General features: G+C 47.0%; 4 protein-coding genes across 5 annotated transcripts; 2 read left to right on the forward strand and 2 right to left on the reverse strand.

Moving 5' to 3' along the window:
- The first annotated feature begins 33293 nt into the window (after positions 1-33293).
- Positions 33294-36814, forward strand: LOC125521201 (uncharacterized). Its single transcript, XM_048686259.2, has 6 exons — positions 33294-33597; positions 34412-34494; positions 35185-35271; positions 35413-35561; positions 35774-35905; positions 36385-36814. Exons 1-6 carry the CDS (start codon positions 33468-33470, stop codon positions 36572-36574), a joined length of 771 nt encoding a protein of 256 aa, XP_048542216.1. The 5' UTR covers positions 33294-33467; the 3' UTR covers positions 36575-36814.
- Positions 36815-39624: 2810 nt separating this feature from the next.
- On the forward strand, positions 39625-41631 carry LOC125518711 (Putative thiol-disulfide oxidoreductase DCC). Its single transcript, XM_048683539.2, has 3 exons — positions 39625-39973; positions 40150-40317; positions 41095-41631. Exons 1-3 carry the CDS (start codon positions 39724-39726, stop codon positions 41322-41324), a joined length of 648 nt encoding a protein of 215 aa, XP_048539496.2. The 5' UTR covers positions 39625-39723; the 3' UTR covers positions 41325-41631.
- A 111-nt stretch (positions 41632-41742) lies between these two features.
- POL{LAMBDA} (DNA polymerase lambda (POLL)) lies at positions 41743-46029 on the reverse strand. Of its 2 annotated transcripts, none has more exons than XM_048683538.2 (14): positions 45769-46029; positions 45529-45678; positions 44944-45297; positions 44495-44588; positions 44279-44413; positions 43895-43935; positions 43633-43812; positions 43488-43541; positions 43283-43371; positions 42848-42938; positions 42594-42674; positions 42385-42452; positions 42208-42292; positions 41743-42117 (listed from the first exon to the last, which is right to left on the reverse strand). In XM_048683538.2, exons 1-14 carry the CDS (start codon positions 45874-45876, stop codon positions 42019-42021), a joined length of 1629 nt encoding a protein of 542 aa, XP_048539495.2. In that variant the 5' UTR covers positions 45877-46029; the 3' UTR covers positions 41743-42018. The 2 variants fall into 2 exon arrangements, with proteins under 2 accessions (XP_048539495.2, XP_048539494.2); XM_048683537.2 differs by having other exon boundaries at positions 41745-42117; positions 43895-43957; positions 44283-44413.
- Positions 46030-46121: 92 nt separating this feature from the next.
- On the reverse strand, positions 46122-52485 carry LOC125518708 (uncharacterized). The gene is made up of 5 exons (XM_048683536.2): positions 52070-52485; positions 50938-51034; positions 50790-50833; positions 50570-50659; positions 46122-49934 (listed from the first exon to the last, which is right to left on the reverse strand). The coding sequence occupies exons 1-5, from the start codon at positions 52208-52210 to the stop codon at positions 46500-46502; spliced, it is 3807 nt and encodes a 1268-aa protein (XP_048539493.2). The 5' UTR covers positions 52211-52485; the 3' UTR covers positions 46122-46499.
- Between the last annotated feature and the right edge of the window lie 18711 nt (positions 52486-71196).

Below are 71196 nucleotides of genomic sequence, written 5' to 3' on the forward strand. Positions count from 1 at the left end.
ACATGCCGATGCATTGAATAGAATGCAGATGCTAGTTTACGGAAGCAAGTATTGATAATACGTTTGTATCTCCATACTTATATTTCTTCTCTTATAAAAAACCGAGTTGGTGATGATGGTACATGTGCCATCTTGCAATATAGACCGTCCGATCTATATCCGATGGATGGAAATTAAACTAAAAGATACCCGCACCCCTCTCCACATTTGCAGACAAGGCCTTCCCTCGTTCATCCTTATCTCCAACAAACCTCATTGTTGAGCAATTAAGAAAGGAAGCCTCTCGAACAAACTGGCCTGGTGGCCACTGCCGGCGTCGTCAATCCCCATGCCTCCGCTCAGTTCGACCACCAACCACCACCACACCCCACTCCTCTTCACCTTATCTCATATTTCTCAAGATATCATTAGTTTTTACACATGGGATTACTCCTGCAATGTTGATGTTCCGTGCAATGCACAGATCTTGCTAGTACTCCTAGACAAGACTAAGTTGGTGATGCTGGTGTGTCTGCCATCCGTCGTTTCTGACCATTAGATCTACATCTAACGATTGTGAGGTAAGTTGTTTCATTTTCTCACCAACAACCCACTTGTCTACCAATTTGCAGAAAAACTCATAATTAGTATCTTAAAACCAACCACATTCCTCCCTGACCTCACCAAAACAGCCAAAGGAATATATTCTAATTGAAACATAATATATCTCTAGTGACATATGTATATCAAAATTAGAGTGTTTTGTACCAAGTTTGTGAATAAGTATTATTCTAATTATGGTTCGTTGCAACAGACATGAACATTGCTAGTATTTCCAACCATGCATTTCTTTTCCTAGTATTCCATAGTTTCGAGTTTTCCATCAAGATATTAGTCACTCATGGTTGATATTTACTTTCAATCATGTACACATATGCACTATGTAACTAGCCTTGCTTATTGGCTTCCAAAGCTTAACTTTCACTCCTACTTACAATATGTAGAGTATTTAACAAAAAACTACCACTTTCAACCAGCCCTAGGAGGAATCTATTGTACAAAAAATAGCAAAAACATACCCAAAATTTCTTAATCCACGCCAAAAACTACCTAGTACGCCTACCGATTAGGTTCGTTTAAACCCATTTATGACAGGGTTGGCCCACATGTCTGTGCTGACGAGGCAGCTTAAACCAACACATTTTGTTTGACCGTTGACACGAGGGACCCACATCTGACCTTCTATCCTGTTATTCCCCCTCAAATCATTATTTTTCCTGAACATTACTTCAAACAGTACTGATGCGTGTTCGTCGGTGGCGCCGGTGATGAGCGAGTTGGCCGCCGCTCCGCCGGACGGGCCGGACGCCGCGCTGGCCTCCGCACGGGTTGGCAGGCTGGCCCGAGCGTGACTCATGAGCGAGCAAGCCGCCGCACTGGCCTTCGCTCGAGCCAGATGGCTGGCCTTAGCATGGCGCGCGCGAGCAAGCCGCCGCGCTGCCTTGCCAATCTAGCTAGCAAACCTTGCAGACAAGCAGCTGGACGGAGCTATATTGGCTAGTTAGCGGCCGCGAGCGCCGGACGGAGCTGGCATCCGGGCTGCCGCAACATGGGCTCCGCACCGCCGGCGGTTTTGACCTCGCCTTCTGCCGGCGGCGGTAGCTGCATCCCATGGCCGAGGATGACTAGGTGGACGGGCCAGAGGTAGGAGGTCACTCGAGGATTTTTGTTGGTAAGAGCATGTACAATGGTTGATAATGTAGTCTTATCTTAAGTCTGCCACGTATGCAAGTGGTAGTAGTTTCTTGGCATTTTAGTGGTTTCTTAGTCAGCGGGCTATAAGAAATAAACTTCTACTACATGTTGGCTATAAGATGGGCTGTAGATGACATGGCACCGGCTTATAGCCAGCAGCTGGCTATACTATTAACCATGCTCTTAGGGTTTTCTTGTAAGGAACAATGTACGTACTACTAGCGACAAAAGGCGATTCTAGGTTGCGTTGTACTCCAACGAGTACTACTAGTGGTCGCGGGAGTGTATACCTCGTTTTGTGGGTTCGATCCCGGCCGAATGCACGGCAGCCTTTTAAAAAAAATAGTACTACTACACTTCGCTGCGAGCCAATATTTTACACAGGTAGTTTGAGTTTTGAAGTCAAATGGACATGCGGCCCCACAATCTGGGTGCACTGGACAGCCTAGCCACGTGAAAGGGTTTTCCTTCCCAGCATCCCGTGGCTCACGTGCTCGCCCTAGCCGCACCTCGCTTGCAGCTTCCAGCTAGTAGCATATTTAAACTAGCGCCTCCCAATTAAGCTCGAGTAGCCGGAAAAGCCTGGCGGGGCATTGTGAACTGTGCAATATGGCTCTGTACGTAAAGTGCTCTACTACTACTCTGTAGCTTGTGGCGTTGCATGCATGGACTTCACTCCATTATCGGCTCTATTATAAAAGAAATTCCTCTTGCCATGTTTTTTTTAAACGGAGGCAAAAGCTTTGCTTCATCTCATTCATAAAGAAGGAACTACTAACAAAGTTCGACGAGATCCATTACACCTCCACAAATGGAAGCGAAAAGCCTAGTCTCGCTGTATCAAATAACTCAAATGTTCTGCCCCCGCAGTAACCGTCGTTGATAAACAGGCTGCTAGTGTGTGCGTGAGAGGAGCGGCTGAGTAGGCCAGCTACGTGAGAGGAGCGGTTGAATAGAGCACCAAGAGTACCTACTAGGCCACCACGCAGGTGTACTTCCCCTGCATTGATAGTACAGCGATGGTTCTAGAGAACAGTAGTACCCTCCACTTCCAACTATAGCTCCCCTGCCCTGAGATTCAAGAGTTCAAAACTGGTGCACTATACTAGAGTAGACTAGAAGTACAGTACATCGCACTACTAGTTGAGAAAAGTAGTACTAGTACTGCTACAGTACAGGTACAAAAAATTTACTAGTGCTATTATTTACAGTATAATGCAATCCCATAACGTTCCATAATCCCTTTCTTTCAAAAAAATCACTTCTGGAGAGAAGATTGCTATCTCCACGCGAGCTTCACATAGGCCAGCGCCACCGCATGCAGTCATGTGAGAGAGAGGGAGACATCCATGCACCATGCAGAGAGAGGAGAACGCGGGCGGAGAGCCAATGGGCTGCATGGGGCATTTGTAGTTGCTAACTCCTCCCATCCATGCGCCAGGGGTATTTCCGTCCAGAAAGCATGCAGCGAGCCCCTGCCTTGGTATCCAGGTCTGCTCTTATGCACAGAGTAAAAAGAATCGGAGGGAGTACCAGTAGTAAATAATAGCCTCACCCCTTCGCTGAGGAACGATCTACAGTTGGAAGGGACGAGGCCCTGCGGTTACTACGCTCTTATCTCCTCCTCGCCAGTTCCCCTCCCCCCGAAGAGAAGGCAGTTCATCGCTGCTCCCATGGATTCGCCAGGCGGTTCTCCTCCTCATCGGGGCTGGGAGACCTTGGACGACGATCCTGTGGGAGAAATCACACGCTGCTCCGATGGCCTCACCGCCGCAAGACTCGGTGCTTCCTGCACCAACTTTTTCAAGACGCTGCTTAAATAGGCCATGCTTGTTGGTCTTCCATGCATCCTCGAGGAGAAGGTTCTTCTATGGGACAATCCTTCGAACAGTCCACCGCTCCCTGGCCATGGTTGCACGTTGACTCCGCTAGAGTTGCCGACGTTGAGAGGTAGTCGGATTTTGTCCGGTGAGCAGGTCAGTAATGGAGTTTGATCATGTAGTTCATAGTTATTCCATTTCCATCCCGTAATTTCTCCGCTGCCCACCGTCTTATATATAGGTCTGGGTCGGTGCCAACGAAGACTGGCTTGCATACCTCCGGCCGGATACCACCATCATTTTGCACAACATCCATAGCAGTGCGGCCGTTCCGGTAGACCCCTTCTCCAACATTGGGATCGGCCTTCTGGACTGGCTGGGAAAGAATACGTATGATGATGCCTACATGAGATTGAAGAAGATAGCAATTGCGGACTCGCCGACAAAGTGACATGGCTACGACGATTACTATCTCATCGCGGTGTTCGACATAAGGATTGCCATCAATGCATGAGGCAGTAACGGTAGAGGCTGGCGCATGTTGGCGGCGGCAGATTTGTACCCCTACACGTTCAAATACGTCGTGCGCCATCTAGGCCGCATCTTCGCGGTGACAAGCCAGGGGACTTGTTTCATCTAGTTGACATCCTACGGTACGGGAGATTACAAACGGAATGCACAAACCATCATTTGCATCCCTAACGGTACTCCATTATTTTGCAGGGACCAGTCATCCCCCGATCAAAATAAGATCGCCGATCCTGGATGTGCATTTGCGTCCATGATTCGGTCTAACCTGGAACCTTGTAGCTGACTTTGGCATATTGGGATCAACTATCTTAGCAGTCGTTACCCATGGTACCACTGATGTGCAACATGGTCACATAATCTTCCACGATCGGACCATCACCATCTACCCAGGTATTCCATTTTTTAACCCTCTCGCCTTCTCTTTCATTGTTGTACTAGTAGTATACTTTGTAGTACTAGTAGGAGTACATTTTACCTTGGATGACGCGTATAGCTAGCTAGGCCCGTGAAGACTTGAACCCACTAGCTGCCACCATTTTTGTTTTTCCATGTCTTACTATCTCATCCATGTAGCCAAGAGTGGCTATATATATTAAGCCGGTTATTTTACTTCCTCTATACCGGAGTAGTACTATTTGCTGCAAAGTATTACTGACCACCACATTTGAGCACAACGTTATTATGCATGGACCTTGACTATGTACGTCACCATGTGTCCAGATCCGGGATGCCGCGTGTACCAGATGAACGGCGCCGAGTTCGACCCTCGTGATGCTATGTGGGTGTCGAGGAACACTCTTGGAGAGTACTCGCTTTTCATCGGGGACAGCTACCCCATTGTGAAGCGGATGCCACCTTCCGTGCACGACACGGAAGGCCTACCATTCATGAAGCATGGTTGTGTCTTCAGTGCGCACCGCCGGATGAACGACATGCTGGGACACGCTATCCCTAATTTATGCCGCTTCAACTTGGATGAGTCTCCATCGTGTGGAACCAGACTAGAAAGCTGCGACAATGATTCCCGTTGCCCACCGCTATGGATCGTGCCATCCATGAGGAACACCTAGGACTAGAACCTGGAGGAGGACATGTAGCCCATCTATAACGTGTATGTGGAGTACGGTAATTGTGGACGGTAGCGCTGTGAATATATGTAGACTAGTCATGCACAAATTTATCACATGAGTTGGAGATGAACTTGTGTGGCATACTGGCATTTGTCCTTCAGAATTTATTACTAGTAAATGTGTTATGTGTACGTGCAACTTGTGTGGTTGTTACACGGGCTCCAACATGCTCTTTGAGAAAAAAAAAGGTGGCACGGCTTTGGATATACGTGACGTGGCGGCATCATACAGTAGCATCGTTCGCTATAGTTGTACTAGTACACTCCTACTAGGACGACAACTCCTATAAAACCTTGCGGTTGGCTCTTTGCCTCTTTGGGAGGTTCAACAGTCCGTACTCGTGTGAACCTTGCACTTGGCTCTTCGCCTCTTCAGAAGGTCCAACAATGATGATACTACAGTACAATATGCTTCTGGCAATCTGACACCGATTGAACTGCTGCATGTCCACCGCGAGGGCAAGGGCGAGGGAGAGGGAGAGGGAGAGGGCGCTGTAGTCAAAACCCTCTCCTCGTCCTGCGAACCACCGCGCACCTGGGCGAGGGAGAGGCATAGTAAGCAAGCTTCTCCTCGTTCGGCGAGTTGACGGGACACATCAAAGCAGTACTAGTACTAGTAGTAGTAGTAGTCCATACTGCGTCCTTTCCGATTAATATGGCTTAATTTGAAATGAGAAAAATACACTGGCGGTCAACGTATGTAACAATACGCTCTTTACGGTCACTATATATAGTTTTGCGGCGATTATGCGATCACTAGCTCATTGTAGAGCACCGTATTGCACCCTACTGACCGGCCACATAGTCGACGTGGCACTTTGTTGACTGGTTAAATTGTCACCTGGTTTCTGGGTCCCACCTGTCAGTTGGCAGAGCAAAGAAATCAGTTAAACAAAACTTTACGCAGGCGCTCCACGAGTCCAACCCTTGCGTGCGAACTGCCCTGGCTGTGTATGTGAGTGCATGCACGTGTCCTCCCTCGGTCTTCCAACAAAGAGTGTACTACATGATGTACATCTACACTTCCAATGTGTTTAGCCTTTAATCTAAATCGATATTGATTGATTAATGCACCAACTTGTGCTGTAGGTATAGGCTACATGTCTATCCTTAATTACAGCATGCAACGGCCTTCATTTAATCTTCTCATCTCAATGGTCGCATGCACACATAAGTCTGCTACTTTTGGGCGTTAATTATGCCCTGGTCAATGTGTAAATCTCTAAATGTACAGTCTTTCACGGACGTAGGGAGTAGGTTGATCACTTGAGCGTGAGCGTGTGTGTTGCGTCGTGTGCTGTGTGCCGCATGGGTGCGTGAGTGTTGCGTGCGTCCATGTGTACGTGTGAGTGTTGCATGTTGCATGCATGCATGCATGCATGGGGCTTACTCCCTCCCATTGACATGTCCATTTGGCTATAGATTTCAACAAGTGACTAGGTACGGAGCAAAATGAGTGAAGTGAGCGTAGAGGCATAGGGATACTGTAGAAAGGAAGTCCTCGCGATCCATTTATTCCCCATCTTGGTCAGAGAGAACTATTCAACTAGTCTTCGGAGTGAAGTGACAATACACACTGCAGCAGATGGGACACATAATTAATAAGCTGAACCAGCGTGTTGGTGTTACTAAATCAGTCGGTTATGTTTGGTAGTCTCAAGTCATTGAAAGCATGCACAACCCACATATCTTATTGGTTGATATGCCACAAAACAAAAAAATGAGAAGGGAGTTAATGTACGGTGCCTAAGTGTTTTGGGATTATTTGGTTTTCGTAAGGTGACTTACACACCTAGACGGAGGGAGTAGTAGAATTGAGATTGAATGCACTTTCTTCCCCGTCTTCCACTCTTCTTCCTCCTCTCTTCCCCATCGTCGGCCGCACACCATTTACCCCCGCTCACTGCTCGCCCGCCCGCGCCATCTTCCTTGGTAGCTCATGCGTACCATATCCCCCCGCTCACTGCTCGGCCACACGAGGAGAAGCTTCTTCGCTCGCCCGCACGAATCCACTTCCCCGCTGGCTCGCAGGCACCGAAAACCCCAATGGCAGAACCGACTGACACGCAGAGCCGCGATTGGAATTTCCTCCCCGATGTTCTCTTGGAGCAGATCTGTAGTCGTATGGACCTACTCAGCACCGTCTGTCTGGCCGCATGCTTGGTGTCTTTGTACCGTCTACTCGTTTGCAACCGGCTGGCTCTTTTCAAGACACCCTGCTTGCTAATGCCCGATCCTCACAGGTGGCCTAGACACCGACTTGATGATCCTACAGAGGTTGCCGTGGTGCCCCTCGACATGCTACCACTACCCGTCCATATGTCCTTCATGCGCGGCCACTACTGGGTGGGCATGAAGGCCAACTGGATCGTCCTCATCCACCACACCGATAGTCCGTGGCGTCTCGTGGATATCTACACCCAGCGAGAGATCACCCGTCCGTCGTTGGATACCGCCGCCATCGAGCCTCGTGGCCCGCCGGACACTCCTGCCTACTACGCACGAGACGCGTCAAGCTTTTGGCTCGACCTCTGTTTGCAGAAAGTTGTAATCTGCGAAGTGCCCATGCCATCAGAAGACTACATGGATTACAAGCTCATTGCCTTGTTCAACAAGGGATTAGTCTATCTGGAATCCAATCGCCATACATGGTTATGGCTCATCATCAATCCAGTTGAGGAAACATTTCTGTCTGATGCTATAGTGCATGATGGCATCGTTTACGCGGTCGACGCACAGATTGGCTACCTATATTGGTGGAATCTATCGTCATGTAATTATTCTATCTCATCTCATCTTTACCTTATGAATACGATTGCATGTTCATTTGTTACAAATTTAGAATGCATAGCATGTCTATAACCACATCATTGCTATATGTTCCTCTCATTTCCTAGATTTTTATGACCACACATGTTATTGTTAGAGTTGATATGAGAACAATTGGCATCTAATGATTGTTAGAATACATATTATGGGCATAACATCATGATTGCTATATGTTACTCTCGTTTACAAGATTTTTATAACAACACATGTTATTGCTTAGAGTTGATATGAGAACAGTAGTAGTAAGTGCTATGGTAGAATATGAGTAGGCGCTGTCATAGCTGTTTTCCTCTCATTGTTACATGATGTTTGAACCATGACATATTGCTATAATATGAAAGCCATTGGCTTATTTTTTTAACTTGGGGTATGATTATGACCACGGCATTGCAATTCTCTGTCTATGATATGTGTCACTGTTATAATAATCTTAATTCCACACATCCTCTGAACATGATTGTTTATTTTTGTCCTTTTGGTATCCAATTTGAATTGTTGCAGCAGACGCAAATGCACTGGCCTTCATGATTCCAGGACCTGGAATCATACCAGCCGATGGGTGGTGGTTTATCACTCGTTCAGCTGACGACGGTCATTTGATGTACCAAATTGATCAAACCACATGCAGTACAATGCGTGGGGCGTTCGTGACATTGATGGCTATGGCTGCTTCGTGTTCGAGAAAGATCCCAGCTCTGTTGGGCCAGGCGTATTCAACTGGAGGCGGGTTTACAGCCTCGGCAACCACTCCTTGTTCCTCGGGCTCAATTATCCGATCATCCAACCAATCATCGATCATATCACCGGCGATGATTACTATGCTATGCAACTTCCATTCGCGAGGGGGGGCTGTGTTTACACATCATACCATGGGTTTCATGAATCACCATATCCAGAGATTCATTGACACACCTTGTTGCCAGATAATCTTCAGTGTGTGAAAGGCATCAAGCTTCCATGTGATGGATGGCTTTTGCAAACCCGACATGCGGCGATGTGGTTCATGCCAATAGCAAATATGCACAACTTGATTCGTGCTGATATCTAGACTGAGCCATGTATTCTGCTGCTGTAGCATGACCCTCTTTTGTTGGATATTATGTACTGTTGTTAGTTTGAAGCACTCCTCTGGTTTGAAGGATAGATACCTTCCTGGGATCAAGTGCATCCTAACTCACCTGCGTAGGATGTACTGATAATGATAATGGAGATGCTGTGCAGAAGCCATATATATATCAGTTAGGCTTCAAGTGCGTACTTGTTAGTTAAACCTATGTATAAACCGTGACACTAAATATGACTAGTAAGTAGTACAGTAGCAGTACTAGTATACGTCGGTCAAATTATTCATCATGTCCACACATTGAATTGACGTGACAACACACTGCGCGTGAGGTGACACAAGAATCCCGGCGGCGTGTTCGGGTATTCTGGACTTTAGATTTGGAGTACCACTTATCTGTCGAAATCTTTCATCATTCACTTAAAACAGTCGATTGATCATACATTGAGTACCATATAACTGGAGTTAGTGATGCAAGTCGAAGAAGGATTGGCCCGTGCTGCCGGCTGGCGTCAAGTTCGATCCCACGGATTAGGAGCTGATCGAGCACCTTGAGGCCAAAGTGAGTGCTGACAGCGCGAGATTTCAGTCTCTCATCGATTTGTTCATACCAACCATCGACAGCGAGCACGGCATATGTTACACCCAACCTGAGAAACTTCCAGGTAAGACATCGATCGGCCGTCTACTTGCATAAACATATTCCTTTGTTTATAGCTCTATTTTTCTTTTTAGACGCAGACCTGGTGAAGCAATTACAATTTGACAGTTAATAAAAAGTGCAACAAGTGACTGCAACATGCCAAAGATGTTATGAAAATGCCAACTAGGTACACTAAAACATGTATTCCACAATACTGCAGGTATCACATTGAGTGGCCTAAGGAAGCATTTCTTCCAGCGCAATTCCAGGGCATTCAAAAGGGGCGTGTGGACGCGTCGCAAGATACAGTCGGAGTGCGGCATGCACGCGATGTGGCACAAGACTGGCAATACCTTGCCGGTGATGGTCAACGGCCGGCAGACGGACAACAAAAAAGGTTTTGGTGCTGCACACCAACAAGAACTTCGACCAGCAGAGGACCAACTGGGTGATGCACCAGTACCACCTCGGGGACCTGGAGCAAGAGAAGGAGCGGGAGCTGGTCCTCTGCAAGATTTTCTACCAGACGAACACTAGGGCCAGGAGTAAAAAGATTATAAGTTAGTTTGGTATTGGTAGTTGTACTACCTTGTCGTCCGCAAGTTGGTATTGTTGTTAACGATCTTTTGGTATGAACTTGCATTTGCTTCCAACCATCATGCTGAGGGTCGACGTGGATATAAAGCCGAATCATTTGTTTCGAAACGAATTTTCAGGCACCTGATTTTTATTTGATGGGTAGCATAAGCACCCGCCGTTTGAATTCCCAGTTCTCCGATTTTTTCAAAACAAGTGCATGCACTTATTATCATGATAAAAAAACAATATTCGTGCTGCATCCCAGTTATCAGTCTGTACTTGCAGAATTCTCTCGTTTATTGAGGACGTATATTGTTTTTTCAGGTCGAGCAAGTTTCAACTGAGCTGTAGATTGCCCAGGGTTGTTTTGTTTTTAACAGGCCCAGCCCATGAAGACAATGGGGCACAAAGATCCAGCAGGTATCTACTGGCCTCTGGCCCTCCAGCGTTAGTTATATTTTGTCTTACAACATCCGCAGGCAGTTTTTTTACTGAATCAAACACACAGCCCAGTTCTATTTTCCTCTTGAAACGCATGTCCTACATCCGTTTTCTAATCTCTACCTATAGTTTTACTAGTTCATATACACGTATCATTATATTGAAAACACATAAAATTCCCTTTTCATATGTACATCCTTATTTTTGTTGTTTTTTCCCACCCAGCGCTGATTTTTTTACCACTGGTTTTCCCTTAAACCAACTAAATTGTCCCACGTCTTATTTGCTTACAAAAACAAAACGATTTTTTGGCAAATCAATAAGTTCTTAAAAAATGTTTATCATTTCGGGATTACAACAGTTCGTACTCCACCGAAATATGCAAAATAAGGTTGGACTTTTTGACTGTGGTCCTGGGCAGATAATGGGCTGTAATAAATTACTTAAGAATTAGCAAATGGGCTGCAAATTATAAAAAATAGCAAATGGGCTTTATGTTGTCTGCCACAGATTTGGAGGCTGACTTGTGGGCCTACTAAGTTCATGCGTACACAAGGTTTCTCAAAAAAGAAACTTAGTCAACAATCGACTCTACTAGCGTCAGACCGTTAGATGTCAATCTAACGGCAATCGTGCTTCTTCACTCTCTGATCTTCCTGCCTCAGCCGCCCAAACCAGCGCCGTCGGAACCGCCTGCTCCCGCCTCCCGTGGCCGGCAGTGTTGCCGGGAAGGCCTCACGGCCCCATCATACTCGCATCCCTGGCTTGTCTATCCCTCTACTCACCCACACCTCCTGTTATTTTCCGGCGACAGCAGCCAAACCAGTCAACCCTCGTACTCTCCACCGCGTGGGCAGCCACTGCCATGTCTTCCCCGGCTCCGTGTCGTTCCCTTCGTAGGCCTCGCCGTCATCCACCGCCCTGGTGCTCTCGGCGCGGCGTGGTCAACGATGTCCATCCAACGGCCGTAGTGCTTCTTCAACCTCTGGTCTTCTTGCCCCAGCCGCCCAAAGCAGCGCCGGTCGTGCCGCATGCTCCTGACTCTCGTGGCCGGCTGTGCTGCCACGGAGGCCTCACCGTCCCCATACTACTTCCACCGCTAGCCAGGCCATCCCTCCACTCACCCACTCCCCCTGTTATTCTGCGGCGACGGTAGCCTCACACCGCAGCCGAACCAGTGAACCCTCGTACTCCTCTCCGCGTGGGCATCCACTGCCGCGTCTTTCCCGGCTCCATGTCGTCCCCTTCCTAGGCCTCGCCGTCGTCCATCGTCATGGTGCTCTCAGCGCGGCGTGGTCAATGTGGTCAACGACCGACTTCCATCGGAAGAGTACTGTACGTGGAGAGGCTGACAGTTGGGTCCACGGCAGCCGCAAGGAAGTGCCTCCTTATTACACGCAAAATAATTATTCCTCCACCTGACAGCAGGGACCCACTGGACGGGCCACCAGTATTTCGCGGAAAAAACGTTTCCCCCTGACTGTTGGGACCCACCGGACGGGCCACCGTATTTCGTGAAAAAAAGGTTTTCCCATGACTGCTGGGACGCACCGGACGGACCACAGTATTTCGCGAAAAAAACGTCCCCCCCCCCCCGCTGTCAGCTCGGACCCACAGGAAGTGCCTCCTTATTATGCACAGAAAAATGAATACTCCCCCTGCTAGCTGGGACCCAACCTGGTGGGAAGCTGACTTGTGGGCCTACTAAGTTGACGAGGATGGAGGGCTTTGTCAACTTAGTCAATATGAACGATTCTAGCTCCAGTGACCGTACGATGTCCATCCAACGGCTGTAGTGCTTCTTCAACCTCTGGTCTTTTTGCTCCAGCCGCCCAAAGCTGCACCAGTCGTGCCGCGTGCTCCTGCCTCTCATGGCCGGCTGTGATGCCGCGGAGGCCTCACCGCCCCCTACTACTCCCACCGCTGGCCCATGCTATCCCTCTACTCACCCACACCCCCTGTTATTCTGCGGCGATGACAGCCTCACGCCGCAGCTGAACCAGTGAACCCTCGTACTCCTCTCCGCGTGGGCATCCACTGCCGCGTCTTCCCCGGCTCCGCGTCATCCCCTTCCTAGGCCTCGCCGTCGTCCACCGCCTTGGTGCTCTCGGCGCGGCGTGGTCAATGTGGTCAACGACCGACTTCCATCGGAAGAGTACTGTACGTGGAGAGGCTGACAGCTGGGTCCACGGCCACAGCCCAGTTTTTTTGTGATTTGCCAAGTAAGTCGCTTTATCAGGCCTGTTGGGCTGTAAATATTTCAAGACGAGGAGAGCTTCATTCGGCTGGCCGAGAAAATGGCCCATCAGTAATGAGAAATGGGCTATACATTTTTAAAACACATCAAACCGGCAATTAGTTTAAAATATCTTTTATTCATTTTGAGATTTTAAATTATATTAATTTTTATGCATGGAGAATTTGTTGGATTTTATATTGATATACATTTATTTTTAAAATCAGTTTGAATGTGAGTCGAAATTTCAGGATTAAAAACAGTTCGGACCGCACCGAAATATGCAAAATTTCATTAATTTTTTAACTGTGGCCACAATATGGGCTGTAATGCTAACAAAAAGAATATGGACTCCAAAAAAACCTTAAGAATTAGCAAATGGGCTGTAAATTATTAGAAATAATGGCAGATGGGATGTATGATGTTTTCCACGGATTTGAGGCTTTCCTAAAAAAAGGTTGACACACAAGCACTGACTGTTGGATGTCCATCCAACGGCCGTCGTGCTTCTTCAATCTCTGCTCTTCCTGCTCCAGCCGCTCAAACAAGCGCCGGCGGGACTGCCTGCTCCCTCCTCCTCGCGGCCGGCTGTGCTGCCGCGTAGGCCTCACCGCCCGACCGTACTCCCATCGCTGGCCTAGCCATCCCTCTACTCACCCACACCTGCTATTATTCTCCGGCGACGGCAGACGAACCGGTAAACCCTCGTACAGTCGTACTCCCCTCCGCGTGGGAAACAACTGCCGAGTCTTCCCTACCTCCGTGTCGTCCCCTTCCTAGGCCTCGCCGTCGTCCACCGCCCTGGTGCTCTTGGCGCGGCATGGTCAACGTGGTCAATGATCGACATGCATCTGAAGTGGACTATACGTGGAGAGGCCAACAGCTGGGTCCACGGCCGCATGCAAGGAAATGCCTCCTTATCACGCGCAAAATAATGATTCCTCCCCTGACATCAGGGACCCACCGAAAGGGCCTCTGTATTTCGCGAAAAAAACGTTACCGCCTCTGACAGCTCGGACCCACCAGCTATATCTACACACGCAAGGAAGTGCCTCCTTATTACGCTCAAAAAATGAATACCCCCCTGCTAGCTGGGACCCACCTTGGTGGGAGGCTGACTTGTGGGCCTACTAAGTTGACGGGGATGGAGGGTGAGGGAGTCCTGGATTAGGGGGTCTCCGGACAGCCGGACTATATCCTTTGGCCGGACTGTTAGACTATGAAGATACAAGATTGAAGACTTCGTCTCGTGTCCGGATGGGACTCTACTTGGCGTGGAAGGCAAGCTAGGCAATACAGATATGTATATCTCCTCCTTTGTAACCGACCTTGTGTAACCCGAGCCCTTTTTGGTGTCTATATAAACCGGAGGATTTTAGTCCATAGAAAAATAACAATCATACCATAGGCTAGCTTCTAGGGTTTAGCCTCTCCGATCTCGTGGTAGATCAACTCTTGTAATACCCATATCATCAAGAATAAATCAAGCAGGACGTAGGGTTTTACCTCCATCAAGAGGGCCCGAACCTGGGTAAAACATCGTGTCCCCTGCCTCCTGTTACCATCCGCCTTAGACGCACAGTTCGGGACCCCCTACCCGAGATCCGCCGGTTTTGACACCGACATTGGTGCTTTCATTGAGAGTTCCTCTGTGTCGTCATCATTAGGCTTGATGGCTCCTTCGATCATTGTTAGCGATGCAGTCCAGGGTGAGACTTTTCTCCCCGGACAGATTTTTGTATTCGGCGGCTTCGCATTGCGGGCCAACTCGCTTGGCCATTTGGAGCAGATCGAAAGTTACGCCCCTGGCCACCAGGTCAGGTTTGGAAGCTTAAACTACACGGCCGATATCCGCAGAGACTTGATCTTCGACGGATTCGAGCCTCTGCCTTGTGCGTCACGCGGTCACGATGAGTACGATTTAGCTCTACCATCAGACAGTGTTCAGGAGATCGCATCGGCAGCCGCTCCAACCCTCAATTCGGAGCCAGTTGCGCCGTCCATGGACGGGTGGATGGACCCCGCCACGGAGGCCTTACCCTCGGCGGCGATCGAGCCGAACACCAACCTTATCCTTCGCGAGGCCCGTGACTCCACATTGCCGGACTCTCCTCCGAACTCTGAACCATCCGCGCCCCTGCCAATCGAATTCGATTGGGCACCGATCATGGAGTTCACTGCCGTGGATATCTTTCAGCACTCGCCCTTCGGCGACATACTGAATTCACTAAGGTCTCTCTCTTTGTCAAGAGAGTCCTGGCCGGATTATGACCGGCAGGATTGGGATGCGGACGATGAAGAAATTCGACGCCCACCCACCACCCACTTCATAGCCACTGTCGATGATTTGACCGACATGCTCGACTTCGACTCCGGAGACATCGACGATATGGACAACGACGCAGGAGACGAACATGAACTAGTGCATATAGGGCACTGGAAAGCCACCTCATCATACGATATATACATGGTGGACACACCCAAAGAAGGCAATGGCGACAAGACAGCGGAGGATGACCCCTCCAAGAAGCAACCCAAGCGCCGACATCAGCGGCGCCGCTCTAAGTCCCGCCAAAGCAAAAGTGGTGATACTGGCACAGGAGATAATAACACTCCGGATAGTGCCGAAGATGGCAACAATCCCCTCCAACACGATCTAGGACAAGAGGATGGAGAGGCCAGCCCTCCAGAGAGAGCGGCAGATGGAGAGGCGGAGGATGATAATTACATGCCCCCCCTCCCGAAGACGAGGCAAGCCTCGACGATGACGAATTCGTCGTGCCAGAGGATCCCGTCGAACAAGAGCGCTTCAAGCGCCGGCTTATAGCCACGGCAAATAACCTTAAGAAAAAGCAGCAGCAGCTTCAAGCTGATCAAGATCTGCTAGCTGACCGATGGACTGAAGTCCTCGCGGCCGAGGAATATAAACTCGAACGCCCCTCCAGGAGTTACCCAAAATGCAGGTTGCTACCCCGACTGGAGGAAGAAGCGTATGACGCAGCTAATCGGCCACCTCGTGGCCGCGATAGAGAGGCATTCCAGCCAAAAGCTCAGCCTGCACCCTGACGCCATTCAAATAAAAAGGCATGGGGAAATACACCAGACCTGCGAGACGTATTGGAGGACAAAGCAAAACATGCAAGATCGATCTACGGATCACGAGGGTGCGCCACTATGCGAGACGATAAACGTCACACCAGATACAGTAAAAGTAAATCCGGTCGGGCCGAACACAGCGGGCAAGACTCATTGGAGCTGCGTCGCGATATAGCCCAGTACAGAGGCGCAGCACACCCCTTATGCTTCACAGATGAAATAATGGATCATCAAATCCCCGAAGGTTTCAAACCCGTAAATATAAAATCATACGACGGTACAACAAATCCTGCGGTATGGATCGAGGATTTCCTCCTGCATATCCACATGCCACGTGGTGATGATCTACACGCCATTAAATACCTCCCACTCAAACTCAAAGGACCAGCTCGGCATTGGCTCAATAGCTTGCTGGCAGAGTCCATTGGCTATTGGGAGGATCTGGAAGCCGCATTCCTTGACAACTTTCAGGGCACTTATGTGCAACCACCAGATGCCGATGGCTTGAGCCACATAATTCAGCAGCCAGAGGAATCGGCCAGGCAATTCTGGACACAGTTCCTAACAAAGAAAAATCAAATCATCGACTGTCCGGATGCTGAGGCTCTAGCAGCTTTCAAGCACAACATCCGCGACGAGTGGCTAGCCCGGCACCTTGGTCGGGAAAAGTCGAAATCTATGGCAGCCCTCACAACACTCATGACCCGCTTTTGTGCAGGAGAAGACAGGTGGTTCGCTCGCAGTAACAACATATCAAAGAACCATGGTACTTCAGATACCAAGGACGGCAGTAGCAGGTCACGTCGCAACAAACATAAGCGCTGCATTAACAACGACGATACCGAGGATACGGCAGTCAATGCCGGATTCAAGGGCTCTAAACCCGGTCAGCGGAAAAAGCCATTCAAAAGAAGCACTCCGGGGCTGTCCAGTTTGGACCGTATACTCGATCGCTCGTGTCAAATACACGGCACCCCCGACAAGCCAGCCAACCACACCAATAGGGATTGTTGGGTGTTCAAGCAGTCCGGCAAGTTAATTGCCGAAAACAAAGATAAGGGGCCACATAGCGATGACGAGGAGGAGCCCCGGCAGCCGAATACTGGAGGACAGAAGAGGTTCCTCCCACAAGTGCGGACGGTGAACATGATATACGCAACCCACATCCCCAAGAGGGAGCAGAAGCGTGCGCTCAGGGACATATATGCGTTGGAGCCAGTCGCCCCAAAGTTCAACACATGGTCCTCCTGTCCGATCACCTTCGATCGCAGGGACCACCCCACTAGTATCCGTCATGGCGGATTCGCCGCACTGGTCCTAGACCCGATCATTGACGGATTTCACCTCACTCGAGTCCTTATGGATGGCGGCAGCAGCCTGAACCTGCTTTACCAGGACACAGTGCGCAAAATGGGTATAGACCCCTCAAGGATCAAACCCACAAAAACGACCTTTAAAGGTGTCATACCAGGTGTAGAGGCCCATTGCACAGGCTCAGTCACACTAGAAGTGGTCTTCGGATCCCCGGATGACTTCCGAAGTGAAGAGTTAATCTTTGATATAGTCCCGTTCCGCAGTGGTTATCATGCACTGCTCGGGCGAACCGCATTTGCGAGATTCAATGCGGTACCACATTATGCATACCTCAAGCTCAGGATGCCAGGACCTCAGGGGGTCATTACAGTTAATGGAAACACAGAGCGCTCTCTCCGAACGGAGGAGCACACTGCGGCCCTCGCAGCGGAAGCGCAAAGCAGCCTCTTAAGGCAATCCACTAGTTCGGCGTTTAAGGACCCAAACACCTTCAAGCGCGCCCGGAGTAATCGGCAACAAGACCGCCTGGCACGTTCCGAGCTCGCATAGCAATGCGGCCCCCACCCCGGCCCAAGCCAAACGGTGAAACTCGTGCCACACGTATATAATTACGCATTAAAAATACCATGGGCATAGGTAGGGAGGGGGCACGACTACGGCATGCCCCAAGACGCGGCTTAAACCGCACTAGGGGCTTCCTGCTTTGTTATTTTTCTCTCTTTCAGGACATTAATATCTCGAAACCCTGTCCGACAGCATGATTGCCAAACACATGATGCAGCAACCAAGGAGGCAGAAAGCTACATCACACCACAGAACTCCCAGGTGGATTACAATAACGAGTGAAATACTTGCTTTAATATTATTCCTCAGCTTGCCCTTGGAGGGGACATAGTCCTACTTTTTGCTTATCGCACTACCTGTATCATTCTGCTCTAACGCATGTTTTTTAATAAACAATGCATTGCATTAAGGCTTTTATTGCATTCTTCTTATATATATATATATATATATATATATATATATATATATATGTTCATTCGTGACATCCAGCACCCGTACACTCTGGTACGGCCAATACACCAGGGGCTTAAGTACCCCACAATATGGTGTGAGAAGTCCGAACACTTTCACAAGTGCGGCACCCCGAACTTATAGCATTATATGCATCAGCTCCGAATCATATCTTTGGTCAATAGTTGGGTTTGCCCGGCTCCCATGTTTTGGTACCTTACGTTCCGCTATATCGGCTAAGGTAGCACTGGGAGAACTACTGCGATTGTGCCCCGGTTCAGCTGGGCTAAGCACCTCAGTAGAGAAAGCTAAAACTGACTGTCATGATAAGGCGAGAGACTGGTCGCTGTTCGAGAGGTTTTCGAGTCCCTAAAGACTTATGCCGCTTAGAGCGAGGAGTCGGCCCTGTCCGGCTTAAGGCGTGTATCGCGCCCCGAATTCGGCCTTCCGAATACTAGGGGCTTCGCTGAAATTTAAAATTATAGAATTCTATGGCTAAGTGAGAGTGATAAAGCATTATAGTCCGATTGCCTTGTTCGTTGTGCTGAGCACCTCCCTCGAAGGACCCAACAATGAGAACAAGAGTGCTCAGGTTTATCCCGAACACCCCAGCACTCGTGGCATGGGGGCAAAAGCCGACGACTAGCCATCTCTCAGATTTGATAAACGGCCAAATAGAAGGTAATATTTTAAATTCAAACAAGCATTGCATAGCGCATATGAACAAGTTTTCATAGATACAGGATTACACGAGCGAGTTTACTCAAATATTACATCTTTCGTACACTCGTCCGCTATGAGACGGGCACCCTTCAGGACACCCTCATAGTACATCTCGGGATGGCGATGCTCCTTGCCCGCCGGCGGCCCTTCCTTAATCAGCTTCACGGCATCCAGCTTGGCCCATTGCACCTTCACACGGGCGAAAGCCCGGCGTGCACCTTCGATGCAGACGAACCGCTTGATGACTTCCAGCCATGGGCAGGCATCCACAAGCCGCCTCACCAGGCCAAAGTAGCTGTTGGGAAGGGCGTCGCCAGGCCACATCAGGACTATAAAGCCCTTCATGGCCTGTTCGGCCGCCTTGTGTAGCTCGACCAGCTGCTTTAGCTGGTCGCTCATGGGCACCGGGTGTTCGGCCCCAGTATACTGAGACCATAAAAACTTCTTCGTTGAGCTTCCCTCCTCGGCCTGGTAAAACTGTGCGTCATCCGACATGCTGCGGGGCAAATCTGCGAACACTCCTGGAGAGCTCCGGATTCGGGTAAGTAACAAGTAATTTACTTTCACATGCTTGCTCTGCATAAGGAATGCCTTACCCGCCGCTATTTTCTTCATCGCCTCAATCTCCTGGAGGGCTCTTTGGGCTTCAGCCTTGGTATTTTTCGTGCTTTCGAGGGCCGCGGCAAGCTCGGACTCTCGCATCTTCGAGTCACGCTCCAATGCCTCATGCTTCGACATGAGAGCTTGGAGCTCTTGCTGGACCTCGCCCACCTGTGCCTCCTGCCTTTCCCGCTCGGTGCGCTCCTTGGCCGCTCTGTCTTCGGCCTCGGATAGCGCTTGCTTCAGGGTCGCCACCTTGGCCGTGGCCCCTGGCAATTTTATGATGATCCTGTCATTTTGCAATCGCATCTTCTTTTATATATACATATCTATAGACAGGGTATTACTTACCATTGTTCTCCTAGAGCTGCCTCTTGGCAAGGCCGAGCTCTTTCTTGGACCCCTCGAGGTCCTGCTTCAATGCGGCAACCTCCGCAGTCTGTGCGGCAGAGGCCAGCAGCGAAGCCTGCATACGCATATAGACATACTTATGTTAGACTCCTGCGATATTGTTTGATCCTCTATTCGGTTTTTCTTTTTGAACACCGAACAGAGCATCAGGGGCTACTGTCTATGCGGTAATATTTTTCCTATATTTCAAAAAGTTACCTCAAAGCCTGTTAGAAGGCTGGCACAGGCTTCAGTCAATCCGCTCTTGGCGGACTGAACCTTCTGGACCACCGCACTCATAATAGTGCGGTGCTCTTCGTCGATGGAAGCGCTGCGAAGCGCTCCCAGCAGATTGTCCGGTGCCTCTGGTTGGACAGAGGTCACCGGCACAGGCGTCTTGCCCCTTTTGGAAGGAGGCCGCCTGCCCGAGTCCGGAACCACTGGGGGTTCTGGCGCGGTGTTCGGCTGAAGGCCGAACTCGGAGCCCTCGGGAGCCTTGCTCCCTCTACTCCCGGAGTCCAGAAGGTCGCCTTGAGGCGCCTCCAGGACTGTCTCCCCTCGACCAGGTGCCTCTTGAGACAATACCTCGGCATTGTCCGTATGGCAGGGGGAGGTGGCGGTCAGAAGTGGATCGCTATCCATATCCGATGAGCCCAGGGAGCCGTCCGACGATACGTCGATACGGGCTCGTGGCGGTCTGCATAATCATAATTCGGTGTTAGAAGAAACAGTGCGACAAATGAATGCTATGAGTTACTTTGGCATCCGAATACTTACGACTTTGCCAGGGGCTTGGCCCTGAGCAACCACTCATCTTCGCCTTCGACTGCGGTGGTAGAGTAGTCCGGAAGGAGAGTCCTTCCCTTCTTGGACCCTTCGCCCCCCCCCCCAGTTGGGGCAACCTTCCTTTTCTTGTCTCCCCCGACTGGAGGGGGAGCATCTTCGTCTTCCTCCTCGTCTTCGTGGGAGGAGTGTGCTAAGGAGTCCTCAAACGATGAGTCCGATAACACCTGGCGTCGGGAACTCTTTCGGGTTCCCTTGGCCTTCTTGGTCTTCTCCGGCACCTTATAAGGGGCCAGAGTCAGCATCTCCGTGAGGAGAGCGTCCGCAGTGTCTTCAGGCAGAGGGGCCGGACAGTTAATTTGCCCCGACGTCTCCACCCAGTCCTATCAAAGGCATGGAGATCAGACCCCGCACATGATTAAGCTAGGGGAAATAAAATATCCTACCGGATGTATAGAACTCACCGAATGCGCTCGGCGCTTCACGCTTAGCCCACGGTCCTCGGTGAGGGAGGGAGGGACCTCGGCACCCTTGAACAACACCTTCCAGACGTCCTTGTGCGTCATGTCGAAGAGCTCGCTCAGAGTCTAGTGCTGGGCCGGGTCGAACTCCCACAAGTTGATGTCCTGTTGTTGGCACGGGAGGATCCGGTGGATGAGCATGACCTGGACTATATTGACAAGCTTGAGCTTCTTGACGGCCATATTCCGGATACATTTCTGGAGTCCGTCCAGCTCTACCGATGAACCCCAGGATAGGCCCTTCTCTTTCCAGGAGGTGAGCCGCGTGGGGATTCCGGATCAAAACTTGGGGGCAGCCACCCATTTGGCGTCGCCCGGCTCGGTGATGTAGAACCACGTCGATTGCCACCCCTTTATGGTCTCCACAAAGGAGCCTTCAAGCCATATAACGTTGGGCATCTTGCCCACCATGGCTTCGCCGCATTCTGCTTGTTGGCCGCCCACCACCTTCGGCTTGATATTGAAGGTCTTTAACCACAAGCCGAAGTGGGGCCGGATGCGGAGGAAAGCCTCACACACGACGATGAACGCCGAAATGTTGAGGATGAACTTCGGGGCCAGATCATGGAAGTCCAGCCCGTAGTAGAACATGAGACCACAGACGAATGGATGGAGGGGAAACCCCAGTCCGCGGAGGAAGTGGTGGAGGAAGACTACCCTCTCGTGAGGTTCAGGGGTAGGAACGATCTGCCCCGCAGCGGGCAGCCGATGCGCGATATTCACGGCCAAGTATCCGGCTCCGCGCAGCTTCTTGATGTGTCCCTCCGTAACGGAGGAAGCCATCCATTTGCCTCCCGCTCCAGACATGATTGGAGAAGGTTGAGGGGAAGGATGTGGGCTTGGGCATTGGAGCTCGAGTGCGCAAGAGAGGATGAGCAAGGAGGAAGAAGGCATGGGTAGAAAAAAGTTAAACCTTGTCCCTTTATAAGGGCGGCCGAAACTATGCGCCCCCACTAGCCTGGTAAAACCCGCTTATCCCCCAAGCGTCGTAATCGATGGCGCGGTTGGGTTACCCATGCCCGTATTGATGAGAATCCCGTAATAAGGGGGACATGATCTCTGCTTTGACAAGATGTGTCAAAAAACCGCCTCGCGTTATGTGCGGGGCTAGATAAAGGAAACGGTTCGAATAATCACCGGGCCGTGGCTTAATGTCATGTTACCAAAACAAGTCAGCAGATTAGATTTGTGGAAATATTATTCTCTCTACAGTGGTATGTGGAACTTATTTTACAGGGTCGGACACTATCCTTGTATTCAAATTCTTCCGTGGTGTATTCAGAGGAGGAACCCGCCTTGCAATGCCGAAGACAATACTGCGCGCCGGACTCATCGTCATTGAAGCCTGGTTTAGGGGCTACTGAGGGAGTCCTGGATTAGGGGGTCTCCGGACAGCCGGACTATATCCTTTGGCCGGACTGTTAGACTATGGAGATACAAAATTAAAGACTTCGTCTCGTGTCCAGATGGGACTCTACTTGGCGTGGAAGGCAAGCTAGGCAATACGGATATGTATATCTCCTCCTTTGTAACCGACCTTGTGTAACCCTAGCCCTTTCCGGTGTCTATATAAACCGGAGGATTTTAGTCCATAGAAAAACAACAATCATACCATAGGCTAGCTTCTAGGGTTTAGCCTCTCCGATCTCGTGGTAGATCAACTCTCGTAATATCCATATCATCAAGAATAAATCAAGCAGGACGTAGGGTTTTACCTCCATCAAGAGGGCCCGAACCTGGGTAAAACATCGTGTCCCCTACCTCATGTTACCATCCGCCTTAGACGCACAGTTCGGGACCCCCTACCCGAAATCCGCCGGTTTTGACACCGACAGAGGGCTTTGTCAACTTAGTCAATATGCACGATTCTAGCTCCAGTGACCGTACGATGTCCATCCAACGGTCGTAGTGCTTCTTCAACCTCTGGTCTTCTTGCTCCAGCCGCCCAAACCAGCGTCGGTCGTGCCTCGTGCTCCTGCCTCCCGTGGCCGGCTGCGATGCGGCGGAGGCCTCACCGCCCCCTACTACTCCCACCGCTGGTCAGGCCATCCCTCTACTCACCCACACCCCCTGTTATTCTGCGGCGACGGCAGCCTCACACCGCAGCGAACTAGTGAACCCTCGTACTCCTCTACGTGTGGGCATCCACTGCCGCGTCTTCCCCGGCTCCGCGTCGTCCCCTTCCTAGGCCTCGCCGTCGTCCACCGCCCTGGTGCTCTCGGCGCGGCGTGGTCAACGTGGTCAAGGAACGGCTTCCATCAGACATGGACTGTACGTGGAGAGGCTGACAGCTGGGTCCACGGCCACAGCAAGGAAGTGCCTCCTTATTACGTGCAAAATAATTATTCCTCCACCTGACAGCGGGACCCACCGAACGGGCCACCGTATTTCACGACAAAAACGTTTCCCCCTGACTGCTGGGACCCACCAGCTACATCTTCGCAGGCAAGGAAGTGCCTGACAGTTGGGACCCACCTGGACCTGGTCGAAGCGTACGTAGCGTTGTCATTCTGGTCGCGAACGTGTACGTACATACTGGTCGATGTAGAGGCGTGCACGTGTCGTAGTAGAGGCGCGCACGTGTCGTAGTAGAGGCGCGCACATAGCATTTACATGTACGTACAGTGGCCAGGGTGCAAGAAAGAAAATACGGCCATGTATGTGTACATACGGGCGGGGTCTCGAACGCCTACTCGCGCATACGTACGACGGAGGAAACGGCCTTGTGTTGGAGCGCTACGGTCGAAACGGGGGTCCTGTTCATCGGGAGGGGTGTGGCGTACCGCAAAACGGGACTCCACGAGATACTGTTCATCTCCACCGTCGACCTCCTCCATCCTCCACGGGCTCCTGTTCATCCAGCCTCCACCGCGCGCTACTCCACCAGCTACTGTTCAACTACCCCTCCACCGTCTACTGTTCATCCAGCCCTCCACACCACGGGGTCCTGTTCAACCACCCCTCCACGGGCACCCCTCCGCCGTCTATTGTTCATCCAGCCCTCCACACCACGGGGTCCTGTTCAACCACCCCTCCACCGTCTACTGTTCATCCATCCCTCCACACCACGGGGTCCTGTTCATCCACCCCTCCACGGGCACCCCTCCACCGTCTACTGTTCACCCAGCACTCCACCACACCACGGGGTCCTGTTCATCCAGAGGCAACGCCATCGCTCGCTGTTCATCCAACCCCCCCCCCCCCGCAACCCTCATTGTTCATCCCATCGATCGGCTTCAGTTAGCAGCAGTAGCGAAGAAATCGCTCGATCGGTTTCAGTTAACAGCCATCGATCGATCGCTCGGGTTCAGTAACGCGTAGCCTGCAGTGCAATCGCTCGGGTTCAGTTAGAGCCCAACACCTCGCTCGGGTTCAGTTAGAGCCAACGCCTCACACACACGCGCGTACGTGTACGAGAGAAACGCGCATCGCTCGCCCGCCGACCTCCCACCGTAACCGGGAACTCCCCGAAATTTTCCTCCCCCTCGCTTCTACCATGGTTTTTTCCGTCATGGACAGCCCAAAGAATGTCATGCAGCTGCGTCTCCGGCTCGCCCAGGACGAAAAGCCCATTTCCTGTCATGATTTTTTGTCATAGAAGTAGGAGCCCACCACATCTATGATGATACCAGGTTTTGTCACAATTATCGTCATAGAAGTGTCATATGTATGACAGAAAAAATTTCGTTCGGCCCAAAATGTCATGGATGTGTCTTTTTTTTGTAGTGAGTGGGCCGGACCAGAAGACAGCCTTGCCTGCCGGCTCGGCTGGCTGGCCCGGAATGGGCCCATGTGGGCAATGTACTTAAGCCTGTCGGTAGCGCGTGAGTGGCTAGCGAACGGCTGGCAGGAATAACTACTTTCCTCTTTCGTGTTGTAAAGCTAAACCTCCTCCTCCCTCCTCTCCATGGATCTGTGAATTGTAGCTCGAGCTGTGATAATGGAGGATAGTTGAGGAACTGTGTTTGAGTGCTAACAACCTGGTATCAGCGTCGTTCTGTCTTAGAGCTGCCCCACCACCACCACCGCACGCGTCTGGCAAATCGCCGATGAGCCGAGGCGATGGAGAGGATCTCGCCGGAGACCAAGGCGATCTACGAACTCCTCCACGCTGACTTCGATGCTGCCCTCGCCAAGAGCTCCTCTGAGCGCAGCGAGAAGATGGTGTCCGCGCTCGCGGAGCTGGACTCCAAGCTCGACCAGCTATCGGGGCGACTCGAGGATGTGAAGCTGTCCCTCGGAGTCGACATCAATGAGATAGAGTTAGCTTCTTTTCCTCCAATATGCATAAAGACCTAGACTTAGCTTTATTTCCTCCTATATGCTTACCATAATGACCTAGAGTTAGCTTCTTTTCCTCCAAAATGACTTAATAAGCTTACTGACCTACAAAATCATCCATTTTACCTAAGTTAGCTCTAAAATGATCTATACTTAGCTTTGTTTCCTCCAAAATGACCTAAGTTAGCTCTAATATGCTTAGTTAACTAGGTTTGCTCAATAATGACATGTACTTAGCTTACTTATGTCAAAAATGGCATAATTAGCTTAGTTAGCTCATAAACGATCCATTTTACCTAAGTTAGCTCTAAAATGACCCATTTTACCTTAGTTAGCTCATAAATGATCCATTTTACCCAAGTTAGCTCTAAAATGACCCATTTTACCTAGGTTAGCTCCAAAATGATCCATTTTATCTAGGTTAGCTCTAAAATGACCCATTTTACCTTGGTTAGCTCCAAAATGACCCATCTTACCTAGGTTAGCTCTAAAATGATGCATTTTACCTAAGTTAGCTCATAAACGATCCATTTCACCTAGGTTGGCTCATAAACGATCCATTTCACCTAAGTTAGCTCACAAACGATCCATTTTAACCAGGTTAGCTCCAAAATGACCCATCTTACCTAGGTTAGCTCTAAAATGATGCATTTTACCTAAGTTAGCTCATAAACGATCCATTTCACCTAGGTAAGCTCATAAACGACCCATTTCACCTAAGTTAGCTCACAAACGATCCATTTCACCTAAATTAGCTCATAAACGACCCATTTCACCTAAGTTAGCTCATAAACGATCCATTTCACCTAGGTTAGCTCATAAACGATCCATTTCACCTAAGTTAGCTCACAAACGATCCATTTCAACTAAGTTAGCTCATAAATGATCCATTTCACCTAAGTTAGCTCATAAACGATCCATTTCACCTAAGTTAGCTCATAAATGATCCATTTCATCTTAGTTAGCTCATAAACGATCCATTTCAACTAAGTTAGCTCATAAATGATCCATTTCACCTTAGTTAGCTCATAAACGATCCATTTCAACTAAGTTAGCTCATAAATGATCCATTTCACCTTAGTTAGCTCATAAACTACCATTTCAACTAAGTTAGCTCATAAATGATCCATTTAACCTAAGTTAGCTCATAAATGACATATACTTCTTCTTCCCGTCTTTCTTCTTCTAGTCACCTTTTTCTAACTTTCTTATTTGCCATTTTGCATATTTCATTCACTTCACGGAAGCTAGCTTGCTATGATGGAGTGCTTGTTTTTTCTTTCATTCTCTTCTAGTATTCTTCTAGCTTGCTATGATCGAACTTGCTATCTTGATGAAACTTTGCATTGTAATATGTATGGATGGAACAATGTGTATGTGCAACTTGCTATGTATGAATGGATGGAACTATATATGTATGTACGATGAAACTTATGTGCTAGATATGTCATATGTTTGCTGTTAAATAGCCATGTGAAATATATATATATATATATATGTCATATATATTTGCTATGAAAATTGTTGGATTTAAAAAAAACAGAAAAAAGAGGCAATGCAGGCTCTTTGCCGTCTGCCGCTGACGGCAACGGGCTATTTGCCGTCAGTGGCGGACAGCAAAGAAGCCACGTGGCAGCCACCTGTGCTTCCTGGGAGCTGACCCATTTGGTCAGTTTGCCTACAGCAGAGGAAGGAAAAGCCTTTGCCTACAGTGGCGGACGGCAAAGCTTTGGTGGGTAGTGACGTGCGGATGACGTCATTTGGCAGACGGCAAAGGCCTGATGCTTGTTTCCGTCAGCTGGCGGACGGCAAAGACTGCTGTTAGCCACCAAACAGACTAACAGCGAATTTATTGCCGTCGGCTTTCTTTGCCGTCAGCCGCTGATGGCAAAGGCCCCTTTGCCGTCCGCTTCAGAAAGCAAACGACAAAGAAGGTCTTTACCGATCCAATCTCTGCCGGAGCCTTTTGCCATCCGTGGCATATGGCAAAGGCCTTTGCCGTCCGCCATCCATGCCTTTGCCGTCTGCCTTGGCGGACGGCAAAGTAGCTGATTCCTGTAGTGAAATTCTATGGGCCTTTTGAAGTTGTCGAGTGCATTGGTGAAGTGGCATATCGGTTGGCTTTGCTGGTCACCAGTCGTGTGCACCCAGTGTTTTATGTCTCTCTTCTGCGGAAAGTACTCGGCCTATGTAACGCCCTTGATGCGGCTATATCTCCCACGTGTCAAAGCACGACTTAGAGGCATAACCGCATTGAAAGAAATGTCGCAAGTGAGGTAATCTTCACACAACCCATGTAATACATAAGGGAAAGAGATACATAGTTGGCTTACAATCGCCACTTCACACAATACATGAATAAAGCATTACATTCATCCAAATACACTCAAGGTCCGACTACGGAACCAAAATAAAAGAAGACTACCCCAAATGCTACACAGCTCCCCAATCATCCCAACCAGGCTCCACTACTGATCAACTGGAAAACGGAACAACATAAAGAACACGGTCTTCATAGAGCTCCTCCTTGAGCTTGGTTGCGTCACCTGCACGATATCATCGGCACCTGCAAAGTGGTTTTGGAAGTATCTGTGAGTCACGGGGACTCAGCAATCTCACACCCTCGCGATCAAGACTATTTAAGCTTATAGGTAAGGTAAAGGTATGAGGTGGAGCTGCAGCAAGCGACTAGCATATATGGTGGCTAACCTATACGCAAAAGAGAGCGAGAAGAGAAGGCAAAAGCACGGTCGAGAATCTATGATCAAGAAGTGATCTTAGAGAAACATACGTCAAGCATAACTCCAACACCGTGTTCACTTCCCGGACTCCGCCGAGAAGAGTCCATCACGGTTATACACGCGGTTGATGTATTTTAATTAAGGTCAACTTAAGGTTTTCTACAACCGGACATTAACAAATTCCCATCTGCCCATAACTGCGGGCACGACTTTCGAAAGTTCAAAACCCTGCAGGGGTGTCCCAACTTAGCCCATCACAAGCTCTCACGGGCAACGAAGGATATTCCTTCTCCCAAGACAATCCGATCAGACTCGGCATCCCGGTTACAAGACATCCTCGACAATGGTAAAACAAGTCCAGCAACACCGCCCGAATGTGCCGACAAATCCCGATAGGAGCTGCACATATCTCGTTCTCAGGGCACACTCAGTCTGTCCAAACTTCCAGTAGGCCAGCCCAGAGTTTCCCCTGGTGGCCACCGGCGGCTGACGAGGTGGACCAACACTCAGAGGAGCACTGGCCCGGGGGTTTAAATAAAGATGACCCTTGAGTCTGTAGAACCCAAGGGAAAGAAAAGGCTAGGTGGCTAATGGTAAAACCAATATTGGGCATTGTTGGAGGAGTTTTATTCAAGGCGAACTGTCAAGGGGTTCCCATTATAACCCAACCGTGTAAGGAACGCAAAATCCAGGGACATAACACCGATGTGACAGAAACTAGGGCAGCAAGAGTGGAACAAAACACCAGGCATAAGGCCGAGCCTTCCACCCTTTACCAAGTATATAGATGCATTAATTAAATAAGAGATATTGTGATATCCCAACAAAATATCCATGTTCCAACATGGAACAAGCTCCAATCTTCACCTGCAACTAACAACGCTATAAGAAGGGCTGAGCAAGCGGTAACATAGCCAAACAACGGTTTGCTAGGACAAGGTGGGTTAGCGGCTTGGCTTAACAATATGGGGGCATGATAAGCAAGTGGTAGGTATCGCAGCATAGGCATAGCAAAAGAGCGAGCAACTAGCAAGCAAAGATAGAAGTGATTTCGAGGGTATGGTCATCTTGCCTGAAATCCCGCAAGGAAGAAGAACGAGTCCATGAAGAAGTCAAACGGACGTAGATGAACGGATCCTCACAAACGCGACGTAATCGGAACCAACCCGAAGAAGCAACACCGGAAAGAAGCACACAACATAGTAAACAACCATCACATAAACATGGCATGATGCACAACCAAGTATGGTGCATGTCCGATTTAAATGTGCATGGCATGGCAAAGTGCACAAACAAAACTACAAATTAAGTGGAGATCAATATGCAACGAGTTGCATATTGACGAAACACCACATGACTTATTTAGTTCTCTCTCGGTTATGTACCCAAAAATATTAAATGTTGTTAAGCATGTCAAGAGGTGAAACATAAAGGGATTATTTATCTAAACAATTTAAATGGGGCCGGATATAGCAAACAACAAATCCGGTAAATCCCTATATGCATTAGTAAATTAATGCAAACAACAATTTAAACCATCTTAATGTTGTTAACATGATGCGGATGACATGATCAAGTTTTGATGCAAGTATTATTAAAAGTTGACATGAGCGTGATGAGAGCATTTGTGTCACCGTGGTAGAAAGAAAGGTGTACCACGGCGACGAAACGGAAATGATGCCGCGGCAACATTCCGATGATCTGGTAGCTCACGGGGATACCGGTGCAAAAGGAAGTGGGTGCGAGTGTGTCATGCAAGAAGATGGGGTGATCCCGGTTACCGGGTTCCCACGGGTCGACGGCGTGGCAACGAAGAGGAACAACTACCGTTCACGGGCGGATACAACATCCAAACATGCATCTCATACAACTCATGCATTCGTCCACGGGCGTTCGTTCTCAGCGGTTATACCTTCGAAGCGTGTGTTTCGAAGAGGACCGGTTCGTAGAGGAAGTAGCCGTTCACGAGCCATTGAGGGAAGTAGTGGTACATGACGACGGTAGTGGTACACGTTTTCATAGATGTTCTGGGTCGTCGGTAGAGGTACTTGTCGCATCGCCGGGCGTATTCGTACCCGTTTCGGAGAGGAACTTGGCCTATCCATGTACTTGGCATTTTGCAATCCCATGTCCAGGGTCGTCATGTAGTCGTTCGGGCGTCGTGGAGGAACTTGACGTTCACGGGGTCCCGGTCTTGGCCATGGAGAGGGGCGCAACCCACGCAAGGAGGGGAGGCTGTGGTGGGTGCACTGGGCCTGCGTGTGCAAAGGTCGACGGAGCTGGGCCTGCTGGAGGAACGTTGCGAGGGGCACGCCTCGTGGTCCACTAAAAGGAGCAAGGGAGGTCGCTGCGGTCAACGGTACGGCGATCCCTCACTGGACTTGGCGCAGACGCAAACGAGGGCTTGAGGCGGCTGGCTCCGGGATGTAGGGCACGGAGGGAGGTGTTGATCCGGTCGTTTGACGGCGTCCCCGGTGAGAACCGAGTCGAGGCAAGGGTTCGGCGGCCATGAGATGGTCTCCTGTTACAGAGAACAAGAGAGATGAGAGGTGGAGGAGGGAAAGAGAAGGAAAAAGAGGCGCGAGGGAAGAGGTCTTGAAGGTCGCCGGCGTTGAGAGCTCCGATGAGCTGGTCCGGTGGCCTTGCGCGCGGCGGGCGCGGGTGCTCGAGGCGGCAAGGCAACCGGTGCTGGGGGCCCCGGCGAGCTCTGACCTGAACGAAGGGGACAGGCGGCGTGGTCTTCCTGCTAGGCGTGGAGGACGGTAGAAGCGGGGAACGGCGCCATGGAAGGTGGCTGGAGGAGGCGCGGTCGGGGACTAGCGCTGCAGAGGGAGGCGCGCGAGATCGAGAGGGGGAGATGGAGATGGGGAACGAGGGGTACGGGCGAGAGGAGGGGTCGAGCGAGGCAGGCGCTCTGCCTCCTGGCGGCGCGAGGGGAAGACGAGAGAGAGCGTGGTGAGGGGACAGGGTTAGAAGGGAGAGAGTGGGCCTAGGGTAGGATTAGGTGGGCCAAAAAGGCCGGCCCAGAAGAGAAGGGGCTGCGCCTGGATCCTGGCTGGGCTCTTTCTCTTTCTCACACTCTCTTCTCTTAACCAAAAAGAGAGAGAGAAAAAATAAATATAGATAGAAGAAGAAGAAAAAAATTAAGAGAGGGTTAGGGATGGAATTTGGGCACGGGGACAATTTTTACGGACTCGTAAAGATGTGCACGGTCCACGAAAATTAGGAGAGGCCTGATTGCAAGAATTTAATTCAAAGTCATTTGAATTTAATTCAAATGGTTTGAACAAGGACTAGGAATTAGAGGTGTCCAAAAATGTTCGGATTTTTGGTGGAGCTCCAGAAAATGATGAAAGAAATATAAGGCAAGGTTAGAGAGTCAACACTTGAAGAAGAAAAAGGCCAAGGGATTTAATATGCAAGTGTGTTAAGGTGAAATCCAAATAAATGGAATATTTATAATAGCTCCATAAATATTAGGAGGATAATGTTATAAAGAGAAGTCACTCTTCCCTCGATTTAAATGGATCGAAGATCCACACAAGTTATTTAGTGGGTTTTAAGACGGGTTGCATATTGACATGATGACATGATGCAAGGCACATGATGCAAAGGGGAAAGCAACAAGCAAACAAAACACATGACGAAACCCGGAATCCATGAATGGCATCTGAATCTCCGGTCTTGGGGCGTCACAGCCTAACTCATGAGGTACTACCCCAACTGCCCTCTCCAGATATGCAGTTTCAATTCCTAGAACAGGTGTTGCAATAGCGAGTGGTGCGTCGCAGATCGAATTCTCTGGTGCAAGTATTGGTGAAGTGGAGCAACACTCCAGTGGAGATGGCAACATGGGAAGACAAGGTGCAACTCAAGCAAAAGTTTCCCAGAGCACCGGCTTGGGGGCAAGCTGTTTCTAACAGGGGAGGGATTGCCAGCAGCAACGGTCAAGGTGAAGAAGCTACAGATGATCAAGCACCAGGAGTGGGCCGGCCCAGAAGACAGCCTCGCCTGCCGGCTCGGCTGGCTGGCCCGGAATGAGCCCATGCGGGCAATGTACTTAAGCTTGTCGATAGCGCGTGAGTGGCTGGCGAACGACTGGCAGGAATAGCTACTTTCCTCTTTCGTGTTGTAACAGTTAAACCTCCTTCTCCCTCCTCTCCATGGATATGTGAATTGTAGCTCGAGCTGTGATAATGGAGGATAGTTGAGGAACTGTGTTTGAGTGCTAACATTGCCTCCCAAACATATTCCTCAAGTCGATGGGCATAAGTGCGCTGCTACCTGCTGCCTACCTGTGATTTAGATTTCATACGGTTGGCAAAAGATTTGACCGCGGTTTGTATGGAGAAGTATACAGGAGCAGGGGCCATTAGAAAACTGAACTGGGCCTCATTTGGTCTTCCAGTATGGTGGATGGATTATGGAGGGGCCACCGTTTGGTATTTCAGTACAGTGGGTGCGTGCCACACAACCTGATAGAAGAATAAAGATGACTTGGCTTAGGTGATCACATCTAATTTTTCCGCAGACTTGCTTAGGTGGATGGTTGCACGTTGATTGACGATGCGGATAGCCTGCATATCAAGGGAAATAGGTTAGTGAAGATGAACTATTTTAGATAATATAGACAGACGTGCCATGCGTGGACCTTGAAGTGAGCACAGCTCGTTTATAAAATGGGCCGACCTGGGCCATGCCGTGCAGACACGTTTAATGGGGGCGGGCCGTGCTGGGTCGTGCCGGCCCATTTCGCCAGGTCTGGATAGAACTCCCTGAATTACACGCAAACTCATTTTTTCTGTGTCTCAATTTCATTTTTATTTTTCCTCCCAGCCTCCCCCTTTTTCCTCCCGTGCGCCTCGTCGTCCTCCTCTCGCTTCTCCTACCTTCCTTCTAGAAACCTCCCCTCCCCTCCCCCGAGATCTCCCGGCGCCACACAGCTGCTCCCTCCACCCCCCACCTCGCCCTCTCCTTCCCTCTCCGTGCTTGTGCGACGATGGATGAGTGGGTTCGCCAAGCAGAGGCGTGGGCGGGCCAAGCAGAGCACTGGATCCGCCAGCAACCCCCGGAGCAGATTTACGTCGCGGTCGCCGTGATTATTGTAACGATTCTGGTGCTGGTCGCAGGTGAAATGCCAAACCCCCCTGAGTCCCGCGGTATTGTGCTTGCTGTTAGGAAACCTAGGTAGATGTGGAAGGTAGTGACGGGGAACTGGCTTGAGTACGCTTTCAAATTTGCCTGGAAGCAATTTATGTGTGATAGTTGTCCCTTTTGTTTGACGTATTAACTAGCTGAGGATCTGGAGTGAGTGACCAATTTTGTAGTTAGCTGTAGTTATACTGACACTGGGTTCAAATGTGATTGAAGCACAATCGATTCCGTGCCTTGGATCATGCGGAGAATTGTCGTACAGTTGTAATTCATAGTATTCTGTGATGGGCTGGTAATTTTGGAATTGAACTAACTTGAGTGGAAGCAGAGATACTGGAAGCTCTAGTTAAACTTCATGCTTCAGCTGATTATGGTACATGCTTTGCTGTGCATTACAAGTTGTAACAAGGTAGGAGTGATGCCCTGTTGATTCATCCATATTATTTGTGCATGTGCCTTGTAGAATGATAATACTGCCAGATGTTACAGTTAACAAGTTCTCAAATGTCAGGGCATCTGACAATGGCAATGACATTATAATATGCGTGGCACTAAAAAAAAGGAGGGACTAGTGTTTCTTAATCTAGAGATAAGTTATATTCAAAAGTGTGACATTATTACTCCTCGTTAATGTCTTAGTGTATATAATGGGTGCACCCAATGATGTAAAATGTCTTGCTGTATTCATTATGCTTGCTTAGGTTTCTGCTTTTGCGATATATTATTTCATTGGTACTATTTGTGTAGTAATTAACACGCAGTTGCTTTGTATGTTTGATTGTTTAACAGCTTCTTGTCTGAAATCATCGAAACCTAACACCATAGTTCTATCCGGGCTTAGTGGCAGCGGCAAAACTGTTCTTTTCTATCAGGTATCATTCCAATTCTGTATGTGGTCCTCTTTCTTTTGTGCATCCCCTTATCTAGTGATACAACTTTTCAACTCCTCATGGATTAACATGATATCATAAAGTATGACGAGAGTAATGGCCATGCATGCCTTGCCTCACAAACTTGATTGCTGCTGTTTATCTCTGTGTTGTCAAGTTTTAGAAGTTAGGCATAACAGGTGTTACTCTGACAGAGGCCTTAATTTCAAAACTGACATCCGGTGTCTGATTTGCCAATGATTTTTTCGATATAGCATATGACATTTGTGAATTGACATGGATTTCAGTTTTCTGATTTGGTAAAAAAGATGGGGCATGTGTCTATGACTAACACCGAGAATGATGTTATGATATTCTGTTTGCAATTTGCTCTTGTATATGCTTCCTTTGACGCAATTTGTTCAGTAGCTTATGACATGGCCTTTTAGCTGAATTTCCACTCAGGTTGCGTTGGTGCCATACTGTTATCTGTCGTGCATCTCTTGCCTCGCCCCCTTGATTTTACTGTATATATGATTTTATATAGTGCATGCCTGCATGGCAAGATTTTGGAGAACAAAGACTACTTTTCATTTCCTTTTTTAGTTTTAGTTATCTTTCCAGTGGAGGAATTACACAGTTTCTTTGTATTATCTTTTGGTTTTGTGCTAATTTTCCATCTCTCGTTTTTAGCTTCGCGATGGATCATCACATCAGGGAACCGTGACTTCGATGACACATAACAATGCTACATTTGTTCTGCACTCGGAGCTGGAAAGGGTTAGAACTTTTTGGAGATGAATCCCTGCTACACCTTGATATTAATATAACTATGTAGAATCAAGGCTACCGTTTTCTTATAGAAACATATGTTTGCTGACTGCAAGATTTTTACTTACTTTGTTCCCTTCCACTCAACAGAAAGGCAAAGTAAAACCTGTTCATGTTATCGATGTTCCTGGTCATGCAAGGCTGAAATCGAAGCTTGATGAAGTCCTGCCTCAGGCAGCTGGGATTGTTTTTGTCGTGGATGCTCTAGATTTCTTGTCTAGCATGCAAGCTGCTGCGGAGTAATTTTGCTGACCTACTTTCTGTTATTTGGTGTTGTTTGGAAAATTTGATGGTGTCCAATTTCGCAAACTTTGATTGTCAACCCAATCATATGCTGTATTCAAACTAGGAGTGTGACTAGGACCTTATTTCATATTCAAACATGTATAAAAATGTTTGATCTGATGCAGTTCGTACCGCCTGACAGTTTTCTCTTTAACTCTCACGACAGGTACTTGTATGACATTTTGACGAAGGCAACTGTAGTGAAGAAAAGGATTCCTGTTCTGATATTCTGCAACAAGACAGATAAAGTTACAGCTCACTCAAAGGAGTTCATCAAGAAGCAGTTGGAGAAAGAAGTGTATGTTTCATTTTTCATATTCAACATTCTTGCATGGTTGGAACTTAGAATGCATCATCTTGGGTTGGCGTGTTTAATAATTCTGTGAATTTATAGGTATTGGCTAGATTAGTACTGTAACTTGAATGTATTTGTTTGTTTTTGTGTATATTATGCTGCAAAAAATGTTTACATACATGTATATTCTATCCACATTTCCGTGATCCTGGTACAGTTGAGGTCGCTCTGTAAATTCTGTGAATTATATGTATTGGCTAGATTAATAGTGCAGCTTGAATGAACTCGTTTGTTTTTTGTGTATATTATGCTGCCAAAAAAAATGCTTACATACATGTATATTCTACTGATATTTCCCTGATCCTGGAACATCGGAGGTCACTCTGTAACCACTCATATATCTTGAAACACCTGAGGGAGCATAACAGAACCATTTGCATTGACTGACTGACACAAACTTGTGCTAAATTTTTTTTTTGTAGAAACAAGCTCCGGGAATCAAGGAACGCCATATCATCCGCTGACATCAGTGATGAAGTCCAACTTGGGTTACCTGGAGAGGCATTCAACTTCAGCCAGTGCCAGAACAAGGTGATAGTTGATGAAGGTGCTGGTCTGACTGGTGATGTTTCAGCAGTTGAGCAGTTCATCCGCGAGTATGTGAAGCCATAGAGTCATCTTTCACCCCATCGTCATAGTAGTGACTAATGTTTCTGCAGAAGTGTAATCTGAGCTGTGACTAATTTTGGCCTGACGAAAGAAGGAAAAGTGGGAAACCATCAGCATGATCCCTTCCCATTAAATCTACTGTTGTCCTGACTTGACTTTGTGAGACATAGCAAATTGCATTGGTAGCTTCCTGACGAACGTTTGAGGATTCAGAACCTGATCTGTTATAGAAATATTGTTGAACATTAGTTGTTATGTATTACTCCCTCCGTCCCACAATATAAGACGGATTTGCAAGTTGTTTTAGCTTGCAAAAACATCTTACACTGTGGACGGAGGGAGTAGGTTTTATTTCATTCTTGTCCCTAGTCACATTCCTTTTTTGGGCAGGATAGTAGAACAGCTCGATGGTGTTCTTTGTGTGCCTCCCAGTCATCGTAATTAAAGAACAAATAGGTGCGAATCAATCAATGTATATTTCCTTGAGCCATGACTTGCGAGTCATCTACTGGCTAATTTGGAGCAGCTGCAATGCTATGAATTCAGAATTGTATGGTGTGGCTTCGTGCTTAACATTTATATGGACATGCCTGTGGAAAGTTTTACTCTTGAACTACTGTTCCAATCAGATTAGCTGGAAGTTTTTGTGAATTTTGGTGTAATATATACTTAAATTTGCAAATAATTTATACTTATACGCCGGAGATACGACGATTTTTTGGGGACGCTCAAGGACTTTTGTGGTTCGGGTGTTGTCTTTGGTGGTGGTTTTTTTAGCATCAGTACAGACACAAGCGCTCATATACACGCGCATACACTCATCCCTATGAACGCATACACGCACACCCTACTTCTATGAGCACCTCCGAGAGACTGAGCCGACATATCACTGTCCACCAAACCATCTCAACCACAGATTGGTTCGCGTCTTTGGTGGTGGTTAGAGTGTTGTTGTTGCGAGTATTTCATCATTACAATAGGGTCTTTGTTTATATATTTTTCTTGTTCTTGGCTGTGTGCATCGTCTTTCGATATCTTGTTGGTGCAGAGGCTGGGTGTAATTGGTATCTTCGTGATATTAATATATTCCACTTTAAAAAAAAGGTAAATACACCCGAAGTCATAGAACTTGCACACGATGGTCAGTTTGATGCACAAACTTGTAAAATACATGTTTCCGGTCATCAAACTTGTACAAGCGTTCATATACGATCACATTTCATGTACACGGACGTATCCATAGGCTATGTGGCATTCCAGTGTGGCCAAGGCCCATTGTCATTTGTTGTAGCATGTAGATCTGCAGAGAAGCCTTTGGCTTTTTTTATTTTCGTATTAAGCCTCTAAAAATAAAATGAAAAAACAAGCGATGTGGGGTCTTGAAGCTGCAACGTGTCCTAGTAGTCACACGGACAACCACCAAACTACTGATCATTCATGTCTATGTAGCATGACTAATTTCTGTATCATATAAACATTGACTGAAAATAATTTTTACAAGAAATGTAACACGGAAAAAATGAGCACCGTGACTCGACCATGTGACCTTGTACTTAAGGTTAACTAACATTACCACCGACAACACAACACGTCCAGATGTAAGAAAACAATTTATATTCTTGTGTCTGTGACATTCAAAAAATATTTATGTGTTACAAAAAAGGTACGCAGCATTTTAAAAGTTTCAAAAACTTGTATTTGGAAAAATGTTAATCAACACAACACGTCCATATTAACATTTTTTCAAATACAAGTTTTGAAACTTATGTGTATTGAAACATATACTCCATGTGATACATATATGTTTTGATGTTTTAAATACTTCAGTATACATCTATGTTTTGATACACATATATTTTAAATACTCCAGTATACATCTATGTTTGGAGTATTTAAAAAATATATGCTTAATACTTTTTAAGTGTATGATTGGCATTTTTTTCAAATACAAGTTTTGAAAAGTTTTGAAACTTTTTTCAACTATGTTTTTAACATTTTCGGATGGTGCGAAACATTTTAAAGCTACACAAACTGTTTTATACATTGTATAGGCATTTAAAAATTGTCATGACCAGTTTTTTTGGAATGCATGAACATTTTTAAAATGCAACGTATCATTTTTAATTACACAAATGTGGTTTACAATGTTTACTTTTTTTAAATGTCACACACCTTTTTTTGTAACACATAAACATTTATTAAATATCACAAACACAATAATATAATATTTTTTCTTACATAGAACAAGAAGGAATAACAACGTGAAAAATATTTGTCCCATTTGATATGTTGTGTTGTCGAAGCCCGGTGGTAATCTTAGTTAACGTTGACCACGAGGTCACATAGTCGAGCCATGGTGCTCCCTTTTTTGGGGTTACATTTCTTGCAAAATTGATTTTTCGGCCGTGTTTATATGATATAAAAACTATTCGTGATATCTAGACATGAATGGTCATTGGTTTGATGGTTGTTAACCCAAGCCTAGTAGGGACACGTCCCTAGTTTGTAACCGAACCATCCTTTATTTTTCCATTTTATTTTAGGGGCTTTATACATAAATAAAAAATTATTTTATTTTAGGGGCTTAATAATTTAAAAAATAGGTGCATAATACATAAATAAAGAAAAAGCCTACAGATCTACCATGCGTGGTGGGCTTACAGTGGGCCCTGGCCATGCTGGTATGCCACATAGGCCATAGATACATCTGCGTACATGGAATGCGACCGTATATGAACGTTTGTGCAAGTTTGATGACCAGAAACACGTATTTTACAATTTTGTGCACCAAACTGACCGTCACGTGCAAGTTCTATGACTCCTGGTGTATTTACCTCTTAAAAAAACATCCCAAAGTCGAGTTATTCCAAAAAAAAAATCAAGTTCACGTGAAGACTTACATTTAAGACCAGAGAATAATAAAAAAATGCATAAAAAGGACAGAAAGGAAAAGGCCCACCACATTCGACTTGCTCTCCAAGCGAAGCAGCCCCGGGGATCCGCGGTCAGCGTTGAAAAGGGGACGGTGAGAAAAAAAAACAGAAGAGAAAGTGTTCAGCAACCTGAAGCAGAGGGGAAGGAACAAGAAAGGGAAACCCAGACCTGTGTAGAACCGCCACCTCGCCGCGAGGGAGTAAAGGAAGAAAAAAAAAATGCTCGCCCGCACCCTCGTCGCCCGCCTCCGCCCCCGCCTCGCCCCGTCGCTCGCCGGCCTCGGCGGCCGCGCGTCGGCGGGCGCCGCCGCCGCCGCCACCGACATCGTCGTCGACGAGGACGCGCCGCGGCCCCTCGGGCCGCCCGTGCCGGCCGGGGTCGGGGCCGCTGCCGTCGCGGCCACCGTGCCCACCGTCCTGCAGCCGCGCGTGCTCATCTACGACGGCGTCTGCCACCTCTGCCACCGCGGTGAGCGCACGCGGCCCAGCCCTAGGACACACGCTCCTCGATTCCTCATTCCTGGGCACCATTTGGGCTCGAACCGTGGCCTGATTTGGGCCGAGCGATTCGCGTTCGACGGTACTGCTTTGCTGCGCCTGGGAATCGCTTGTGATGTTGAACTGTTCGCGGTTTTTGCAATGCAGGGGTGAAGTGGGTGTTCAGGACGGACAAGCACGCCAAGATCAGGTTCTGCTGCCTGCAGTCCAAGGCCGCGGAGCCGTACCTGAGGCTGGTGGGCATGGACCGGGAGGACGTGCTCCGCCGCGTTCTCTTCATCGAGGGCCCTGAGGCCTACTACGAGGGCTCCACTGGTTAGTATCCTCCTCCTTCAGATTCAGAGCAGGCTTTTCTTGGTAAGTGTGTCCTGTCAAGATTTTTTCTGACAGGTTACTAGCAATGTGATGCTGAGGTGTTTTCATTTTTCGGTGCTGAGAATAGTAGCAGGTAGCTTCACCTGAGATGGAATTCTTGCTTTAAGGGTGAATTCCTGTCATTTTCTGCAGAATGCTAACACGAGTGCCACTTGAATCCTTAGAGTTGGTTTCTATTTCAGTTATCTACTAGTAGAGTATGAAATATGGTAGTATTTGTCATATCTAATGAATTAGGAGCCAATTACCTTGCCCTTCTTGTTGTTTCTTATGAGTCAGGGCACTTGCAGAATTAATCTTTCGATAGGCTTGTGAAGGATAGGGAAGCACCTTACCTATCATTGAACCCATCTATACTTCAGCTTGTTTTGCTGAACTTATTTATGCTATTGTTTGGCCCATCCCTTGGTCAACCAAACGTTATTGCAGTGTTAAACTGTTGTTGCAATTGTGTAAAATTTGAGATATGTAAATACTTAATTAATTTATTTTGTAGTTTAATCAGTCCTTGAGGCATCGGAAATCTGAAAGTATACAAATAGTTTCAGATTTCCATATGCTTGTTGCAAATTATAAACAAGAGCTATGTGGGATATTACTGCACTGAACTGAAAAACATACTCAGTTCAGCAAAAACAATTCGAGTACAATTATTCCATGGCAGTTGATCTCTTGGTTGTCATGGCACTGAACATTCTTAACATTTTTGGCTTGCAGCTGCGCTGAAAGTTGCATCATACCTGCCTCTTCCCTACTCGGCGCTGAGCTCCTTGCTGATCATCCCCGTCCCACTGCGTGACGCAGCCTACGATTACATTGCAAGGAATCGGTACGACTGGTTCGGCAAAGATGACAAGTGCCTGGTGATCAAGAACCGGGAGCTTCTCGAGCGTTTCATCGACAGGGAGGAAATGCTCGGTGGCGGTCCCAGCAACAGTTCTTATTGATCACAGCTGTTGCTGCCGCTGTTTGCTTCTCGGTAGGTGTAGGTAGAGGAGATGTAAGTAATCTTCACAATTATGTAGGTGATTGTGGTTAGTTTGACTTGAAGCCTGGAACTTGAGCTCCGTTTTCAGTAAGTAGCTAAAAGTGCTGGCTGGAATGCAGCATATATCGCAACATCGGTCAGATGTTCCCACTTTGCGTGCTAACTTTTAGATCCGGTTAACTTCCAAGGAAGGGGATAGTTTTTGGATCTGGATTATCTTACAGTGCAACAGGCTTTCAAATGCCCTGGGCTTGTCAACATTCTCACGATGTGCTTGTGACATTTTGCCTGCAACTTTACTCTGTATTAAGTACTTTGAAATGCATTTCTTTCTTGTTAAATTCCAGAAAAGCACCATCTTATATGGCCATGTAGTTGCAGAAAACCATGTCTCACAAAGAGAAATACAAGTGTCCATTGTGAAGGCAAAGCGGTTGTGTATAACAAAATAGTTACAGACTTGTCCCTAGATTCATGCGCCACGACGAACATTCCAGCTACTGATCTACAATACAACACAGAACAACAAAATATATACGATCCCGCAAATCTACGTTTGCTGCACACAGGTTTGGAAACAGCTACCAGTGGGCCTGTGGTACAAAGGAGAACAAAACTACACAGGTCTGGGAAAGCTACATTCTTCTTCAGAGCTATAGATTTCGTTCATGAGGCTCCAAGTACGGGAACCCGAGTGTGTCGAACACATCCTTCTCCTCGTGGCAGTTAACTATAGCTTCTGATCTCCCCGCCTGTGAAATTCACGATAAACGATGAAATGCCGACAGAGAAATGAAGGAAGACAGAATTGTAATGACCGACGAACAAGTGTGTGTGCTTACGCGCTTTCCACCACTGCTCTGTGTAGCAAGATACAAACCAGTGTCATCAAGCACGTAGCCCTTGGATTCTGCTAGTATTCTCAATCTGCACGTTGTAATTGTACAAGTTATTCCAAAAGAATAAAGTCGGATTTTCATAACCATGGCATGACGTATGCATAGAGCTCGAATTTATACCGTCGATTTAGAACATCATTTCCAGTCCAGGCTAGCAGCCCGGATGCATACCTGTTCCTTGGGTATACCTGCCAACACCAAAAGGCAGACAGCGATACAAAATGAATTATGGTTTTCAGTTCCAAAAGAAACAAATCGTGCTAACTGAAGAATAAAAACGTCAATATAACTGAATGTATCCCTACTGGAATAGTGGAAGCGCTCCATACCTTGAGATCAATGCGATGCCGCAGCTCACGTCCAGGATATGTGCAAAGACCGAAATATGTGTCAACCCCGCTGTCAGTTCCCTGCATTTCAGACCTTCTTAACACACTTCTTCAGGAAGTTTAGAAAAGACCTTATCAGATACTATAACTTTTTACTTTTTTATCACCACATTGTTTTTTCGGATTATTACTTATATGCTATCTCTTCCATATAATATATCTTCCCAAATTCTGTGGAACTGGTGGCTACATACCTCAATACTGTTTATGCTGAAGATAAGATCCTCCCTTAAAAAATTAATGTCCTTCAGCCTCTGAACAAACTTCGGCAGGAAACCTACATGACTGCAAAGAATTGTAGAGTCGAATCACAACTTCTTGTACTACCAAACTGTAATTGCATAAATACGAATTGCCATCCTTATAGCGGAGAATATGTCATCAATCTAAACTTGCAAGTTACAAGAATGAGATAACAATGTTGTATAACTAAACTGCTCCTCAGACTGATTGTGAGGTTCTGTCTTATCCTCTTTTTTTATTTTCCTAGCTAGTGTTGAATTCAATAGAATATTATAGCTTACACTGAGTAGACCATAGTAGCATACATTCTCCCGATATGTAAATATAAAATCATTAGACAAGGTCTGTCCGGTTCGAAACCTGGTTGCACATGCTTTGAAGTATACCTTTTACCATCATCATGAGTAATTACAATATCCATGTCGCCGCAAGATGATTTTCCACGTCTGTATGATCCTCCGCATACAATTATTACCTTCAAATAATAATCACACATGACGAATTTAGAAATAACCATAGGAAATTGATTGGCCTTAACAGCTTATGTGTGTTCTGCACAAATAGTTCCTCAAAATGGTCTCTGTAACTCACTCCAGGCAAGATATCCTTCCCAACATCTTGCAAAAGCTTCTCCATCTCACTGACCTAGAGAAGAAAAGAATGTAATGTGAGCTGTGTTGCATGGCTGAGTCAAAAATCTATTAACTAATGGAAAACAAGTCCACGAATTACATACCTCATGCCGAGGGATTCTTTGTCTGATATCATCAAAGAATTTTAAGCCAGTCCTTTGAGCATATGTAAGTGAGTCATCTTTCCGAAGGTCATCAAGAGTACGGTGTCCTTTATCATATAACTTAAGAGCAGTTGCAGGACCAACACCCCAAACTTCACCGAATAGGCTGACAGTCCGTACCTTCAAAATTATGCAAATCTATTATCAGGACATGCAATTGAATAATGCTTAAGAATGTAGTCCTAGCTCATAATTAGGTTACCTTTTCATCATTCTCAAAGTGTTCCAGTTTGGAAAGCTTCCCTGTTGTCACTATTTCATTAATCTGTGAATCAAATGATGAATGCAAAATCAATCTTTTCTTGGAACTTCTATGTTCAAATTCCATTTGGCCCATACTACAACTGTTCAGCATCATCTGGCACCTTTAGGTTTTATGCTATCAGCGAAAATGGCAACAGTTCTTTCCAGTAAAAAAGACAAAGAAATTAAGCCCATCATATTATTATGTAACAGGAAGGAGTATTAGTTTCTTTTACATTGGAGTCCAAAATACACTTGACGGCTTGTTAAAATGTTGAAAGAGTTGCGCACTACACTAGCAATCACCAACAAACAGCAAGAAGAATGATAGAATGAGACATACATACATGGTCTTTCAAAGATTTCCCAATGGTGGGGAGGTTTTTAACTTGGTCGCCACTTTCTATTTTGAATGGCAGTTTCTCAATTACGGGAATGGCCTTGTAATAGCTAAATGATCTCCGGTCATCTCCCATGGCTTCAAGAGAAACATAAAATTTCACAACAATCAACAAAATGATGAGAACATTACTTTGTACAATGTGTCGATGTCCTTTACCTCTATATATGTTGATAAGTTTTCCGAAAATCTCAGTGATGTTCCTGTTGAGGTCTGGTGGAGCATATGTTGTGGGTTCCCCAGAAGAAGCTTCCTGGTTGTATGACTAATGAATTAGCATGCAAAGCAGAAAACCCCATCTATGCCAAAATGAGATAAAGCCCAGAACTGAGAAGTGAAGACTTTCAAGTTTGCACACTCCATGGATGAAAACTTGATTAGATATAAAGTTGCTTGCCAATGGGCAACAGGGTTGAATTCCAATATTCAACAGACATAAGTACAATCTATAGCTCAAAGTTCATTAGAAATAATATTCTTCTTTTTTGATGGCTCACCGTGTATAAACTTTGACAAACTATAGAAGAATATGTGTGTCAAAATAAGCTAATTTAAGCTTTAGAGAAAAGATGGTTCAGGCACATTGGTTTATCAGGTCATGCTTATACCTCAATATCAAGAGACCCTACGGTGTCCTTGGTATCCCCAGAGCTAGTCTGGCTATGTGCAAGCTGGCCAGGCCCCTTTTGGACACCAGAACCATCATGCACATGTGTACTGGCGTCTTGATGCTCTCTGGTAGCTAGCTCTTTCTTCACACCCTGTCCACCAGTTCCTTTGTGATTCTCAGGATCCTCGGATGACATTTTGCTCCTCTTCGCGGGATTGGACGCGCCTGTACCTCCGGCACCAGCTGCCTTTTTGGGTTTAAATTCCTCTTCGTAGTTGATGGTGAACTTGTGCTCGGGCAGCCTCTCGCCAGACTTGAGGCATTCCTCCAGCCAATCGAAGGACACAACACTCTGCGATGAAAATCCAATGCTCGGGTGAATACAGGCACTCGCTGCAGCCTCTCAGAAGGCTTCCCATACTAGCAGGGATATTTGACACCCACATTACTTTGGCAAGTGCCCCAAAGGACTAATAGCAAAACTTTCACAGCTCAATGCAGATGCACCATTGCGCATAGGAGAGAGTGGAGAGACTAGGGTTATACGGAGCCGAAGGGGGCCGGAGAGAGCGGCTAGTATTACCCCCTGGAAACGGTGGAGCCAGTCGGCGGTGAGCTCCCGGAGCAGCGCCTTGGCGTCGGCGGCGAGCACGTGGTTGATCCTGGCGCCCTTGGCGTCGGCGTCCTTCTTCTCGAGCCGGCCCCCCATCTGCACCAGCTTCTGCTTCCACACCTGCGAGGGCCGCCGCCGCAATCCAAAAAAACCTAAGCAAGAATGGAAGGCGAATCGGAGGGGCGGCGGAAGGGGGGGAGAAGCGGCGACCTCGAGGCGGCGGGACTGCACGCCGTGGGGCACGAAGAAGGCGGAGACGCCGCGGAATATCCCCTCGGCGTCCCTCGGCGGCTCCGCCGGCTTCCGCTTCGGCGCCATCGGAGCTCTCCTCGCTCCCTCCCTCCCTCCGTCCGTCGCCGCTGGGGTTTTTGAGGTTTTAGGTTGTTCTAGCACTTTTTCCTTATGGAAGGTTGTTCTGAATATCTATCTGGCCACACCACATCTGCATGAGGGCATACATTGCTGCTGAGCTTCGAGTCTTCGACCACAGGACAGAGCAAACACTCAAATATCTATCTATCTAGCCATAGCACACAGGCAAAGCAATTCTGAAACAGCTCAGGTTCAGCAAGCACAAACAAATCTGAACCAAACTGTCATGTACATCATCTGATATACAACAAAAATATGAGCAACAAACCAAACCACACCAACAGAAATATCTGTCGTAAAAAGGTAAAAGACCACAATGCTGCCCTCCTCCTAATGTGGGGAGGGGCTTATTGCTTGTGAGTGAGTAAACCAAGTAAATACCCTCCCTATCCTTCTCTCTTTTCTCCCTCAAATTTTACAACTCAAGCATTGTACAGACAAAAACAAACAAAAATGGCACGCAAAACTATCAAACAACGGTAGTATCGATCCTTCTCCCGGTTAAAAACTGTTTACTGAAGCTCACTAACAGGGATGTCTGTGCTCGGCTAACCACTGTCCCGGTGAGCTCAGGCTGATGTGTTTGTCTCTGTGGCTGGTGAGGGTTTGTCGGTGGCCGAGTCCATGTCGTCGTGCGATGGCGCCTCGATGACAGCATCGTCGTGCGACGGCTTCTCGCTGGCTGCGCCTTCTTCCTCTTCCTCTGAAGGTTTGTCAGTGACTGGCTTCTCAAGAGACGTGATATCCTCTGATGACTTCACAGTGGCGTCTTCTTTCTCCTCCGATGGTTTCTCGATATCTGTTCTGTCGTTTGATGGCTCAGCACTGGCTTCATCTTCCACTGATGGTTTGTCGGTGACTGGCTCCTCAACAGCCATGCTGTCCTCTGATGGCTTATCAAGATCCACTCTCTCGTCTGATGGCTCAGCACCCACCTTGTCTTCCTCTGAAGGTTTGTCAGCGGTTGGTTTCTCAAGAGCCACGCTGTCCTCTACTGGCTTCATAGCATCATCTTTTTCCTCTGATGGCTTCTCGAGATCCACTGTGTTGTTTGATGGCTCAGCACTCACCTCATCTTCCTCCGAAGGATTCTTACGAGCTGCATTGTCTTCTGCTGGCTCCACACCTACCTCACCTTCATCTGATGGCTTCTCAGGAGTAACGGCATCCTCTGATGGCTTCTCGGGAGCTGAGCTGTCCTCTGATATCTCAACGATGGCCTCACCGACATATGTGGGTTCTTCGACAGATGTGGCGCTTTCTGGTGTTGTATCTAATGCAATGCTTTGAGGCAGTGTCTCATCAGAAATTTCACGCTGTGCAGGTTCCTCGGTGGCAGTGCTGATCTTTGGAGTGCTTTCAGGCAGTGTTTCAGTAGCTAAGCTACTTTCTGATGGATTATCAGTAACAACGTTAGTCTCAGTTTTGAGTGGCTTCTCAATAGATACATCCTTTTGAGGTTCCAATGGCTGATCAGTTAAATTATGAGGAGCTGCATCCATTTGACGTTCTGATCGCTCCTCAGGCTCTGATGGCTGTCCGGATGATTCAACAGCAGCTGCATCACCTTGAGACTCAGATAGCTTCTCAGTAGACACGTTACTTTGATGGACTACTGGTTCCTCCACTGATGCGTCACTTTGAGGTTCTGGTAGCTGCTCAGCCGACTGATCAGCAGTTGCATCTGTTTGTGGTTCTGATAACTTCACGGCAGCTGTGTCAAATTGAAGCTGCAATGACTCCTCAGCAATTGCATCACTACTAGGCTCTGTTTGATCCTTGTCATCTGCTTCATGCTGAGATTCCAATGGCTGCTCTGTAGATGCATCTTCTTGTTGTTGCAATGGTTGCTCCACTGGAACCTCTGCCGGTGCAACACTTTGAGATTCTGATGACTGCTCAATGCCTGCATCATTTTTAGATTCCATTATCTGGTCAGTTGCCTCTTGAGGAACCACAGCGTCTTGGGATTCCAACGTCTGCTCAACAGTTAGCTTACTTTGAGACTCTGACAAGTTCTCACCAGATGCAGCCCCATCTTGCTCTGATGGATCCTTCGTCAGTTCGGCAGAAGAGGCATCAATTTGAGGCTCTGGTATCTTCTTGAGGGAGACATCATCTTGTGTCATCAGGTCCCTTTGTGGTGTAGCATCAGCAATATCTTCACTTTGAAGTTGTTTCTCAACAATATCTTCAGTCTGAAGTTGCTCCTTGGAAGATTCATTCATTTGTAATGGCTTCTCTTGAGAACTTTCTTGTGATGGCTTCCCGGTGATCGAAGCTTTTCGAGGTGCCTTTTCTTGAGAACTTCCTTGTGATGGCTTCTCGGCGGTTGCAGCAATTTGAGGTGTCTTTGCCTCAGATGGCTTCTCTTGAGAACTTTCTTGTGATGGCTTCTCGATGATCGCAGCAGTTTGAGGTGCCTTTTCTTGAGATGGCTTCTCTTGAGAACTTTCTTCCGATCGCTTCTCGGTGATCACAGTGACTTGAGGTGTCTTTTCTTGTAATGGTTTCTCTTGAGAACTTTCTTGTGATGGCTTCTCGATCACTGCCTTGGTTTGCAATGCTTTATTGGTAGCCATATCACTCGCTGCCAGATTTTTTGGAGTTGTACTTCTTTGCCATGACTTCTTCACAGCCATGTTGCTCGGGGCTGGCTTCGTGACGGTCACATTGCTTTGTGTTGTTGTCACAGCTGCTGCTGCACTGCTTTGTGATGGCTTCTCAAACGGCGTGTTACGCTTCCACTGCCGTTTGATCGCTCCAGTACTTTCAGTTTTCTTTGCATCAACTACACTACTCTGGGGTTGCTTCTCGGTTCTCGTGTTGAATTGCCATGGCTTTTTCACTACTACTGCAGTGTCCTCCGAAGGCTTCACATCATCTGCATTAGTTTGTTGAGGTTCCTCACTGGGCTGCTGTAGCACAGCTGCATTAGTTTGTTGAGGTTCCTCACTGGGCTGCTGTAGCACAGCTGCATCGGTTTGTGGAGGTTCCTCACTGGGCTGCTGTAGAACAGTAACCACTGTACTGGTTTCCACTGGTTTCATATCAACCTCACTGCTCTGCAGAGATTTCTCACTGGCTATTCTGCGGCCCCATGGTCTTTTAATTGTTGTGCTGCTATCTAATGGCTTTGTGTCACTCGTCGGTGACGGCTTCTCGGTTGGTCCACTGTTTTGTTTCTGGTTCTCAGCAACCACAGGGCGTTGCCATGTTTTTTTGACCACTTTGCCGCTTTCTGATGGCTTCACATCATCTGCACTGGTTGATGCTGGCTTATCCGATGGTAACATGCTCTGCTGTGGGTTCTCAGTAGCTACACTGTGCTGCCATGACTTTTTTACCCCTGTGCTGCTGTCCGACGGTTTCCCATTAGACCCATTACTGGATGACGGCTTCTCAATGGCTGCATCGCTCGGTGATGGCTTTTCAGTTGATGCACTAATCACTGACGGCTTATTTGTGGGAAGACTGCGTTGCCATGGTTTTCTTATGGCCGCACTGCTTCCTGATGGCTTAGTATCAACCACACTGCTCTGATGTGGCTTCTCGGCACTGCTTTCAAATGGCTTATTGTTAACTACAGGACTCTTTGACTCACTCTCAGTAACACTTTCACTTTCTGCTGACTTCTCGACTGTGCTTTCTGATGGTTTAGGAACATCAATGCTACTCTGCAATGGGTTTTCAGCTGCAACATCATTTTGGGATGGTTTGTCAGCTGTGAGCTCATTTTCTGAGGTCTTCTCACCGATTTCATCACCTTGACCTGGCTTGTTGGTGGCTTCTCCAGTTTCTGGTAGTTTCTCGACAGCCACTTTTGCATTTACAGTGTTCTCCTCGAACTGACTGAAGTTTCCCTTGACCATAAACAACTGAGAATGGTGGGTCTTGCAATAAAGTTTGCCTTCATGTGTGACATTGTTGGATGGGCTGAGTGTACAACCACCATGGGTGCAACGGAAGCATGATTTATGATACGCGCCCCCGTTAAGATCAACCTGAAAGAAATTAGTTGAATCAAAAACAAGTTCAATAAGGTAAATACAGGAAGTGATAGAATGAGAAAGGAAAGACATTCAAAGAAAAAATATTGCTAAAAATGCAAACATTATAGGCATTTATTGGATCTGCCATAGATGCTGATGATAATTAGATGTCACTTCTGCAGCTGTGCACTATGTTATAAGAAGGCGTTAAAGACCCAACACATACTATTGGATTGGTATAACATCTCTTCACCCAAAAAAAAATGATTTGGCTCGTGGGCGAGATATTGATTAGTTCTTTTTTCCTCCCTGCTACTCCCTCCGTAAACTAATATAAGGTTTACAGAGGGAGTACTTGCAAGTGGGATTAGAGAACTGCATTAGATGTGGGAATCTGCCAGATCGTAATTCTAATAATAAACATGACACGTTTTATTACATTTGCAATTGCCATGAAACTAGTCTTGTCATGAATTATGAAAATTTTAGCAAGATGACAGGACAAACGACAATTCTTCTGTACAACTTACAGACACAGTAACTCCGGCCATTATAGAGAGAACCAAATACACAGAATACTTATTTTTCTGGGCAGTTGATGGTTTAATGTGCATTAAAGTAGCAGCCAAAGATTAAATAATACTGACCTTTTCAAGAGGGTACACAGTCTTGTTACAAACTACACACTTGTCTTGCGTGCCAACAAACATACTAGAGAATCTGCTGTTTTGCTGGCCCTGCATTTTGGAAAAATATCAAGGAGGAAATGGACATACTGTTGTGTATATCGCAACATAAGACAAACAATTTCAATACTATGAATATGCTTCAACCACACAAAAGGCGTGTCCTACAGAAGCTCAATACCTTGGGTCCATTTGATTTTTCTGATTTAGCTGATCTTGTCACACCTGACATAATACAGAATTGCTCCCAAATTTAGAGAATAGTATGACAAAATAATCCTGAAAATAAAGACATCTGAGTGCGAATGATCAAGTGTTGCCTTCAGTACCTTCAAAACTTTTTTCCAAACTGCCAGTTGATTTTAATATCTGGTCATAGTGAGGTTTGCAGTACAGGACACCTTCGATGGAAGAATAATTGCTAAACTGCAGAACAAACAAGAAAGAAAAGAAAAGGTTTAGTTAAAATGTTACTTTACTTTTATGTTTCAAAGATGTAGCTTTAGCCACAAACAGGAAAACATGGTACCAGTGCCAAGTAATATGATGTAGCATAAAAGATTTAATGCGAGCATTTCTGCTTTCAGCAAAACAATTAAGTTCTCAAATAATAGAGTATAGACTATGTCAAGCATGTGGTCCGAAGGAATATTCAATAATGCAAGGAGCCCATTTCCAATCTAGGACTAAGAGCGCATATGAACTTAAATTTGTCTTTGGCTTTATCGGTAGTTCATCATGTCAACTGGCTACATCTTTATCATAGCTATAAACTGCTTTTATGCCACTAAAAGAGAATTACAGGGATCATAAAACAGATCAGGGCTCAAGGGGTCCACTCCACCCATGGGCAAATCATCACTGAACTGCATGTGCTATGCTGTCTTGCCCGTTTCTTTAAGGAAAGGCAAGTACAGAGAACTAATCATACTAAATAGTATGACACATTGTGCAACGAAGATGGACTCCTCGAATAAAGTTAAATGCATAATATAACATCATGTCTTTTATTCTAGAAGAAAAGGAATGCCGTTAGAGATGCCTTAAACCGCGTGGCACTCATTACCACTCCCTGCTGAACAACCTGCAGGATGTGAAATGGACAAAATCGTTGCGGTTGACATGAACACGCAGCCTAACTTCATAACTGGCTGTGGTTGAGAAGGAGAAACCCACACAGCAAGTACAAGCACTAACCAACGCATCAATCAACTGAACAATTTGAACAGGGACAGACAATCATAAGCAAGCTAATGATGCCCAGGTACGCATTACTAGTACTTACCTCCCATAAAGCTCGCAATAATAGCCCGAATCACGGGGGGATAAGCATGCAAGCATCTTATAAATCATAGCATCCGTCCTACTTTAGTACTAGCACTTTATTTGTACCATCATCTGAACAGTGGAACTCTAGTTGGCTCGCATGATTCATTCTGGTCAAGGGGGGAGGGAATTGACCTGGAGGGTGCTCTTGCAGTGGTGGCAGCGGAAGCAGGGGCGGTGGTAGGCGCGGCCGTCGGCGGCGAGCTCCTCGACGGGGTACACCTTCTTGCCGCAGGAGGCGCACTTCTGCGTGGTGCCGCCCCACGCCGCCGCCATCCCCTCCCCCTCCCCGTCCGCCTCCCCGTCGCTGGCCAGCGCAGCCCCCGCGTCCCGCTCTTCTCGCCGCCTCGCGATGGCTAGGTGCGTGTGGGAGGAGGAAGGATCGGGGGGAGGGAGGGAGGGAGAGGAGAGGAGAAAGGAGGCGACGATGGGGATGATGATTAGTGGAGGTGAAAGCGGCGGCAGCACAGCTCAGAGCTGCGGAGGGAGGAGAGGGGGGAGGGGGAGGCTTGGCAGAGAGCAGAGAATAACGAGCGGCAGCGCACGCAGCAGCGGAGTTGGTGCGGTGTGCGCTCCTACTTTCGTCAAAAGGGAGAGGGATTTGCTACGCCCACCACTCCACGCTGCTGCATATCCATCCGGCCATTCGGGCGTGTGTCGTGCGGCGTTGATGATGATGATTGAGCACAAAGAAAAAAACATTTATGCTTGTTTTTCCTCCAGGAATAATATGTGCCTTTAGGGCATGTTCAATGCCTAGGCGCTTGCATGGGCGCTTAAGGAAATACAAGAAAAGAAAAATCATATAGCAGCGGTGTTAGCATCCAGTCCTCCAACGGCAATGACAAGGTACAGGTGCTTAACAGGACGCACTTTGTGTCATACCTCGAAAGAAAAAACGGGCTAGCGCCTAGGGCCAGAAGTAGCGTCGACGCTAGCCTGAATACTGGGCTTAGCCGGGAATAGGAAAAAACGGCCGGGATATTAGGCTTAACTACTGGGGATTTGATCCTAGCGCCCAGTCTAAGCGTCCCCGTTGTAGCTGCTCTTAGGCCGGTAATATGAGCAATATTTCCGCGCCGCATTCATGCTGGCCTGGAGCAGCAGGGGCTGAATTGATGCCGCATTTCTTTTTTTGGAAAAGAAGGCTTGCCCTCGGTCTCTGCATCGGAACGATGCATGCAACCATCTTAAAGCATATCCAGCCGTTGCCCTCCTAGGAGGCATAAAAATTGCTCCCTGGGAGGCGAGCTGGTAATACAATCGGCGCTGGGGGCGGTTGGGCATCCAGTCGTCGCCCTCAGGTCGCCCCTCAGGCGTCGAGATTGGCCCAGTTTTCGACCCACTTTCGGCAAATAAAGGCCTCGTATGGGCGAGAATCAGCCCATATTTGGCATGGCTCGGCGTTCAATTATCAACATAAATATTTTTTATCACATAGTTCATCACAGAAAATCAAATAGTTCAACAAAATAGTGCAACAACAAATAGTTCAATACAAATTATATAATTCAACAAATAAAAACTCATATTTCATCACACGTCGAGCCCGCGTCGCCCTTGAGCCTTCATAGGTGCTCCACCAGATCCTGCTGCAGTTGATGATGCACCTGTGGGTCTCGGATCTCCTGACGCATACTGAGGTAGGCAGTCCAGGTTGCCGGTACCTGGTGATCAACTTCGGCTAGAGGACCCTGCCTGTAGTATGGTTAAGTGTCAAACACTGGCTCTTCCTGCTCGCTCTTGATGATCATGTTGTGGAAGGTGACACAGCAAGTCATGATCTCCCATATTTGATCTTTCGACCAGGTCTGAGCAGGGTAGCGGACAACAGCAAATCGAGATTGGAGCACACCAAAAGCCCGCTCGACATCCTTTCTGCAAGCCTCATGCACCTTGGCAAAGTGGGACTTCTTGCCTCCTAGCACAACATTTGAGATAGTCTTCACAAATGTAGACCATCTCGAATAGATGCCATCAGCTAGGTAGTACCCCTTGTTGTAGTGCCGCTCATTGACCTCGAAGTTCACCGGAGGAGAATGACCTTCAACAAGCTTGGCAAAGACAGGGGAACACTGCAGCACGTTGATGTCATTGTGAGTTCCTGGCATACCAGAGAAGGTGTGCCAAATCCAAAGGTCCTATGTGGCCACCGCCTCAAGTACCACATTGCAACCGCCTTTGGCGCCTTTGTACATCCCCTGCCAAGCAAATGGGCAGTTCTTCCATTTCCAATGCATGCAGTCGATGCTTCCAAGCATCCCAGGAAATCCTCTTGCTGCATTCTATGCTAGGATCCGAGCAGTGTCTTTCGCATTGGGTGTTCGCAAGTATTGCGGTCCAAACATTGCCACCACTGCCCGACAGAACTTGTAGAAACACTCAATGGTGGTGGACTCGGCCATGCGCCCATAGCCATCGAGTGAATCACTGGGAGCTCCGTATGCAAGCATCCTCATCGCTGTCGTGCACTTCTGGATCGAGGTGAATCCAAGTTTGCCGGTGCAATCCTTCTTGCACTTGGAAGTAGTTGTCGAACTCCCGGATGGAATTCACAATCCCGGGGAAAGCTTTCGGCTCATCCGATAATGACGCCGAAATGTTTTGTCGCCGTGCAGTGAAGCGTCGGCGAAGTAGTCGGAGTAGAGCATGCAGTAGCCTTCAAGACGATGCCGGTTCTTTGCTTTCATCCACCTCGGCGCCGAGCCACCTCGTCGCGGCTTTTCATTGCTCGCCAGCAGGGCGGCGAGGACCATGAGATGTTCCTCTCCTGGACGTCGGCCTCGGCTTCCTCCTCCAGCAGCACGACGAGCGCTTCCTCGTCGTCCAAGTCCATCACCGAGGCAGGCAAATCGCCGAACACCTTGCGCCCGGTGGGCGCGTACCCGCCGCTAAACCGTCCCTCCGCGGCCAGAAACAGCGTGAAAAACGCTCAGCTGCTGGTGGAGGGGATGCCTCGCCGAACCTCTGCTCTTTTTTCGGCTGGGATTGGCTATCTAGCGGTGAAGGGTGGTGGGCGGCGCCGGGATACAGCTGTTGGCGGCCGAGCGCGCGGGGGGTGGGAGGCGAGCCGGGGAAGAAAAACTTGACTTTTCGCCTGATGGTGTGGGCCAGCCGTGCTTTTCTCTTGCGCCGGAGCCCCCGAGTGCCCCCCAGTGCGTCGGGTTCGGCCTGCGATCGCCGGGCCCAAAAACGGGGCGAGCCGGCAGATTTCAGCGTCCTGGGGGCGCGACTGGAGCGTTTTTTCGGCGCCGCCGCCAAAAAAGTGGCCTGGGGGCCTGTTGGGGGCGCGGCTGGAGATGCTCTTAGTCTCAAAGTAGCACAAAGTCATAAAAGTATTACAGCTCGTAAGCGGAGCAAAAAGTAAAAGAAAAGTGAATGCTCAAAATCGCAACCGGTATGACAATGTGAAGGACAAACTCCCTAGACTCATATCCTATTATGCGACCATCATCCGAACCTGTTGAACATAGCCCGTGCTACCATCTCGCACTGCTTGCACCCAGTAACCAAAGGCTCCCTGGAGTCCGTAAGAGTGAGTAAGGACCACGTACGGATCCATGCGGTAGCTCTGAAAATGACATGCAAGAAAGTTAAAGTATGTTGTCTGTTAAAAATCATATCATTCCTGCAATTCCATATAGCCCATATAAGCGCACATATTTCAATCTGAATACGAGCCGCAGTAATATGATCAACCCCAGCTAACCACGTCCCAAATAGCGATTCAATGTTAACTGGAGGAATAATGTTAAAGGCTATATGGATTGTTCTCCAAAGCAATTTCGCGAGTGGGCACTCCATGAACAAGTGTTGTATTGTTTCATGATGATCACAAAAATAACAACGGGAACTACCTACCGACCACCTCTTTACTAAGTTATCTTTGGTGAGTATCACTTGCTTGTGTACGAACCACATAAAGATTTTAATGCGCAAGGGAACCTTAACCTTCCAAATATGTAACGATCTCGAGATTGGGCTAGGATTAATTAAATCCATGTAAAAAGATTTCACCATAAACACCCCATTTCTAGCTAACTTCTAGTGCATCGAATCGGGTTGGTCGGATAACTGAACATCTATCAATCTCCGAACCAAGTGCATCCAGGCATTCCATCGCTCACCAACTAACGCACGTCTAAACTGAATATTCAAGGGATTCGATTGAAATATTGTGCCTACGTAATCCTCCTTGCGTTGAACAATGTTATATAGGGTGGGGTATTGTATGGCTAGTGGTGTCTCCCCTAACCACGTATTCTCCCAAAATCTTGTTGACATCTCATTGCCAACCAAGAATTTGACCCTACGAAAGAACAAATCTTTCGTTCGCATGAGTCCCTTCCAGAATGGCAAGTCAGTTGGCCTCACGGTGACCTGGGCTAGCATTTTCGACTGTAGATACTCATTGCATAGTATCTGTGCCCACATACTCTCCGGCTCTGTCTCTAACATGTAGAGACATTTACTCATAAGACATTTATTCTTAATTTCTAGGTTTTCAATACTGAGACCCCCTTGGTCTTTGGGTCGGCATAAAATATCCCATTGTGCGAGATGATACTTCTTCCTGGCCTCATTTGACTACCAGAAAAATCGAGATCGAAAGAAATCAAGTCTCTTCCGCACCCCTTTCGGTACCTCGAAGAAAGATAGTAGGAACATCGACATACTAGTAAGTACTGAGTTGATCAGCACTAGCCGACCTCCATAAGACATTAGCTTGCCCTTCTAGCAACTAAGATTGTTTTCAATTTGATCTTCGATGCACTTCCATTCTTTATTAGATAACTTACAGTGATGAATCAGTGTGCCCAAATAACTGAAGGGCAAAGAACCTAATTCACACCCAAACAATTGTCTATATGTGTCTTGCTCTTCTTTGGCCTTACCAAAGCAGAACAACTAGCTCTTGTGAAGTTTATTTTCAACTCGCTCTTGTGAATTGATGCCGCGTGATGTGACTGGACGGGAGGCCTGACGCAACTAGATGGGTGTCGATGCTTTAAAGCGGGCGTGTCGTCCCGAGAAACCAACCTTGGACGCTGCGCCGCATTGAAGCGGGTTGACCGTCCGTTCACCTGGCTTGGTCGTGCCTATTCAATACATGCTCTAACAACGTCCACATCCACACCTTCGCGTTCAACTGCTTCTCCAAACTCCTCCTCTCCTCATCCACACTATGCCCAAGTTGTACTTCTTTGTATCGACAGGCAGCAACGGTGGCGACGAATCTTGGCGTCGTCGTCATTGCTCTTCGAGGTCCTCGGGTTCCACGGCTGTCGGCTCCCCCGACAAGGAGGAGATCATCATCATCATCCGCTCCGTCAGCAGTCGCGCCCCCTCTCGTAGGACGCGGGGACGGGCGAGGAGTTCGTCCATCAGATTGAGTTGCTGACATAACAGTTGCTCCAGAAACGTGGCCTAATGCCCCCTCGCCGCCGCCTGCCATCAAGGAGGAGCTGCACTCCCCGTTGTGCTACCGCGTCCAGCAAGAGCTGGTGTCGCCTCTCTGCCACATGGAGGAGGAGCCGGCGTCCCCCCCAACACAACCGCGGCATCCAAATCATGCTCCGCATGAAGGAGAAGCCACGCATCCCCCAACACAATTGCGGCATCCAAACCGTGCTTCGCATGAAGGAGAAGCCACACATCCCCCCACACAAAGGACGTGAAGGAGGAATCGATGCCCCCTCGCAACCGCGACATCCAAATTTACCGTACAGGACATATCTGGTTGTTTACATACCATGAAATACATGATTAATTTCAAAATGCAGGTCTGAATGAAATCTCAAGTGTTTATTTTTCTCATCAATATTTCATGATACTAATTCTTACTTAGAACTCTTTTTATGTGACCTCAGCTTTTTCATACCAAACAACTTTAGTATCTTGTCAATATATATTTTGGCTAAGCCATGTTAGTCACTACTATCTCCATAGATTATAATGCCTAATACCAAGGCTATCTTGCCTAAATACTACATCGAAAAACTACTTTCAATGAAGTCCTAATTTGTGTCAATAAATTTACATAATTATCAATCAAGGATGTGTCATGCACATGAAGGAAATATGCCCTAGAGGCAATAATAAAGTTGTTATTTTATATTTCCTTATATCATGATAAATGTCTATTATTCATGCTAGAATTGTATTAACCGGAAACTTGATACATGTGTGGATACATAGACAAAACACCATGTCCCTAGTAAGCCAGTACTAGACTAGCTCGTTAATCAAAGATGGTTAAGTTTCCTAACCATAGACATGTGTTGTCATTTGATGAACGGGATCACATCATTAGGAGAATGATGTGAATGATAAGACCCATCCGTTAGCTTAGCATATTGATCGTTCAGTTTTATTGCTATTGCTTTCTTCATGTCATATACATATTCCTTTGACTATGAGATTATGGAACTCCCGGATACGGGAGGAATACCTTGTGTGCTATCAAATGTCATAGCGTAACTGGGTGACTATAAAGATGCTCTACAGGTATCTCCGAAGGTGTTTGTTGGGTTGTCATAGATCGAGATTAGATTTGTCACTCTGAGTATCGGAGAGGTATCTCTGGGCCCTCTCGGTAATGCACATCATAATAAGCCTCGCAAGCAATGTAACTAATGAATTAGTTACGGGATGATGCATTACGGAACGAGTAAAGAGACTTGCCGGTAACGAGATTGAACTAGGTATGAAGAAACCAACGATCAAATCTCGGGCAAGTAACATACCGATAGACAAAGAGAATTACGTATGTTGTCATAAGGTTCGACCGATAAAGATCTTCGTAGAATATGTAGGAGCCAATATGGGCATCTAGGTTCCGCTATTGGTTATTGGCCAGAGAGGTGTCTCGGTCATGTCTACATAGTTCTCGAACCCGTATGGTCTGCACGCTTAACGTTCGTTGACGATATAGTACTATATGAGTTATGTATGTTGGTGACCGAATGTTGTTCGGATTCCCGGATAAGATCACAGACATGATAAGGAGCTCTGGAATGGTCCGGAGGTAAAGATTGATATATAGGATGATATGGTTTGGCCAAGGGGTGAAGCCCACGAGGCTTTAGGTCGATGCAAAAGGAGTTTTGCGGAGGCCAGGGGGCCAAACGCCGGAGACCCTGGCGTATGGCCCTGGGCCAGGCGGCGAGGCCCATGGAGTCTGGGCCAGACACCAAGGACCGTGGCATCTGGTCCTGGAAGTCCGAGAAGGACTCTTCCTTGCGGGTAAAACCGACTTTGAGGAGGCTTTTACTCCAAGTTTCGACCCCAGGGCTCAACATATAAATAGAGGGGCAGGGCTAGCACCTGGAACACATCAAGAATCACCAAGCCCGTGTGCCGGCAACCCCGTCCCCTCTAGTTTATCCTCCGTCATAGTTTCCGTTGTGCTTGGCGAAGCCCTCCAGAGATTGTTCTTCACCAACACCGTCACCACGCCGTCATGCTGCCGAAACTCATCTACTACTTCGCCCGTCTTGCTGGATCAAGAAGGCGAGGACATCATCGAGCTGAACGTGTGCTGAACGCGGAGGTGCCGTACGTTCGGTACTTGATCGGGACCGATCGTGAAGGTGTACGACTACATCAATCGCATTGATAAACGCTTCCGCTTTGCGATCTTCAAGGGTATGAAGATGCTCTCCCCCTCTCGTTGCTATGCATCTCCTAGATAGATCTTACGTGAGCGTAGGAAACTTTTTGAAATTGCATGCTACATTTCCCAACAGTGGCATCCGAGCCAGGTCTATGCGTAGATGATATGCACGAGTAGAACACAAAGAGTTGTGGGCGGTGATCGACATACTGCTTAACACCAATGTCTTATTTTGATTCGATGGTATTGTTGGATGAAGCGGCCCGGACCAACCTTACATGACCACGTTCATGAGATCGGTTCTACCGATAGACATGCAACTAGTTTTGTATAAAGGTGGCTGGCGGGTGTCTGTTTCTCCAACTTTAGTTGAATTGAATTTGACTGCGGCTGGTCCTTGTTGAAGGTTAAAACAGCAAACTTGATAAATCACCGTTGTGGTTTTGATGCGTATGTAAGAACGGTTCTTACTAGAAGCCCGTAGCAGCCACGTAAAACTTGCAACAACAAAGTAGAGGACGTCTAATTTGTTTTTGCAGGGCATGTTGTGATGTGATATGGTCAATGAAAGTGCGTTATATTGACTAGAGGGGGGGGGGTGAATAGGCGATTTTTATGAATTCTTCACTGAGGAATTCCAGGGTGAGGAAATTCCTGAGTGAAGAACTACTTGCAGTGGAATAAGTACTCAGATGTAAACATAACAGAACATAAGCATGGTCTTCATGATGAAATGAAAACAAGCACAGAGTACACAAAGCGTAAACACAGGATAAACAGAATGAAGACGGATAAACTGAAGAAATTGAGCTGAGGAAATGGAGAAAGACTTCAGTCAAAGTCTTCAAACAGATATGAACAAGCACACAACACAGAAATGAGGAAATGGAAGGGTTGAGGAAATGGAACCAGATAGCTTGGTGAAGACAATGATTTGGTAGACCAATTCCAACTACTGTGACCGTTGTACGTCTGGTTAGGGCGGCTAGGTATTTAAACCTGAGGACACACAGTCCCGGACACTCAGTCCTGAACACGCAGCTCAGGACACTCAGTCCTCACCGTATTCCCCTTGAGCTAAGGTCACACAGACCTCGCCCAATCACTCGTGGTAAGTCTTCAGGTGACTTCCAAACCTTCACAGACTCGGTCACTCGGCGATCCACAATTTCCTCTTGGATGCTCTAGACCATGACGCCTAACCGTCTGGAAGATGCACAGTCTTCAAAGGTAACAAGCGCCAGATCCACGCAGGATCAATCTGTTCAGTGATACTCAATCATTTTGGGTTTGTAGGTGTTTGGGTTTGGGTTTTCCTCACTTGATGATTTTCACTCAAAGTCCTCGGAGGATGGGATGCTCTCAAATGACAAGTGTCAGTTTCTCTCAGAGCAGCCAACCAGCTAGTGGTTGTAGGGGGCGGATATTTATAGCCTAGGGAGCAGCCCGACATGATAAGACATAAATGCCCTTCAATGATATGACCGTTAGGTGGGTAGATATTTTGGGACAGCTAGCGCATAGCACAGCAACGGTCGGAATTTTGAGTAGCAAATTCCTCAGGGCTATCATGTTCCTCATTGTGCAGGCAATCCGCGCTGGCGAATTCCTAACTCCTCAGTCAGAACAAATTCCTCAGAGACCAGAAGAACTTCATCTCTGTCACTGAAGAAATTGACTGAGCTTTATGAGATTTCCAATGGCTTCACTTGAAGGGATTGGTAGGTGTAGGATTTGAGTTGAGCATCACATGGAAATTTTTCCTTAGTATTTCCTCGACCCCCTCTAACAGTACGGTGTTTCCTATGACTCAAGAAAGAGAAAAAGAAACTACGAAAACAAAAGTCTTCATGCTTCATGTTCCTCGAATGAATACCAAGACTTCAGGATTACACCAATTTCTTCACTTTCAAAGTGTTCAGAAATCCAAAGTCTTCAGTCGAAGAACTTCATTTTTAGGGGTCAACTTTCTCTGTAAATATCAAACTCCTCATAGACTTATAGACCTGTGTACACTCACAAACGCATCAGTCCCTTAACCTATAAGTCTTCAATACACCAAAACCACTAAGGGGCACTAGATGCACTTACAATCTCCCCCTTTTTTTGTGATTGATGACAATATAGGTTAAGTTTTCAACGGGGATAAACATATGAATGTAAATACTGACATTGAGGAATTTGATTGCAAGTTATAGAAGAACTCCCCCTGAAGATGTGCATAATGAGGAATTTGCTTTTGAAGCAATGCACACTTGAAGAGTAGAATCATGGAGATCCCCCCTATATCTTGTAATTCATACACGCATTTAACATAAAATATGAAGAATTTGAGATGCATGATGAAATATGGTGACTGATGTAATTCAGCATGTGTGCATTAACATTAATGAGGAATAAGCATGCAGAAAAAATCAACAAAAGTATCAGACCACCATAGAGTTTAAGTTTACAACTCGATCCAGCAAAGTCTTCAAAAGAACAAGAATTGTAACTTAGAAAAAACGCCCATATAAGTAGACCCGCTTGAAGACTGACTCAAATTTCTCCCCCTTTGTCATCGAATGACCAAAAGGATCAAAAAATGAGGACTAGCGCCCCCGAGGAATATCAAGTTGATGGAGGAGCGCCAGCGTTGTTGGGGTCGTTTGTTGTTGTAGGGCCTGCCGCAGTGTCTTCCAAGTCTTCATACTCGTCGGTGTCGCGGGATGAAGAATATGATCTGGACACCGAGGAAGGAACTTTGACCTTCTTGAATTTCTTCATTGGAGGTGCAGACCAATCAAAGTTCTCCTTGAGACCCATTTGCTTCAGATCTTTTTCACCATACTGATGTCATAAGATAGCCCAGGTGCGACCGAAAACTTCATGGAAGTAGTAATGGTTTTTCTTCACTGCATTATGTGTGGCAGTCATGTTGTGAAGAAGAGAACCAAACTGACGCTTAACCCATTTATGGTTTTGATCCACCTTCTGGTGAAGACTAAGAAGCAGCTCATGGTCAGTCATCACCCTGGGAGCTGTGGCTTGAGGATTTGGCTTGGATGCATTTGCAGCAGAATCATGAGTGGCAGAGTCATCATTGGTGGAATAAGATGCAGCTTTGCGAAACTGACCATCCAATGGACGAATGCCTTCATCAAGGACAGCAGTTGCCTTGCCCTTTTCATCAACCGAGGAATATGTCTGCTTGAGGACTTCAATTGGGGGCAGGTAGCTGAGGTGATTCTAAAAGTCAGCCTTGTAGTTTAGTGAAGACCTTGTTCCGAGGAATCTCATAATCCAAGGAGCATAAGGCTTCAACTCAAACGGAGAGAGTGCGACATTGGCCAGAGTCCTCATGAAGAAATCATGATAATCGACAGGAATGCCATGTATGATGTTGAATAGCAGATTCTTCATGATGCCAACAATTTCCTCATCAGACGAGTCGTGGCCTTTGATAGGACTCATTGTCCTTGTCAGAATGCGATAGACTGTTCTGGGCACATATAGCAATTCCTTCACGAGGAATTTGGTCCTTGGGGCTTGACCGGGCTTCAGGGGCTTCATTAACACTTGCATGTAATGGGTAGTGAGTTCAGGCTCCTGGTACAGGCAACAGGCTCCTTCAAGGGGTGGACTGATGGGCAGGGCATGAAGTAATTCAGAGGCTGGTGCTTTATAGTGAGTGTTATCGGTCATCCAATCCAATACCCAAGTGTTGATATCATCAGCATCACCTGTGATGTGCAGTGTTGCGTAGAACTGAAGAATAAGCTCTTCATTCCAATCAACAATGTCAGAGCAAAAGTTGAGGAGGCCTGCGTCATGAAGCACACTAAGGACAGGAGAGAAGCAAGGCAGTGATTCCATGTCCACGTGAGGAATATGCTCGTGGTAGAAGACTTTATCCTTGTTGAAGAGCAGTGAAGAATAGAAATTGGCCTGGCTGGCAGTCCAGAAGCGCTTCCTCCTAAGACGAGCAGAGTCATAAGGATTGTAGTCCGTGAAGAATACATGCTCGCCGAAGAAGTCATCAGTCTTGAATTTCTGCTTCTTCGAGAAGGGGTCCTTTGGCTTGGGCTGAGGGGTATCGGTCAATTGCATCACCACCTCAGGAATCGCAATCTCAGGATCCACAGGCTGAGGAATGTCAGGTTCTTCTTCAGTAGCAGCCTGGGTCTTCAATTCTTCATTAAAATTTTCTTCAGCACTAGTGGTTGGAATCTCTTCTTGTACAGACGGAGTGGCACGAGGTTCTTCATATCCCATTTGTACTTCAGTAGTGACATGGGACTGAGGAATTTGTTGGAGGGGTGTGAACAGAAGAGAATTGGGGTGCTGACTTTCCCAAAAGTCATCGTTCAACACTGGAGTTGTGCATCCAATGTCCACATCCTCTTCTTCATTCAATTCTTCAACGTCGGCCTCTTCAGCAGTAAACTGAGGCATGGGCGATGAGACTATTAGGGTTGAAGGGATTGCATCCGCTTCAATTTCTTCATCCAACTGCTCTGAAGAAGCAGCAAAAGGAATGTCGTCATCGTATCCGCTTGGTATCACGTATTCTTCATCAAAAGGTACAAGGTCCTTTGATGGCATGGATGAGATAGGAACAACATCAATTGGATTTTCAAACGAGCTGGTCAGCGGCTTCATCTTCTTCGGAGCTGAAGAATCTGATGCAGTTGATACCTTCCTTTTCTTCACAGCTGCATGCTCTGCAACCTTGGTCTTCTTCACATCTGATGTAGATGGAAGGATCGGAGTTGGTGTAGGCACAGGAGGAGCAGAGGAATTTGGTTCAAGATCTTCAGGCACAACTGATGCAGTTGCCCTAACTTCTTCATATTCTTCAGGCGCAACACTAGTGGTTGCCCTGGCAATTTCTTCAACGGCTGGAATGTAGTCATCAGCCCTGGTACTAGCGTTTTCTTCAGCAGCATGAGTATCATCAGCAGTTCTGGCATTTTCTTCATTAGGCTGAGCAGATGCTTCAGCCTGAGGATTTTCTGGTTGCGATGGGGCTGCAACATTGGAAGTGAACTGTTCAGTTATCTTTATAAATCTGACTTTGGCTCCAAGCTAGTCAGCATAGTAGCGATCAAATTCATCACTCAGTTTCTTGATCTCAGATTGAAGAGCAACAAGTTCTTCAGGTGAAAGCTTCAGAACATTTTGCTTCAGAAAGCGCTCTTTCTTGTATTGCGCTTTCTTCACCCTCCTTCCCTGTTCAAATTTCCATTTTTCTTCATCAATGAAGTGAGTCAGTACATGACTTTGACCAGGAGTGAGGTTCAGCTCAGGCAGAGGTGTGTTGGGGTCCTTGTGCCATAAGTCAATGAAGTCCAGGATCAACTTCGGATCCAGCATCAAGGGCACATTGCTGCCTTTGGCTCTAGCGGCCCTGTGTTGCCTATCTCTAATGATTTCAGTGAGTTCTTTATCATCAGCTTCATCATCTTCGGACGGTTCTTGAAAGGCGACCTGCTTCTTGTGAGGATTTGGTCGAGAGCCTCGTCCAGCAGTGGCCTTTGTCTTAAGTGGAGAGGGGCCAATTGATGAATTTGGTGCATCTGAAGAACTAGCAGAAGCTCCTGAGGCAATAGAGATGCTTGTTGTCCTTAGGCACATGGCGAGATGCACATGTGCCGAGGATTTTGACGGAGGAGCCGAGGACTTTGGAGGAGCTGGTGTGGCTTGATGAATTGGTCGTGAGGGCTTTGAAGAATCTGGCCGTGAGGGCATAGCTGAGGAACTTGGCCGTGAGGGCATTGGGGTTGAAGCACTTGACTTATGAGCAGGCTTCTTTGGCTTGATTGCAGAGGCCTTAGCAGTGGCGGCAGCAGCAGCAGAGTCTTCATTAAATTTCCCCACTGCTTCCTTAGCTACTTTGGCTAGCTTGGCCTGGCGCTTGGCCCATTCATCAGGATAGTCCTCACCATGTTTGAGGCTGGTGGGATCAGCTTCTTGGCCAGGTGCCAATGGAGGTCTTGGGCATGGAGGATTAAGAGCGAATTTCTTCATATACTTGGGAGTAACATATATGTACTCCCTCCATTCCCGTGCCCATCTCCTCTCTATCCTTTGTATGCGCACCTTGCGCTGATTTTTGTCCTCCTTGCAATGTTTGGCCTCATTAGGAGTGCAATAATCCTTGTAGATATCCTCAGGGATTTCAAACGCAGTCTTGACCTCAGGCCTCTTTCCTCCTTTCTGTGGCTTCTTGCCATCTGCCATTTTCTTCAGTTGAGGGTTTTGAACGATTGAGTTCTCTGAAGAGGTATGCAACTTTTCTTCGAGGAACGCCGCAAATGAGTTAAGTTGATGAGAACCTAGTGATTCAGCAACGGACATGTGTACCTATGAACAGAGTATAGTTGCGAGGAATTTGGAGAGATCATATGCGTTCTCAGAAGGTTTTGCAATAAGAACAAGTTTGAGGAATTTAACCAGTTGAGTCTTGAAGAATTTCACTAAGTGTTCTTTGACTTAGGTTCCAGAGTTGTGCAAATTAAAAATCCACACAATTGAGGAATCTTGAAGAAAAATGTTGCTTAGAGAAACATATCAAGAACATATGATATGTGAGGTGTCCAGTGTGTGAGGATTTGAAGAATAAACACCTTTTGAGGATTTGAAGAAAACATCCGAATCAACAAGGGTAGTAAAAGTAACTTTTAATTACCCTGGACGAAGAACACGACGAACTGGGAAGTGTAGATTTGAAGCTCATGGGTTCAGATCTTCCACGCCCTAACTTGGCTGAGGAAGACAGCTATAGCGGCGGCGGAGTGAAGAAATCCTTGTCCGGCGTGAGTATGGCGATGACAAGGTCGAGGCAGTGAAGCTCTTCCTCACCGGCGACGATGGAAGTAGCGGCGGCACTAGGGTTTGAGAGCTCGAGCAAGGGAGTGAGGTCGACCGGAGTAAAAACGAAGTGAGGAAGGGAGAGGAGTATTTATAGGCGAAGTGAAAAACTGCTCGCCCGAGGAAATAGGACGAACATGCCCCTGACCCTTCTCATTCGCGTGACATGTGTCACCCACGTATTGAGAGGTGACGATCATGTGCGATCGTGGGTGAAAAGGATAAGTATTATCGTGGAAGGTGTAACAGTTTGAGCGGCAAAGGCCGAAAATTCAGATAAGATAAGTTTAAAGTTCCTTTCGCAATTTGTTCAGCTGACAAGGACACAGTGAAGATTTTGAACGAGTTTCAAATAGAATGCACACGAAGAATTTATGAATAGACTGGGTTGAGTTTAGCATAGAGGGGGAAGGGTCCGATCACATTCACTTAGCAGAACAAGCAACTTGAAGAAATAATAATAAGTGAATGCTGTAGAGGATATATATATCACTACAAAAATACACTTCCGTGATGATACATGTTTGTCATAGTAGGTTGCGTTTTTTGTCATGCATGTACATCCATGATGATTTTATGACAGAATCAAGATAGTCATACCTGTGCTGTCGTAGAAGTGTTCCATGACATTACCAAAATTATCATCATGGAAGTGTCCACTTCCATGACAATAAATCGCGTGTCATAGAAGTGCTTTCGTCAAGGGTGACCGACACATGGCATCCACCGTAACGGAACGCCGTTAAGCTATCGGGTCGGATTTTGGATCCGATAACTCGTTAACAGCCCTGACCAATGGGAAATTTCCACGTGTAAAATTCTGATTGGCCGAAGGGAACACCTGTCAGCTCGTCAGTGGGCCAGATGTCGCCCGTCCATTGGAGGAGACATGCCTATGATACGTCGACACGTGGCTGGGCCCAACAAAGGCCCATATAGGTTAAAAAGGCTGGCCCAGTCAAAGGCCCGTAGAACTTAATCAGGTACTAGTGGGCCAGCCCAATAACAGCCTGCTTAATAAAGGCCCATTTACGGCCCGAAGCCAGATCTGGCCTGTTAATTGTTCGCCCAATATTTGGGCCCATTTACGGCCCGAAGCCAGATCTGGCCCGTTAATTGTTCGCCCAATATTTGGGCCCATTTGCGGCCCGAAGCCAGATCTGGCCCGTTAATTGTTCGCCGAATATTTGGGCCCAACTACAGCCCAGTGACTTTCTGCCTGTTAGAGGCCTGATGTAGACATGGGCCCATTTCAGCCTGGTGTGACTTTCGGCCTGGGAATGGCCCGTGCTGCCCATGGGCCCCATATATGGTCCGACGGGACATTGGGCCCACTAACGGCCCGTGCTAAAGGTGGCAACAGTTAAGCCCAATGTGACTTTGGGCCTGTTAAAGGCCTGTCGCGTAATTCGGCCCGTTGATGCCTGTGCTAAGCTTTCGGCCTCTTAAAGGCCCATGATATCAGTGGGCCAACTAAGGCCCAAGATATGTTTTGGCCTGGTAACGGCCCGTGAGCTAACTGGGCCCAAAACGGCCCGGTCTACATTTCGACCTGCTGAAGGCCCGTCGACGACTAGTGAAAATTGAGGCCCAACATGCATTTTGTCCTGCTAAAGGCCCGTGGTTTCATCTCGGCCATAACAGGCCAGTACAATATTCAACCGGTTAATGGCCCAACGCTACCTGGGCCAAACTAAGCACTGGGTCGACAAAAGGCCCAACTAAAATATAGGCCGGTGTAAGTTTGGGCCTGGCGCAATGTGTGAAGGCCCCAATCATTCGGGCCCAAGAAAGACACAGGCCGGCCCAATTGTGGCCCGCTAAAAACCTGGCCCGTTAGAGTCGAATGTTTCGGTCCGGTCGACTACATCTGATTTTTTTTCAGATAGCGAATGATGGCAGTAACTAGTAGGAATTAAGAACAAACATACTCTATACAATAAAGAAATTACGGCATAGTAACTAAGAATAAACCTACACTATACAATAAAGGATTTAAGGTATATTACATCCACTGGGCATCGAAGTTCGCCACCAGTGATCATAAAGCACAACGAAGAAGCAGATTACAAAAACTGGGCACCATTGCAGCGTAACAAAATAATACTGAACCGAGACCACTTCCAAGACAGTTCAAGAAAGGTTAGCCTTGCGGGGGAACTGCTGCGCAAGCTGCTGAGCAAGGCTGTGAGACCGGCCTAGCATGTCGGTCATAGCTTCCAGGTGTAGTTGTTTAGCGATGAGGTTCTCATTGGTGTTCTCCGCAATCTTTCTTAGAGATAGGACTTCAAGTCGAAGTTGAGTTGCAGAATGCCTTTCTACTAGAACTTGGAACCGAAGAAGTCGAACTGATTCAGACAACGAATTCTGTGAGCTTGTCTGACTATTAGTCCCAAGTAACTTGAACACTGCATCAAGACAAGACTTTGGGGTTGTCTCGCTATCTTCAAGATGTTTTGCCTTCTTTGCTGCAATATATGTTGGGTTTGTCTCACAGCCTTCAATAGACTTGTGCATGCCATCAGGCATATCACCCTGAAACAAATCAGAGAGATGACAAGTTTTGCACGTGTATAAACAAAGATGATAACTGTTCTGTCAATTCTATCCAATTTCAAATTAAAAAATAAAGAGTAAGTTCAAAATATCAATAGCATAATTTGGCATTGTTCATAATGCGGGGAGCTTCACCACACTACTGGATTACCATGTCAACATAACAAGCATAGATGAAGGGCAAAGAAAATCATTGTGTCTATTTTGGATAATGTGCATGGCATGTTGTTCATATCATCAGCCACATCAGTAAGATAAAACAAGAGATGACAAGGTGCAAACATGGGTTGCTTCACCACACACTGGATTATAGATCCACAAAAGCAAGCATACATATAGGGAGTATTAAGTAATGTGCATGGTATGAATAAGGAATTTGGTTTTACAAGTAAAACTTAGAACTTACAATTCTTACAAACATGCATTTTGGTAGAAACAGCAAACTAAACAGCAGTAAACGATAGGGAGTATGAGAAAATTAAACAACAGTTGAGGATAAAGGCTTTAGAAGGACTGACTTACATTAATAGTTAACACCGGCTTTATAATGCCCTTCTCCATGTCAAGGGAAGGATAACTCAAGAATTTCAGCACATAATCTTCTTCATAAGCATTGCCTGTACTCTACATTTTGTAGAGAGTAATTATAGATATGATAATACTAGAAGGGATAGAGGATAATGAAGATAAGATGCAGATTGATGTTACATAATAAACTACCAATCCCTGGAAGTACAAGCGTTACAGGACAAAATGTACTGACAAGAGCAATGGGCTACACTTCTGCACTGGTATTGTCTGTGTATTCTACTTATTGGTAAGATTAAATATAGATCTGATCTTTTTTAGTAAATGGTGGGCGAGGGAAATAAGATGCAGAATGCTACAAAATGAACCAATCCCTCTTCCCATAATACAAGAGTGTTTTGAACAATGGTGTACTGTACAAAACGTTCTTATATTATGGGACGGAGGGAGTAGCTGTTAATGTAAGTACAGTGATAGACCACGTTCAGTCCTTATAAGAGGACTGCAGAGCTAAACCTCTTCAAAAGCATTGGTTTGATTCTAAATTTATGTAAGAGTCCATACGGATCTTATAATGTCCACCAAATGGACGATTACGAGGCTAACCCATGTGCAGTGATGCTACATAATCAAACAACTATGAAAGTAAGTATGGTCATATAGGGAAAGAAGTACTCACAAGAGCAATGCAGTGTGCAGTATAGTTGCGAGATTCTGTGGTCCCTTGAGACGAATGTTCTTCTGCTAACAGTTTTCGTACAAGTGAGACATTAAGGCAAATGCAAAAATGTAGTTCAAATTGTGATGTGATATCATAGACAGTACCTTACGCTGCAGCCGAGACCAATGTGTAACAAGATTATTCCAGTCACCGTCGGATAAATGTAGCACCAGAGACTTTATAGAAATTTCGTTCAGAGGCTTGCCATCGAAGTGCGCTTGCCTTAGGTAGGAACGATACTTCATCAATGAGTGATTGAAAAGCGCAACCAACCCTTGCTCATCATTACAATCCAGTTTGCTCCTCGCCTATTTAAAAGAATGAAATCTTGTGTCTTCTGTCAGCAGAAACATATGCAGTAATGACCATGAATAACATTAGTACAATACTTACGCGTAAGTTGCAGAGGAAGACTGGAAATTGTTCTGTGTCTGCGGTATAATCTTTCCATGAAGGAAATATGCGCACAAAGTTCCTGACAACAACATAAGCTTCATCTTCTAAACTAGGAAGAAATGGAACAGGGGTCCTATTTGCTGCAATTGGGGCTCTCTCTGGTTCGAAAAGGGATTTGACAACTGGATTTGGTGTACTCTTTGCTGGAATGGGGGTTTTGCGTCGTACAGCTGGTTCTATGTCAACTGGCATAATCATACTGTTTGCTGCAGTTGGGGTCTGCTGAGTTGGGGCATCAGAAATGACCAGTGTAGTAGGGCTAGAGTCTGCTAGAGTTGGGGTATTTTGTGGGTCAGGTGATATTGCAACTACACCTAATGGGCTATTTGATTTATCAAGTGCCACTACTTTTTCCAAATACTTTGCTTGTGCTCCTCCACGATCAGCAATCGCCCTCTTCCTTTTGAACGTCTGATACACAAGAACAACATTTGAATGGATAAATATGGTATGATGACAGATGGAATATGTACTGGAAATGGATAGGCAGGGCGTATTCACATACACGATGTGTAAACTAAGCTAATGGCAGTT

Source organism: Triticum urartu, chromosome 7A (assembly GCF_056163025.1).
Source record: "Triticum urartu cultivar PI428250 chromosome 7A, HENAU_Tu73, whole genome shotgun sequence".
NCBI classification, from domain to species: Eukaryota; Viridiplantae; Streptophyta; class Magnoliopsida; order Poales; family Poaceae; genus Triticum; species Triticum urartu.

Coding starts and splice junctions, on each gene's coding strand:
- LOC125521201 (XM_048686259.2), top strand. CDS start 33,468: ATGGATGAGTGGGTTCGCCAAGCAGAGGCGTGGGCGGGCCAAGCAGAG. Junction 35,562..35,773: donor AGCATGCAAGCTGCTGCGGA/GTAATTTTGCTG, acceptor CTCTCACGACAG/GTACTTGTATGACATTTTGA. Junction 35,906..36,384: donor AAGCAGTTGGAGAAAGAAGT/GTATGTTTCATT, acceptor TTTTTTTTGTAG/AAACAAGCTCCGGGAATCAA.
- LOC125518711 (XM_048683539.2), top strand. CDS start 39,724: ATGCTCGCCCGCACCCTCGTCGCCCGCCTCCGCCCCCGCCTCGCCCCG. Junction 39,974..40,149: donor CTGCCACCTCTGCCACCGCG/GTGAGCGCACGC, acceptor TTTGCAATGCAG/GGGTGAAGTGGGTGTTCAGG. Junction 40,318..41,094: donor CTACTACGAGGGCTCCACTG/GTTAGTATCCTC, acceptor TTTGGCTTGCAG/CTGCGCTGAAAGTTGCATCA.
- LOC125518708 (XM_048683536.2), bottom strand. CDS start 52,210: ATGGCGGCGGCGTGGGGCGGCACCACGCAGAAGTGCGCCTCCTGCGGC. Junction 51,035..52,069: donor ACTGCAAGAGCACCCTCCAG/GTCAATTCCCTC, acceptor TTTGTTCTGCAG/TTTAGCAATTATTCTTCCAT. Junction 49,935..50,569: donor CTGTGTACCCTCTTGAAAAG/GTCAGTATTATT, acceptor AATTTCTTTCAG/GTTGATCTTAACGGGGGCGC.